We start from the raw sequence: 72,089 nt of genomic DNA, 5'->3' as shown, positions 1-72,089 counted from the left end.
ATTCATTTAAAGGTTAAATTTGATTAAAGAAATAGGATAAAATAAGAGTTGAATTTTATAATCATAAGAATTTAAAAAAGTTTGGATTCGAGAAAACTTTAAATTTGGTAGAATTGTTAATAATGTTTGTATAAATTAAAATGATTATATAATATTGAATGTTTAATTTAGTAATTTGAATTAATGTGAAATGGAGGAAACAATTAATTTAAAAGAATTTTATAGAATTATCCATGGAAATTGGAATGTTAGGTTGGAATAATCAAAAGAAAAAATGTAAAAGGATTTTTTGTAGAATATAGGTTGTAAATTTAAATATAGTAAAAATTAAGTTTAAAAATTGAAAATTAGAATTTTTCTATTGATTTGTAAAAGCCATAAATTTAAAAGTCGGTATTAATTGTTTTTAAAATTTAAAATGATTAATAAAGCAATTGTAGATTTATTGTTTTTTAGATCAAATTGGATTTTGTAAGGTTTGTTCGATTTGTAAATGGTAAATTGTGAAAATTATATAAAGATATTTAATTTTATGAATTAAATTAATGTTATTGATTTTAATGAGTAAATTGTTGAAATAAGGGTAGATTCAGAACCAAAGTTTCAATAAGTGGACAATTTAGAATTGTTTGTTTGAAATTTAATGTAAAAGTTTTAATGGTTAAGGTTTTATTAAAATATTTGTTATCAGGTTTTCTTATGAAGTTAGTGGATTTAATTGAATCTAAAATTATAGGAATTGAAACAATTTGAAAGTTAACAGAACTATAAATTTCATGGTGTTAATAAATAATCATATAATTTTGTTTATATTAAATTCCAAGGGAAATATTGATGATTCCGAAATTAAAATTATTTTAAGAATTCGGGGAATTTTCTTCGGCCTCGATTTAGAAATTTTTAACATTTATGTCCAATTCCAACAAATTTGGTGGATTTGTCCTAAATTTGGAAAAATTTATTTTAGATATCGATACGAAAATTATCAGTTCCTTCGAAGGTGTAATTTAAAGTTCTGGTTTCCATATGTTGCCCTGGTTGATTCCTTTGGGTTAGAGGGTTGTTATTGGTTATTTTGTTCTCAAGTTTGGTAATTCTTAAAAATTTTGGTTTAAGTTGGTTTTTGCTAATAATTTTGTATCCTTGGAGGGATTAATGGGTGGGGTTTCTGCTTTAACTTTGGTAAGTTCCAATATTAAGTAAAGTTGTAAATTGAAAGATTTCCTTACCCTCTTGCATTAACACGCAGCCCAAACCCACGTGTGATGCGTCCTTTGTACACACTAAAATCCTTCCTGGACTCATCTTGAATCAACTCAGTGCTTGATCGAACTTTCTTTAACTTCTCAAAAGCTTCCTGCACGCTTAGTCCATACAAAGCGGTACTCATTTCCTTATGAGTTTTGTCAAAAGTCTTGTCATCACGAAAAACCTTCCATAAACCTTCAGAGTATCATGCCACCCTAGAAAACTCCGTATTTACGACCTCGACCTAGGCGGCTTCCACTCCAAAATCGCTTAAATTTTCGAGGTCCACCTTAATCCCTCGCAGAGACCACATGTCCTAAGAAGGTTACCTCCTCAACCAAAATTCACACTTCTTGAACTTCGCAAAGAATTCCTTCTCCTTAATACTTATAGCACTATACGGAGATGCTCATCATGTTTCGTTTCAATTTTAGAATATACCAGGATATCGTCAATAAAGGCGACACTAACCGATCTAAAATGGTTGGAACACACGATTCATCAGATCCATAAACGCTGCAGAGCGTTCATTAGTCCAAATGGCATAACCAGAAACTCGTAATGACCATATCGAGTCCTGAATGTCATCTTTTGGATATCTGCCTCCTTGACCCTTAACTGATGATATCCAGATCGAAGGTCGATCTTGGAAAATACAGAAGCTCATCTAAGTTGGTCGAATAGATCGTCAATCCTTGGCAGTGGATACTTATTCTTAATCATCAGTTTGTTCAACTAGAGATAATCAATGCACATCAGCATCGTACCATCCTTCTTTTTCACGAATAGCACCGGTGCTCCCCATGGAGACACGCTTGGCCTAATAAAGTCCCTATCCAACAACTCTTGAATTTGAGCCTTTAACTCCACTAACTTCTTCGATGCCATCCTATACGATGCGATGGACACGGGCGCCGTTCCAGGCAACAAATCTATTCCAAACTCAACTTCTCGGTTCGGAGGCAATCCTGGAAGCTCCTCCGGAAAAACATCTTGGAACTCCTTTACGGTCCTAACCTTATCCACTGTCAGCCCCTCCTCTTCTAACTGACTTACAAATGCCAAATAGACCTCACAACCTTTCCGAATCCATTTTTCGGCTCTTAATGCCGACACCACATTGGACAAATAATCCCTTCGCTCACCTATCACCATAACCTCCTCATCCTTTATGGTCCTTAACACCATTCGTTTAGCAGTACAATCCAGAGTCGCTTTATGCTTAACAAGCCAGTCCATTCCCAAAATAAGATCAAACTCTCTGAACGGTAACTCCATCAGATCTCCAGGGAAAATCTTACCTTGAGTTTCTAAGGGTACATCCCTATACAGTTTGTCCACCCTAACCGAGTGACCTAAAGGACTTAGTACAGATACCCCACTCAAAATCTCCTCAGAGTAGTCCAAGTTGTCCATAATCCGTTCTGTGGCCTCCAACCAATATTCCGCCACATTCGGGGCTATACTAGACACGCCCCTAATGATCTCCGCTCCGTTAGCCCGGAGTCATTCAGAAATCGATCCTCGAATTTCGTTGCCCGAACTTGTCCCGGTAACCCTTTTCAGAACACGAAGTATTACCTGCGATAGAGCATCATCCCCGGCACCGCGATCATGAGACTCTACCTCTATTATCGGTGGTACCGGTGCATCCACCGCAGGTATATGTCTCGAAGACGAAGATCTCGCTCGAGCACTTACTCGGCTACGTCCACAGCCTCTTGTACTCATATCGTATTATCTTGATTATGAATTTTTATGCATCAATTAATATTTCAATGTTTATTACGATGTTTTATGAATCGAGCGATAGTTGAGAGTTTGTTTTCGCAGAATCAAAGTCTAGCTACTGATTTGATCTCTTATAAGATTTTCCTATGCTTTCGGTATCATCCTATCTAGAGTGTCCTAGTAGGGTTTGATCAAGATGCAGATAATTGAAAAATATTCAAAAAGTTCGAGTAATACTTACAGACTTGGTAGGAGATTGAATGCCACCTTCTAAAGATCTAAATTTTGAAAATCGAGTTTTTCAGCATTCTTTATAAAATTTTCGCTTCGAAAATCTTTGTTTTTGTAAACCCATTCCACACCGAGTTGTTGTAACCTAGGCTCGATACCACTAAATGTAGCACCCCAAACCCGGCCCGAAGTTATGGCGGATCCGCATGCCACATCAAAAGCGTTAAAAAATCCATTCTAAGTCCGAAAATCGTACTTAATGTTCAAAAGATTAATTCATTAAAGGTTAAAGTGAATGGAAGTCGTGCACCGGTAGGAAACCGGAAAAGAGGTGGTGAGTCCATCGATCGCTTAAGTACCAAGCTCCTTCGGATCCAATCCTGACATGCATCTGCCATTGCCACACCTTAACGTCATGGATATTTCTAGGAAACCGATTTGATTAAGTCATTTTAGGAAAAGTGATTAATTTTGGAAAATACTTTCATTGCGGAAGCTTTGCTTGTTGTCGTGTTATTTTGAAATCAAGCTGTTGTTTTTGAAAACGCGCCTAAAGCTATCCGGTTTCAACAGTTAAAATAAGTAATACCTATCTTAGTAATACATATTAAAACCATCAAAAATAAATAAGCGGCCTTATTACATTTAAAAGCCCAAAACCTCAAACGTAATTAAAAGGATGTCCAGTTCACGGAAGAAAATCAATCTTTCGAGCGGGTGGCCACTCGAATTCCCTCACGACTCCAAGCCCACTATGGTTGGGGATTTCTGCGTGGATGAAAATAAAAGGGTGAGTTTGGGGAAACTCGGTGTGTAAGGAAAACCCATTCAAAGCCCAAGTCACTCAAGCCTATTGGGTCTAAGCCCATTCAGAATGCTGATGGTCTGGGCGAGCCCTTTCAGATTACAATAAAGCGGGCCTTAGCCCTTATTCAGATAATGAGATGGCCCATAGGCCCATTTCAAAATACATGCAACATCAATAACATATGCAAGCCCATTTGGGTATAAGGTGATCTTGGGCCAAAGCCCTTTTCAGATTACAATAAAGCGGGCCTTAGCCCTTATTTAGATAATGATATGGCCCATAGGCCCATTTCAAAATACATGCAACATCGGTAAACATATGCAAGCCCATTTGGGGAGACTACTCAACCCACCAACCACTACACTCCACCTGCACCACCATACACTCCATGTGGGGAATAGCTCAACCCACCCATTAACACTCCACATTCTTGACCTTTGCTGCTCATTATCGATAGAATTGAGGCAAAGCCTCCAAGACGTGGACAAGCCACTTTCGATACTTCCTCGTCAATATCCCGGTCCATGCATCGAGATAATAACAACATGGCATGCGATAAATAACAACAATCAAACATGCATTTAGGTCAATTTAACCCTGGGGTATTTGGTAATTTATCTACTAGGGTAAAGCGTAAATTTTCCACTTTTAAAGGTATTTTAGTAATTTATCTATTTTAGGTTTTTCATGCATATTCCTACTTTTCACGTACTAATGTAATCACGTATCGAGGGTTCTTACCAGTATTGGGCTGATTGGCCCATCATTCTAATTTTGGCCCATTAAGCCCAAAAATATCGAGGCATAGAAATCATGCACTTTGCGGTCCAAACATTGCAGCTTACCAAAAACATTAATCGATTTACCTCACAAGCATTCGACTTTTCGCAAATCTACAAAATACCGGTTTTGGCATTTGGCTTTTCGACTTTTGCCGATCTAGACTAAGAAAGAGGGTGTTAGTTACACACTGTTTTGCGACGATATCTTGACGAGATCCACACACGAACCGCCTACAATTGGATTACTAACACGTTAATCTAACTATTCAAATACGAACTACGTATTAATCCCTTACAATATTCGGCCAACCACACCTACAGATCATAGTAAGCTTATAGGAAATCAATAAGCAACTCATTAACAAATTTTTGTCAATGTTTACCACATAATCATATTTTCACTGCAAGCTGTCTTCTTGAGCAACAGTCACTAAATCATTTATAACTGGAGCTACGAAACTCCAAATCAAGTTCCGTTAATTTTCCCTGAAAATAGACTCATATATCTTCTATCCATAAAATTTTCAGAATTTTTGGTTTATCCAATCAATACCAGATTTTTCTCAAAGTTTCCCATGTTTTACTGTTTGACTAATCTGACCACTCTTCATTACGACTCAAATTTCTCATTGTACAGAATTCAAAATATGTTCTTGTTTATTTCATTAGAAACTAGACTCAATAAGCTTTAATTTCATAATTTATTAAGCTTCTAATTCATCTCCCACAATTTATGGTGATTTTCCAAAGTCACGTTACTGCTGCTGTCCCAAGCAGATTTATTACCAAATCACTCTTTCATACACCTATCTTGCACGCATGTTATTTAAACATGTATATCACCAATCAATCATCACATATCTATGATTTTACTTAAGCATAATCTCCATTTCATCATTTTAAAGCACAACATGTTAGCCGATTTTTCCCTTTAGCATCTAAGGCACATGCATGTTCATTTGTTTGGCTCAACTTCACCTATCTTCCATTTTTCATCAAAAGAACATGAAACAACAACCATTTCCTTCATTTTAATTCATGACTAAATGCTCACAACACAACTAAAAATCAAAATATACTTCAAGAGTTAAGGTAGAATCAAGAAGAACTCATGAACATCAAGATAGAAGCAAACTACCATGAACTTACCTTCAATTTTCTTCCTCAAGTGACCGAACATTTAAGAGTTTTCTCCTCTCCTTTCTCTTCTCTAAATTTAGGCTAGGATGAACAAAGATGGACAAAACTTTGTTCTTTTCACCCCTTTTTCTTTTAATAAAACTTCATATTTCATCCATTTAATTCTTTAATACAAAAGACATGAATTTCTTATCATGAAACATTTACCTAAACCATTATCATGAAACATTTACCTAACCCATTATCATGGAATATTTACCTAATCCATTATCATGGAACATTTACCTAACCCATTATCAATTTGTATCAATTTGTACCATAAATTATGGATATCAAGTACTCATATTGTCTACAACAACATGATGGCTAGCCACTTCATGTAAAATGGGAGGTTTGTCATGCAAATCCTCCTATTTTGCACTCCTATTTATTTGGCCACCTCAATTTAGCCTATAGCATTTTCAAACATTTTCACATAAGTCCTATTTCATAATTTCACTCCCTTTTTCTTATGGAACAAAAATTAACTAAAATTACCGGGTTCTATCTTAAACTTGGGCCTTCTAGAGGCCCACTAACATAATTAAACCTATGCCAATATTCACAGGATTCCCGAAAATTAGGGCGTTACAGGTGAAATTAAAACGAATTAAAATTTATAGTTTTTTTTAAAAGAATAGAATTCGAGGGCCATTTGGAAAGCACGTTTGAATTAATGGACTCACTGGGAAATTTTCCCTAATCCCCAAAACGGCACCGTTTCCCTAGCTAAGCCTTAAAAGGCCATTTAGGACTAAATTGAAACAAATACAAACTGTTAGGGCCAAATCATAAATAAAATAAAACGTGATTATAAACACAAAAAATGGTGAAAGGACTGATTGGGTAATTAATCCAATTCTCAAAAACACGTGGATCCTCCCCGGGTAATCGGGTCAACGCGCGGATCCTAGCGTTAATGCGACGTCGTTTTAAGCTTATTGGATTAAGCTAAAATGGCGTCGTTCTGTTGTGGCTATATAAGCCAAACTATTAGTTTTAAATCATTTTGAATCGGTTCTGAGAAAAAAAAGGAAAAAAAACTCTTTGAAAGAGAGTTGGGAGGGTATTCGGAGGTTACTGGACCTCCATCTAGGGGTTTGTCGCAGCCACGCGCCTCATCTTCTCCACCGCATGCGGTGGTCGGGGGTTTAAAAACCTCTCCTTTCAACGCTGATTAAAGGTATTGCTTTCTCTTTTCATTATTTGCAGTATATATATGTACATATATTTAAAAAATTTCACTTTTGTGTATTCAATCGATTAAGATCCTTGCTCTGTATATGTGTGCCAGAACAAATTCTTTTGCTGAATCTCTAAATTTTTATTGATTCTCTCTGTGTGTATTTTTTTTTCGAACATAAGTCTTTCCATAATTTTATTTGGGCTTTTATAGCCACTGCTTTGTTACATAAACTGAGAAAGAAATCTTCCATTTCTTTTCATTTCTTGTCCACTGTATCCACCGTATCTTTGATTGTGATCTGCTGAAATCCTTTTATTTTAGTTTCCTTTTTCGTTTTTCTGTATCTACTGTGTTTCCTTTTCTTTTGCAGGTACTTGCGAGAAATCTGGTGGTGACGAGGGCTAGTGTAGATTCGCGCGCTGATTTTGGAGGCGAGTCACAATGATGATGGGGGTCCTTTGGAGCAGCGTGAGAGATGAGCGACGCGTCCGTTAAGATGGCTTTTGGAATTTTCTATTTGCGCGAGGAGAAAGAGCTAGGGTTAAAAACCCTAGCTGGTAATTTTTAAAATTCGGGCCTCTGCTATTTAGGTCTGGTTTAGGTTTGGGCTACGGGTAGGGTGTAACCGATCTGTTTGGGTGTGTGTATAACGGGTCTGAGCTATTTTCGGTTTGCTGTAACGGGTCTGAGATATTTTGGGTTTGTTGTAACGGGTCTGAGGTATTTGGGCTTGTGTTTGGGCTCTTGTAAGGACTTTATATGGATTGTTAAACATTTATTCATTTATTTATTTCATTTGGTTTTATTTAAGCCCGATCAAATTTGGGTTATTACACTGCCAAATATTAACTTACCTTTGGGTCAATTAATAAACGCATGAATCACAAAATATATAATCATCTTAAAATTTCAAATAAACTAATCTACACAAAAGAGGCCACTTTGGCGGCATTTTGTTTCAACTAATTTATTTAAAATATTAGATATCCTTAATTAAAAGCCAAAATTTGAATTTATTTGTTCCAAAATATTTACCTTAACTTCATCTTTCAATCAAATTAAAAGATAATAATATATATTTATATATATTTATATATATTTAATAGTGAATTTTAAAATAGATAATATATAATAGTATATAAAAATAATAATAAATGAAATAATTTATAATATATAATATAAAATGTAAGTTTTAAAATAATGTATAATATAAATAAATAAATATATAAGATATATAAGTTAAAATATAATATATAATAATAATCTACAAATTTTGAAAATATAAATAATATAATAAATAATATCTATATAATAAATTAAAAATAAGTTTAAAAGTATATAAAAGGGTGAAATTAAATCAATTAAAATTTATAGTTTTTTTAAAAGAATAGAATTAGAGGGCCATTTGGAAAGCACGTTTGAATTAATGGACTCCTTTGGGCAATTTTCCTAATCCCCAAAACGGCACTGTTTCCTAGCTAAGCCTTAAAAGGCCATTTAGGACTAAATTGAAACAAATACAAAGCTGTTAGGGCCAAATCATAAATAAAATAAAACGTGATTATAAACACAAAAAATGGTGAAAGGACTGATTGGGTAATTAATCCAATTCTCAAAAACACGTGGATCCTCCCCGGGTAATCGGGTCAACGCGCGGATCCTAGCCTTAATGCGACGTTGTTTTAAGCTTATTGGATTAAGCTAAAACGGCGTCGTTCTGTTGTGGCTATATAAGCCAAACTATTAGTTTTAAATCATTTTGAATCGGTTCTGAGAAAAAAAAGAAAAAAAAACTCTTTGAAAGAGAGCTGGGGAGGGGTATTCGGAGGGTCACCGGACCTCCATCTAGGGGTTTGTACGCGCTCACGCGCCCTCATCTTCTCCACCGCATGCGGTGGTCGGAGGTTTAAAAACCTCTCATTTCAATGCCGATTAAAGGTATTGCTTTCTCTTTTCATTATTTGCAGTATATATATGTACATATATTTAAAAAATTTCACTTTTGTGTATTCAATCGATTGAGATCCTTGCTCTGTATATGTGTGCGAGAACAAATTCTTTTGCTAAATCTCTAAATTTTTATTGATTCTCTCTGTGTATATTCTTTTTTTCGAACATAAGTCTTTACATCATTTTATTTGGCCTTTTATAGCAACTGTTTTGTTACATAAACTGGGAAAGAAATCTTCGATCTCTTTTCATTTCTTGTCTACTGTATCCACCGTATCTTTCATTGTGATCTGCTGAAATCATTTTATTTTAGTTTCCTTTTTCGTTTTTCCGTATCTGCTGTGTTTCATTTTCTTTTGCGGTACTTAGAGAATCTGGTGGTGACGAGGGTGGTGTAGATTCGCTACCGCTGATTTGGAGGCAAAGTCACAATGATGGGGGTCCTTTGGAACGACGTGAGAGATGGGCAGACGCGTCTGTTGAGATGGCTTCTGGAATCTTCTATTTGTGGCGCGAGGAGAAAGAGCTAGGGTTAAAAACCCTAGCTGGTAATTTTTAAAATTCGAGCCTCTGCTATTTGGGTCTGGTTTAGGTTTGGGCTACAGGTAGGGTGTAACCGGTCTATTTAGGTGTGTGTATAACGGGTCTGGGCTATTTTGGGTTTGCTGTAACGAGTCTGAGCTATTTTGGGTTTGTTGTAACGGGTCTGAGGTATTTGGGCTTGTGTTTGGGCTATTGTAAGGACTTTATATGGACTGTTAAACATTTATTCATTTATTTATTTCATTTGGTTTTATTTAAGCTCGGTCAAATTTGGGCTATTACAGCTGCCCCTCTTTGCTCATTACTGTGTAACGGGAATTGAGCAAGGATTTAGAAAGAACAAATTTGACCGGTCTTATCAAATCATGATCTTCAATCTACTTCTTGTAAACTTATGACCGTCATGTTGATATCTTCGATCCACTCTCCACCGAACACAGAGACGCCAAATCTGCTTCTTTGATTTGTTCTTTGTAAGCATAAGAGTATCAAATCATCTTGGATCTTGCTTCAGTAAAATTATCTGAAGGTGAGGTCTGCTATGTATCTGCTCCCCATTGAAGTGGAGATGCTAGACTTCGATTTTCTCTCTGACAATACAGAGATGCCAAATCATCCTAGATTTGCTTCATCGTAAACACATGAAAGCCAAATCAGCTATGTCTTCGATTCGTTCCTTGTAAGCACAAGGATGCTAAATCATCTTGGATCTGCTTCAGTATAAACATCTGAAGGTGAGATCTACTATGTATCTGCTCTCTGTTGAGGTGGAGATGCCAGACTTTGATTTGCTCTCTGACAATACAGAGATGCCAAATCATCTTAGATTTGCTTCATCGTAAACACGTGAAAGCCAAATCAGCTATGTCTTCGATTCGCTCCCTGTAAGCACAAGGATGCCAAATCATCTTGGATCTTTCTTCAGTCTAATCATCTGAAGGCCAGATCTGCTATGTGTCTGCCCTCCGTCGAAGTGGAGATGCCAGATTTCGATTTGTTTTCTGCCAATACAGAGATGCCAAATCATCTTAGATTTGCTTAATCGTAAACACGTGAAAGCCAAATCAGCTATGTCTTTGATTTGTTCCTTGCAAGCACAAGGATACCAAACCATCTTGGATCTGCTTCAGCATAAACATCTGAAGGTGAGATCTGCTATGCTACGGCATATTACCCTACTGTTTAGAGGATTAAAGCGCGCCATCCTGTAGAATGATTATGCCTGATAATTAGGATGCTATGCTCGAAGTGAGTCGAATGTTCCTAATTAAACATGTTATGATGCAAAATGTTGTGTACATGACCCTTATCCTAGACGTCATCACTCATTCCTTCTTTTGTAAAGTATCATTCTTGCTCAGCTTGTAGGCCTGTTCCCTTCCTCTAACGCTACTATCCACTGAGGATGTCTGTAAAATAATTTTTCCTTAAAATTGAATCATTGGTTTTGTCCATTTTCCTTTTAGATTGGAAGAAATTCCTCGAGTTCCTTCATCCTTTACTTACATGAATTTCTCGAACAATTGTTCTGTTTTAGTTTCTTGTATCATCTAGAAATTCCAGAGTAATGCGCAAAACCTCGTTAGTAAACATATTTAGTTCATTTATCATTATTTCAATGCAACATACTTAAAGAATAATGGAAGATGAATAAACTTTATTGGATTAGAATGAATTATCGAAAAGATACAAAGGAAATTAATTTGAAAGCCTATCTTTAAAGAAGAAATAGAATCTAAAGATAGCAAATAGGATCAAAGTTATGTGCCCAAGATATCGTCGCTTGAGTGTCTATACACCAGCTCCATGAAGTCTTTCTTAAGTTCAACATGCGTTTAAAAGATTCAAAGTACTTTGTTGATGCCCCAGTATACAACGTGCTTCACTCTTTATAGCAAGATCACTGTGTACTCTTCAAAATTTGAGCTGCCCTTTTGGGTTTTCAACTCAAAACCCATTTGGTCTCAAGGTGCCCTTTGCAGGTTTTCACCTTGGCCTCTCCATTTTTTTTTTTGGAATCTCAAGGCGCCCTTTGCGGGTTTTCACCTTAGATTCTCTTCTCCTTTAGACAAAGTATTTTTTAACTGAGTCTGAGTTCACTGGATTGGGTAAACTTTTCCCATCCATTTCTGTTAAGATCAATGCACCACCGGAGAAAGCTTTTTTCACGACATATGGTCCCTCCCAATTCGGCATCCATTTTCCCCTAAAGTCCTTTTGAATAGGAAAGATCTTTTTTAGTACAAGGTCTCCCTCCTGGAATTCTCTTGGTCGAACTTTCTTATCATAAGCTCGCATCATTCGTTTCTGATACATCTGGCCATGTCGAATGGCTCTTAGCCTCTTTTACTCAATCAAGTTCAACTGGTCATATCGGGATTGAACCCATTCAGCTTCATCTAACCTTATCTCTGTCAAAATTCGAAGAGAAGGTATTTCTACTTCAATAGGTAACACTGCTTCCATCCCGTAAACTAACGAGAATGGGGTTGCCCCAGTAGAGTTTCTGACAGATGTTCGATAGGCCAAGAGTGCAAATGGTAATTTCTTATGCCAATCTTTATAAGTCTCAGTCATCTTCCCCACTATTTTCTTAATGTTCTTGTTGGCGGCCTCCACTGCCCCATTCATTTTTGGACGATAGGGAGAAGAATTGTGATGCTTGATTTTGAACTGGTCACAAATCTCTGCTATTATTTTGTTGTTCAAGTTCAATGCATTGTCAGATATGATCTTTTCAGGCATTCCATACCTACAAATGATCTCCTTCTTCAAGAATCGACTCACAGATGACTTAGTAACATTCGCATAAGAAGCGGCCTCTACCCATTTTGTAAAATAGTCAATTACCAAGAAGATAAACCGATGTCTATTCGAAGCTTTTGGTGATTTTGGTCAAATAACATCCATGCCCCACATGGAGAAGGGCCATGGAGAAGTTATAACATGCAAAGGTGAAGGTGAAATATGAATTTTGTCCCTATAAATCTGACACTTATGGCATTTCTTGGTATAGTTGATACAGTCCCCTTCCATAGTGGCCCAATAATAGCCAAACCTCATGATTTGCCTTGCCATCGTGAACCCATTTGCATGCGTCCCATATACACCTTCATGAACTTCTTCTAAAATTAGCTTAGCCTCCACAGCATCAACACATCTCAAAAGTACTTGGTCTTTCCGTCTCTTGTACAGGATATCTCCATCTAAGACATAGTCGCAAGCTAACCTTCTCAAAGTTTGTTTGTCATTTTCATTGGTCTGCTTAGGGTATTTACGATCTCTCACATATCACAATATATCTTGATACCAGGGGTTATTGTCATTTCCTTCCTTCTCAATGTTACAATAATGACCTGGAGCCTCGTAGACGCTCATTTGAATTGGCTTCATCTCTTCTTCTTTATTCGCCTTGATCATTGAGGCCAAGGTTGCTAGAGCATCTGCCATTTTATTTTCATCTCGTGGGAGATAATTAAAGGTGATGTCATCGAACTCCTTAAGTAACCCCAAAACTACCTTTCGATAATTGATCAATTTAGAGTCCCTTATCTCCCATTCACCTCTAAGCTGATAAATTACCAACACAGAATCTTCATATACTTCAAGGATTTTTATACCCCCGCTCTATAGCTGCTTGCAGTTCCATGATGCACGCTTCATACTCAGCCATATTGTTCGTGCAATCAAAGTCCAACTTGCATGTGAATGGGTAATGATCACCACTCGGGGATACCAAGACTACCCCAATTCCATTTCCAACTACATTAGAAGCCCCATCAAAATTTAGCTTCCAAGGAGAATCTTCAGTCGTTGCTATACACATTAACTCCTCATTTGGAAAATCAAAGTTCAATGGCTCATAATCCTCTAGAGCCCTACTGGCCAAGAAGTCTGCTACCGCACTTCCTTTTATAGCCTTCTGACTTATGTAGACTATATCGAACCCTGAAAGCAAAATTTTCCATCTCGTCATTCTTCCATTTAGAGCTGTTGACTTCATCATGTATTTCAATGGATCAAGCTTTGAGATGAGCCAAGTAGTATGGTATAGCATGTATTGTTTTAATCTTCGAGTTTTCTAAATCAGCGCACAGCACAACTTTTCAATTGGTGGATATCTCATTTCATAGTCAGTAAATTTCTTACTGAGATAATAAATTGCCTTCTCCTTTTTCCCTGACTCGTCATGCTGGCCCAGCACACATCCCATAGAATTACTAAACACTGACAAGTACAGTATCAATGGTTTATCTAGGCTTGGTAGAGATAATACCGGAGCATTCAACAGATACTGCTTGACCTTTTCAAATGCATTCTGGCACTCCTCATCCCAAGTACCTTGATTGTGCTTTCTGAGAAGACGAAAGATAGGATCGCATTTCTCGGTCAGTTGTGAAATGAACCGAGCGTTGTAATTCAACCTTCCTAGGAATCCTGAAACTTCTTACTGAGTGTGTGGTAGAGGTAACTCTCGTATGGCTCTGACCTTGTCTGAGTCGACTTCAATTCCCTTTTCACTGACCACGAAACCTAATAATTTTCTCGATTTGGCTCCAAAGGTACACTTTGCTGGATTGATCTTTAACTGAAATTTTCTCAACCTTAAGAACAATCTTCTCAAAACCTCAATATGCTCTTTTTCTATACGCGACTTGGCAATCATATCATTAACGTATACCTCAATATCCTTATGCATCATGTCATAGAATAAGTTTACCATGGCCCGTTAGTATGTTGCCCCTGCGTTCTTTAATCCAAACGGCATTACTTTGTAGCAAAAGGTGCCTCATAAGGTTATGAAGGTAGTTTTATCCATGTCCTCTGGATGCATTTTTATCTGATTGTATACTGAGAAACCATCCATGAAGGAAAACAACAAATATCCTGCTGTGTTGTCCACCAAAGTGTCTATGTGTGGCAGAAGGAAATTATATTTGAGGCTAGATTTATTTAAATCTCTGTAATCAACACACATTCGTACCTTCCCATCTTTCTTAGGAACTGGTACAATGTTAGCTACCCATTCGGAGTATTTTACTCCTTGCAAGAATCCTGCATCGAACTGCTTCTTGACTTCATCCTTTATTTTCAGAACAATATATGGTCTCATTCTTCACAACTTCTATTGGACTGGCTTACAATCCTGTCTTATCGGAAGACGATGTACTACAATATCGGTACTTAATCCAGGCATATCCTGATATGACCAGGCGAAGATATCCTTGAACTTTTGAAGCAACTCAACCAGACCACGCCTTGTATCCTCGATAATCAGTGTTCCAATTTTCAACTCATTCCCTTCCTCTAGGGCTACATTCTCTATTGCCTCTCTTTCGTGTGGCCTGATTTGTTTTTCCTCCTGTTTTACCATTCTTAACAGATCAAGAGATACATCATAATCTTGAACATCTTCAAAATCCTGAGGTTCCTCTAAACACATGTCTTGCTCGCAAGAGAAATCAGGGGTTGCAATATCGGTGCTCATATCATTGATATCTAGGGACCTGTGGGGGTATTAAAGAATAAACAAAGAATGAATGAATCTAGGAATGATTGTTTATGTGCTATGAAGAATAAGAATTGCCAAAATTTAAAGGAATATTGGTTGATAAAAATAAAGCAATACTCGTTTAAATTGATAAAAATTATGTTTTATTTAAATAATAATAGATGAACATAAGCCTATTTCACAAATGTAATTCTACTACTCTTAGGCCCTAGAGTAACAGACATGTTTCAAGAATTACTCTAAAAAATTCCTAAAGACTACAAGAAGGTTTTTCGCAGTCCAATTGTTCAGAGAACTCCCTAGTTCGTAAGGGCGAATGCTCTCGAGGTTTCCTTGCTCAAATCCCTTATCGTGTACAGCATTAATTTGATGACTTTCTTCTGCCAGTAATCCCCCTGACTTAAAGGATTTGAATATAGGTGGGAATGTCATCGGTTCCCACTCTACTTCTCCTCCGTTCAGATGCGCCTTTCTTCTCACTTAACGCTTCTCAATCTCTTGCCTCTTGTGCTTATGGTCTGGCCTGAAGCCCAAACCAAAGCGATCTTTCTTCTCAAACAGTTTTGGGATTTAAATCCCTCCTTACAACTATCTTCCTAGTCCCTTTCCTGGCAATGCCCCTTTTCCCATCATCATTTGCAGGGCCATCCTTGTGGCTCTAGACATTTTGGGTATCGGCATCTCACTTCCTTCCAAAATGAAGGTTGTATTGATGATTTCTAAGGAGTGAAAAGAACACTCAATAGCCTCCTCATTTGCTTCGACATAAGGGACCTTGCTAGTGACTGCTGCTATAATGTCCTCCTCCGCATTGATGGTTATTAATCGTCCATCTGTCACTAACTTCAATTTTTGGTGCAATGAGGAAGGCATTGCTCCTGCCGAGTGTATCCATGCCCTCCCCAATAAGCAATTATAGGAGGGCTTGATATCCATCACCAAGAAATCAACTTCATATGTATTTGGCCCAATTTCCAAAGGGATGTCGATTCGTCTCATCACTTTCTTTTCAGTTCCATCAAAAGCTCTTACCACGTTATGACATGTTTTCATATGTGAACTGTCAATGGGTAATCTGTTCAAAGTGGATAGCGGCAGGATGTTCAAAGCAGACCCGTTATCAACGAGTACACTTGGCAGCGTGTACCCTTTGCACCGAGTAGTGATATGCAAGGCTTTGGTTGACCCTATGCCCTCAGGTGGAATTTCATCATCATTGAAATAGATGAAATTGCCAGCGCTGATGTTATTTACCAACCGGCTCATGTTGAGGCCTTACAGTGACAGATGGCCTTCTAGGAGGTGCTTCGATTTGCAGTGGCACATGAGGCGGAGTAAAGCCCGGAGGAGAACCTTCATTCTCCTCTTCAATGATCGCCATGGGAGCTTTTCCTTTATCAGTGGCTCTCAGCAGCTGAGCCATTTCAGCCATCATGTTCTTCTGAGGCTCCAGCATTTGCTCCCTCATTTCATTCTACATTTTGGCCAACTGCACTTGCATATCTTTTTGTAATTGCTCGAATCTTTGATTCATACTCTTAGTTTTAGTGTGAGTGCCGTAAGGATGTGTGATTTCCAGATTTTCTTTTCTACCTTTGAAAGTAAACTTTAACTAATTATGGTCTTTCTATAACTTTGAATGTAAACGATATGATGAAATGCTATGAGATGCAAATGCATGAATACAAAAAGGATATCGATTCTGGTTCAACTTTATGTAGAAAATTTTATTTAAAAAAAGAATATCTTTACATATAAGAGGATTACAAATACGTTTTCGCCCTAAAACCCAAAGTTTTAACTCTATCTAATAAAAGGGTTAACTCTCGTCCTATATCTGACGACGATGAATACATCAGACTCAATACATCAGCTCGAATTGCCAAGTATTGTACATATTCAGCAACCTCTCGAATATGGGCTACGGCTTCACCAATGACATGATCCCTTTCTCTGACCTGTCCTCTAGCCTGATGAAGCTCTCCCTTCAGATAATCTTCTTATGCCTCGAGCTGCTCAACCCGGAGCTCACCTTCATGCAATGCCACTTCCAAATCCTCAACCTTGCTTTTTAGCTCCTTTAACTCGACCGTAGAATTATGGTTTCAGTGCCAACATAAGGATCTTCCAAGCTCAGTTACCTTAGTTTTCAACCATTTATTCTCCTCCTCTAATGCTAAATTTTGCACCTGCATCTCTTGGAACTTCCTCTCCTAATACTCGGATCTAGTATTTTCCTCTTGGACCTCTTTTTGCAACTGATCTGAAGATCCTCCTACTCTCGCTCTCTTCAAGGATACTTGTGCCCTTTTGTAATGCTCCTTTAGATCATCTCGATCTTCCTCAATCTTCCTCTTTTCTTTCCTCTCTTTCTCGACCTCCATCTTTTGAACGTCGACGTCCAAGCTCAAGTACATCTTTTCTTCTTCAAGCTTTGCTACCCTCTTTTCGAACTCCAAGTTCTTTCTCTCGAACTCCTGCTTCATAATTTCTAACTCTGAGGGCATTTCTTGCAAATATTCCTCTATCGGTCGAGCTCCTTCCATGCTTGGCTTAGGGATGTTATCATTAACCCTTCTGCCTCTCCATTCAACGTATTCCGGTGTGGTTGCAGGGCTAATAGCTACTCCTTTTAACCGACAAGTCTTTTTCCAGGCACTAGAAACTTCATTAACTTTCCTCTTGTAATCGGCTCCTCTGTATACGAACTCACTTTGAGCCAACCCCTGAGTCGCTTGTACGAACTGTCTCAATCCATACTGCCTCAGTACGAGCAAAGGGGCATAGCCAATTGCACCCTAAATTCCCAACAGGGGAACCCAATCAAAATTGCCGCATCAGTAAAGAACCTCACCAGGAATCATCCACGGAGCCCTCCACTCGACATTTTTCGACTGAAGGTTCTGGAGTAGCGCTATCCAATTCTCTTCTGGAACATTAACTCTCCTAGTTGAAGCTACTATGTCCTTCAACGGTGAATAATCCTCGAAGAAGACCAGACAAACCACCCTATCTATCAACCGGAAATGACTATAAAACCAAGCCAAAAGAAACTGAGCACACCCTATAAACCTGCCGGCAACAGCCCTCCTACATGCACCTAAAGACCTGAATGTCTCCGCCAAAATTGCAGGGACGGAAGTGACTTTTTATTGAGTCGATGAAAAAGATCCGTGGTTACCTCGTCCACATATCCCAAAGCCCTAGGAAAAACTATCAGTCCATACATACTTAAAGCAAAGACATCTACCTTCTTCGTATCATCAGGGTGTGTCAGAATTAGACCTTTCAAAGCGTCCCATGAAATGCATTTGCACTCACCCTTCTCTTTAATTCTGGCCATGATCCACTGCTCGCTCATCCCCGTAATAATCATCAATTTCTTCCAAAAGGTAGGAACACAAGCAGCTCGAGAATAGATCCTATCATTCTGAAACCTAGGACAACGAAGTAAGGCAGTGTACTCCTCCACAGTAGGTACAAAGTCTACTTCCCCAAAAGTGAAACAACTGTACGTCAGGTTCCAAAACTGAGCAAGGGCCCGGAATAAGTGCTCGTCTACCTGAACATCGAGTAAGTAAGGTAAGTCTCCGTAATTATCGTAAAATAACTGTTTGGTCTTTTTGCCCCACTGATCCCAAATTTCCTTAAGCTCTTGGAGATTATTCTGCGTGACACTAATACGAGTGTAATCTGGCAGCTCCGACATGTATCCCACAGCTATACTATTTCCCTTTTCTAGTTGAGTTTGCTCGGACCATCTATGGACGTTAACGTTACCCTCCACTCTATCAAGAAGTCCATTCTCCATAATAAAACTTCCTAACTTAGAAAGTGACCGTGAATCGATACCCTTGTAAATGCAAAATCACATGCGAACAAAAGAAAAGAAATAGTTAGTATCACATGATATCAATAAATCTCAACGATAATTTATAAGGGTAATATCTAAAGTTTAACTCTAACCAAGTTGGGCTCTTATAGTTTTTCTATATGTGGTTTGTTTCTAAAGTTTGAGGTACCCGAACCAGCAGATTCCTCGATCCTCACCCATTATAGGCTCATTTGAGTCGAGTTCAGTTCAGGGGAATACATTTCCCTATGGCTACACGGAGATGAAAATCTCACGAAACCATAGGTACGGATGTATCCCGAAAGTGATCCACTATCCTACACAGAGGCGAAAACCTCACGAAGGCGTAGCTTCTCACTCCCACTTAAGGGTGTGACCACATCGGTTATGCAAATGCAATGCGTATCAAAATATAGCAACACATGTAATAATACAAACACAGGTAATGCAAAGAGGATTAAATTTTAAAATTTTTAATTTCCGATATTAAGACAAGAGATAATCAATTACACGACTTGACTCTCTTATTGGTCCCCAGTAGAGTCTCCAAGCTATCGAAACCATTTTTAAATCGAGTTTTGAAAAATGGGAATCGACTTTAAAAACGAAAACACGAGTCGCCACCAATCTTTTTAGGTGCGATTGGATCACCTTTAAAACATTTTGTTTTAAAATCATTAGTTTTGGTCTACAAAATCAGAAAACGGGTTCGGGAGCCGGTTACGTACGAGGAAGGGTTAGCACCCTCGTAACGTCCAAAAATTGGTACCTAATTGATTATCAAGTGTCTTTAATGTCAGAAATTCAAAAATTTTAAGATGCAATCCTTTTTAGAATATTTTGATTTTGAAAATTGAGATTCACTTGTATCAACATATTGGCACTAAGTTAGCCCCCTTTTTTTGAAATCCCTATCTCGAAACGACAAAATGCCACATCCAATAAGTTAGGACACAACGCTTTGAAATTCCAAGACAGTTGCTCGTATTTTGAAAACCTTAAAAGATTTAGAAGGGTACTTGACTATTCGAACTCAACGAGAAAAGTTGTGACCCAATAAGTTAGGGCACTACTTTTTCGAAGCTTCCAAACACCAAGCATTGCCTTTTTATTTTTGAAAACTTTGAAGTCTCGTTTTTAAAACTGATACATGAATGAGCACATTGACATAATAAAACATAACATACGAGATAGCATATTATAGTAATAGGTAAATAGAAGTATAATAACAATAACATAAATGTCATACATTAATTGATATATATATATATATATAAGAAATATAAAATATAGCAAATTTTAAATAAATAAAATATACATACAAAAAAAACAACATATATTAAAGAAGAATAGATAAAACATATAAACATGTAATTCAACATAAATTTAAACATATTAATAAACGAGACAATGATGCATGATGTATAATTGTATAAAAACAAAACAAGACAAACAAATACAATAATATATAAAAATAATAATAATAATAATATAGTAACATATGTTATCAAGCAATCAATACTTTTATAAAATCATGAAAATAGCATTTAATACATGGACAATTTATAATATAAAAAAATATAAAAAGGTTTAATAAAATAAAGTGAGTAATTTGGATATATGTGTATATAATTAAAATACAATTTAGAAATGGGTGATAATAATATGTTATAGATAAACTTTAATTTTAAGATAAAATATAAAAAAATGATATTATATCAAATAATATAAGCATTTAATAATACATAAAAATATAATATTTAATAGTGAATTTTAAAATAGATAATATATAATAGTATATAAAAATAATAATAAATGAAATAATTTATAATATATAATATAATATAAAATGTAAGTTTTAAAATAATGTATAATATAAATAAATAAATATATAAGATATATAAGTTAAAATATAATATATAATAATAATCTACAAATTTTGAAAATATAAATAATATAATAAATAATATCTATATAATAAATTAAAGATAAGTTTAAAAGTATATAAAAGGGTGAAATTAAAACTAATTAAAATTTATAGTTTTTTTTAAAAGAATAGAATTCGATGGCCATTTGGAAAGCACGTTTGAATTAATGGACTCACTGGGAAATTTTCCCTAATCCCCAAAACGGCACCGTTTCCCTAGCTAAGCCTTAAAAGGCCATTTAGGACTAAATTGAAACAAATACAAACTGTTAGGGCCAAATCATAAATAAAATAAAACGTGATTATAAACACAAAAAATAGTGAAAGGACTGATTGGGTAATTAATCCAATTCTCAAAAACACGTGGATCCTCCCCGGGTAATCGGGTCAACACGCGGATCCTAGCGTTAATGCGACGTCGTTTTAAGCTTATTGGATTAAGCTAAAATGGCGTCGTTCTGTTGTGGCTATATAAGCCAAACTATTAGTTTTAAATCATTTTGAATCGGTTCTGAGAAAAAAAAGGAAAAAAAACTCTTTGAAAGAGAGTTGGGGAGGGGTATTCGGAGGGTTACCGGACCTCCATCTAGGGGTTTGTACGCGCTCACGCGCCCTCATCTTCTCCACCGCATGCGGTGGTCGGGGGTTTAAAAACCTCTCCTTTCAACGCTGATTAAAGGTATTGCTTTCCTTTTCATTATTTGCAGTATATATATGTACATATATTTAAAAAATTTCACTTTTGTGTATTCAATCGATTGAGATCCTTGCTCTGTATATGTGTGCCAGAACAAATTCTTTTGCTGAATCTTTAAATTTTTATTGATTCTCTCTGTGTGTATTCTTTTTTCGAACATAAGTCTTTCCATAATTTTATTTGGGCTTTTATAGCCACTGCTTTGTTACATAAATTGGGAAAGAAATCTTCCATTTCTTTTCATTTCTTGTCCACTGTATCCACCGTATCTTTGATTGTGATCTGCTGAAATCCTTTTATTTTAGTTTCCTTTTTCGTTTTTCCGTATCTACTGTGTTTCCTTTTCTTTTGCAGGTACTTGCGAGAAATCTGGTGGTGACGAGGGCTAGTGTAGATTCGCGCGCTGATTTTGGAGGCAGAGTCACAGCGCTGATGGGGGGTCACTGGAACGACGTGAGAGATGAGCAGACGCGTCCGTTAAGATGGCTTTTGGAATTTTCTATTTGCGACGCGAGGAGAAAGAGCTAGGGTTAAAAACCCTAGCTGGTAATTTTTAAAATTCGGGCCTCTGCTATTTGGGTCTGGTTTGGGTTTGGGCTACGGGTAGGGTGTAACCGATCTGTTTGGGTGTGTGTATAACGGGTCTGAGCTATTTTGGGTTTGCTGTAACGGGTCTGAGCTATTTTGGGTTTGTTGTAACGGGTCTGAGGTATTTGGGCTTGTGTTTGGGCTCTTGTAAGGACTTTATATGGATTGTTAAACATTTATTCATTTATTTATTTCATTTGGTTTTATTTAAGCCCGGTCAAATTTGGGTTATTACACTGCCAAATATTAACTTACCTTTGGGTCAATTAATAAACGCATGAATCACAAAAATATATAATCATCTTAAAATTTCAAATAAACTAATCTACACAAAAGAGGTCACTTTGGCGGCATTTTGTTTCAACTAATTTATTTAAAATATTAGATATCCTTAATTAAAAGCCAAAATTTGAATTTATTTGTTCCAAAATATTTACCTTAACTTCATCTTTCAATCAAATTAAAAGATAATAATATATATTTATATATATTTATCCTAAAACAACATACTGATAATGTTGGTAAATATAATAATAGCTGAATAAATTAAAATAACTTCACATAAGACTTTAAATTTAAACAAAAATAATTTGAATAAAGGAAAACCTTATATCAAGATATCGGTCACTCCATTAATATTTCATCTTTGGACAAAATATTAACTTGTAAGTGATATATTGGTGGAGTAATCAAACATTGACAATAAGAACATGTCGAATAATAAATCTTCATTTGGGCCAATTTATTACTCATATGTAAAATCGAATAATCGTCACATGTTTATCACCATAGTTGCACATGTAATATTATTAACCTTCATTTGGGCCAATCAACATTAACATAACTTAATTTATATGCACACAAACTTTTATATTTTAAAACAAAATAATTTATACAAAAAAAATCACTTTTGTGACTTTTTGCTTCAATTAAGTTATTTTAAAATATATATAAACATACCAATATTCAAATTTAAATTTCTCTAATAGTCAAATGTCAAAATTATTTTTTATTGCTTTATAGACTCGATATAATCCAAAATAAGGTTGCCTTAATAATGCAATAAAAAACCAAAAACCTTAATTTTTTTGACTATTTATTTTTCTTTTTTTTTTTTGTTCCAGAATCATATATATCAAAACCAAACAGAAATAGTGTAGTGGTTCAAAGCCAAATAATTAACAAGCAAATGTATTCATAATTTTGGCATGGATAAAAACACCAAATCAATTCACGCATATACATGTATTCATAATCAAATAGAAAAACTTATCCTGAATTTACCATGAAAATCCAAATTTATATTTATGATTAAACAGATATTCACATAAATACTTGAAAAATATTTTCAAGCCAATAAATCTAAAAAACAAAATCATAATAGTTGGCATATCCCACAGTTCATACAATAAACCATATCATCATAATTTAACCAAATATTTGGAACCATAAGATGCCAAAACCTAAGATTATATAACCCAATTTAAAACCAAAATATTTAAATATGTATATAGTTGACATGAATTTGCACCAAAGCACCCATAAAATTGAATATATAACCATAACAAAAAAAAAAACTTCAATGATATCCATCAAAACTTAATTTCACCAATTAAACTATAAAATATATCTTATTGAATAATGGTTATAAACATCTGTTCACACAAACTATAATCATGCATTAATCCTCAAAATCATTGATATGCATATAATATATATACACACACAAATATAAAAATAATCTGGCTTGCTTTACATATTTCATGTAAACTCAAATTTATATTCATGACTAAAGACATTATACGAACAAATACTAAAAAAAATCCATAACCACAAAATATAAAAAGAATCCCAAATTATATAAAAGTCTTTATATGCTAACTACCTATGAAAATTCATAACCATCATATTTAAAAAATAATCTCAAATATTTTAATTTTAGTCGATTCCATAAAGACTAAAACTTACATAAAATAATTATAAAAGAAACCAAAAGTAATCATTCGGATATATAAATTGAATTCAATGGTGAATATAATTCATCATAAATAAAGATAAATGATGATGATTCCATATATATTCAACTACAAACAGAAAATTTAAAACAAATAGTGCGGAAAAATATATCTTACCAACATTCATTTATTCGATTATCAAGTGAATTAACTTTCAAAACCAATGATACAACCCAATTGGAATTCTTCAATTGCAAAAAGTTGTAAGTCTGTAATTTTAATTTAATAATGATTTTAACCAAAATTTATAAAATAATTGTGTGAAAAGAAGAGAAAGAAATCCCACAAATCAATTTTCATCAATTGATTATAAATAAACCTTCATCTTTCGAATAGGATATGCAAATATTAAACTAAATTATATTTATAAAACCTTAAAACTTTATTTAAAGAATCGAAACCCAAAATTTATCAAGAATCTCAAAGATTCAACATAATATATAATTAAAATATCAAATCCATAAAATTAAAAAAGAAAAACGAATCAATCTAAAATTAATAAAGAATCAATTCATTCTCAATGATTTAATATGACAAAACTCTGATACCACTTGTTAGAATTTTAAATAATATCTAATATAAAATTAGAACTGTAAACCAAGATCTATCATGTTTAATCATCAAGAATAAATCAAAAACAAAACTAGATGCGGAAGCGTACTTGAATTCATGAATTTTTTGAAGTTTTACCCGATCTTGGGATTTGATCTTCCAAATTAGCACACAAGAACTTCAGAGAATATTTGCTCTCTCTTTCTTAATGACGAGATATTATAAAAGATATCTTGTGTGTAATTTGGGGACCATAACCCTAATATTTATAACATTGGCATATTAATTCTAATCAAATTCTAGTTAGCCCATTATTAATTAGAATTTGATTAGAACTCAATTATTAGAGTATCTACACATATTTGACCCATACTTTATTTAATAATTAAAGCCGAATAAAATTTTAACCAAATTAGATCACTTTTAATTTGGGCTAACCTATCATGATAGTAAATAATAACATGAATTACCCTTATTATATATGTGATGTTCATATTTTCCAATATGAAGTTGTTCAGGAAGCTCATCTTTTCGTATATTGGACTCTCCTTTAAGTGTAAGAATAAGTTTTACTGGAGGGAGACAAATGAGGAGGCTGATAAGCAGCAACTGTTCAAACCCATTGTTGATTGTTTCTTATTAATGGTTGTGTTCACTGTTTTCATTTTAAAATTAGATGTAAAAGGTTGTGGTTTGCATGGTGATTGAGTTTAAATGTTGAAGAAGATGATGAACAATGTAATTTAATTGGTTAAGAGAATTTGTAATGAAAATAACAATTTATGTAATAAGATTATAGATTAAGTAACAAGGAATATTTTATTATTATTTAGGGTTTAAATTTAGGATTAAATAGTATATGTATAAAACTTGCATCGTTTTCTAAATTTGATTATAAGTTGGGTCACTCGTCTAAGTCTGAAGGCCCGCACAAAAAGTGAAAGAGTTTTGAAAAAAATATAAGTCAAAAAAATAGATTTCGATAAAAAATAAAACTTGTTTTTTGAACATTCTGAGCCTTGAGTAAGAATTCTTGATCTGACCCGACCTGAATCACAAACATATCCTTCCTTTTCTTTTTTTCTTAATTGCCTAGCTTTTGAAACTCAAATATAGATGTTTCTATCTGATGGTTTTAAGAGAAGTAATTTCAAAGAATAAAATAGAAAAAAAAAGATTTTGAAATAAACAGAGTGAGCAAACTAAATAGGAATGATATTCATGAAAAATGATTAAACAAGAAGAGTATGAAAACTAACTTTAAATGTCAATAAATTCAGCTTCAATAAAATTAAATCAATGCATCTTTCCAACACAGAATCCTAAAAAAAATTCCAATCTATAATGGAAGATGTAAAACGAGATTTGATTACTTCTTTTACTAAATTTTGATGTATTATAATTTTAAAAAATATAATAAATGAATTAAGTTTATATTTAATATTTTTAATTTAAATTGAACTTAAGAAGAATTTTAAAGTTTATTTTTAAGACTGAACCAAACTCAAACCAATAATTCTACGTTGACTCAGCCTCACACAAGCCAGAGTTTTAATCCGTACCCTTAAACAATGTGATGTGAAGTTGTGCCCAACATTTTTGTATTGATTCAACACATAAGTCATCATGACCGAGCAATGGACGTTTGGATGTCTGAAAATACCAAATTGAAGTGCTAAAATGGGACCCATCAGTTGGTGATAATCGATGTTGATCTTGATCTCATCTAGAATCGTCTCTTTTTGTCACACTGAGTTATGTGTGTTGTTGGTTAATGATAGGCAACTCAAACATTCATCAATCCTTAAACCTCCTTTAACTTCTTCTTCTTCTTTTTTTTTTTTTTATTTAATTATAAAATTAAAAATCAGGATTTTCATTTTGTGGAGTGAGTGAAATTTTTATATTTAAATTTTGGAATGATTTTTTTAAAGTTTTAGTCAATTAATTTATTTATTTTTAAATATAATAAAATTTAAGAATTTTGAATTGGATGCTTTTATAAAATGACAAAAAAAAAGAAGAAATAATCCAGCCAACAATCTCTTTACTATTGTTTAGTAATTACAAAATATTAACATTAAATGAAACAATAAAGCCGAGTAATAAATAAATTATGCAGGAAACTAAATAAATATATTGAATCCACCCATAACCTAACTTTGCATCATCTATCCGCAACTTTCCACTAACATTAATGCCTTTTAAATCTTTCAAGTAATAAATAAAACTTAAGAGTCCTAATATTGTTTAGGTTATAATTGGTCATAGGCACTTATATTTTCATAAATTTAGAAGTTAATCTATATACTTTTATTTTAAGAAATTTAATCTTTCTATTTTTATATTTCAAAATTTATGTCCAAATGTTAATATTATTATTATTTTTAGTTAAATTTATTGGTGTGACATTTTGAAATAAAAAAATACTCACTTTATTCTTAAATTTAACAAAATAATTTCAAGAGCGTTAATAGTTGGATCTGAATTTGAAATTTTAAAAAGTAAAGAGACTAAATTCTTAAAAATAAAATTATATAGACTAAATTCTGAATTTATAAAAAGCACAGGGACTTATGGAAAATTTTAACCTATTATTTAACTTGAAAGTTGTGCACATTCTGGGACATCTGAATGAAATGAATTCAATCTTGAAAGAAGCTTATTTTTCTAACATTGACAAACAAATTTATATATTGATTGGTTGAGGAGGTAAAATGAAAAGTGGGTAAATTTGTTATTACAGAACAATATCAAATGATAGAGCAGGTAAAGAAACTAATAGTTCCTTAAACTTTCTATTCCGACAAATTATTTTCTCTTACCATATCAAATTCTTGAACAAGATCCTAGGAACCCTCCCAATTCTAAATCTATATTAATATAATCCCCATTCAAAAAGCCAGAAGGAGCATGAATCCAGAAAGCAAAGCCAAATACCCCACCTGGAAATTCCGGCTCGCACCACCAAAGTTCTGGTCAATAGGGTAAAGGCTCCCTGGTGGACCAGTTGTGTATATAATAGATGGTGGAGTAGGGGGAAGTGGACAGCAATGGGTTGGCGGCTTTTTCGGTGTAGGTGGCGGAGACAGCGCCGGTGGTGATGGTGGGGGAGGGCATGGCGGAGGTGGTGGAGGAGGGGTTTGTGTACATGACGGGGTACACTTGACGCCTTGATCACCACTCTCATCAAGCTCCCTTGATTTCAAGCCGTTGATGGGGTATGCAAAGGTGGCGATTACCAAGAATATGGTTACTGCTATTGCCGGCAGATTGAAACGGGTCGTTTTCGTTGACATGGTGGCGAACTGAAGATGAGGAAATTAATTTGCGAAAGAAGAAGAGATAATGGGAGTTTGTAATTGTAAGAGGAAAATGGAGTGAATGAGAGGGGTTGTTAGGGGTTCTTTATTTTGTTTTTCAATTTCTACTACAAGGAGGAATAGGTATAGGATGGTCCAAAAGTAAAGGCCCCCACCATCTAAACTAATGCATATGGGGGAGTTTGAAATGAGAAGGATTAAGTGACGATAGAGTATTTTATTCATAATCACCGACAATCTTAATTTGCATATCAATAATGAAGTTTATAAACCCAAATACAACATTTATTATCTATGAACTGTATGAATCCACCTTGGAATGCTTCATGTTGTGCACACATGGCATGATTAGTTCATTGAAACAGAGGTCTAATCATTCAAGTTTTGATAACTACATACCAGGGATGCCATTCAAATCAATCAACGTGTTAAAGAAATATATGGCCTATCCTTTTTAATTTATTCTTGTTAAATAAATTGATTTTAACTCAATTTGCATACAAAATTATGGGCATATGATTAGTGATTTAACGAAAAATAAACGAAATTCATAATGGACTTGAAGCTGGCGTTGAAACTTGAAAGAGGTCAACAATCGCTTGGATTGCATTGGGATTTCTATCATTTTATTTATTAAACTACATTTATGTACCCTACTAATAATTTAAAGTTTGGTAGATTTTATTATCATTTATTTAGTTTTTTAATATTTAATATAATTTCAAATTATTTCAAGTGAATTATTTTAATTAATTTTATTTTTAATTAAATAGATTTTAATTTCCAATTTTTATTGAAAATGCAAAAATCATTTAACTTTTAAAACTTTTTTTTGTAATTGTTCATAAATTTTTGAGCTTGACAAAAAAATATAAATCATTAGAGCTAAAAGAGTTGTTTTATTTTTTTATAACAATCATATCATCAATTTTAGTGGGAAAATTGACGGAGAAATCAAGATTTTAAATGAAAAAGTATAGAAACTTATTGTCCCAAAACTAGACTAAATTTTAAATTTCAACAAGATATAAGTAATTTTAGTATATTTAAACCTAAATAAAAATAACTTATTTGAATAAACTTTCAAAAGAAGTTATTTGATTCTTTGCTAAAGAGAGTATGTACAGACTAATGTCACTATCGGTAGGTATGGTGGGTGAGAAATGGCTTTCGTCAGTGTTATATAATCTTATTCCAATATAGTTATTGGAGAAATATAAGTATATATGTTATAGTACCCAAGCAATTAGCTCGATAGTTACGTTGGTAAAAAGTTTCCTACCCAAATATTAAGATTGGAAAAAGTTCACAACATGGTATAATTCTAAAAAAAAAAATTTAATAGGAAGTGAAAATACAACATGTTAACAAGGAAGATAATAGGATTGCGGATGCTTTGGCTAAACAGGCCCTTAGATGGGAGTTAAATTTTTACAAATTTTTGTAGGTATGATCATATTTTAAAGCTCATTCATAATGATTTAAAGGGATTGATTATGACTGAATGAGTTATTTGTAATAGTTTCTACAACCTTTATTTACCAAAATAAAAACTAATAAACCAAAATAATTACTAATTTGATAATAAATGATTATATCAATTGCTAATGCAAATAAGTTTATTGTTCACTAAAAGGGATTTTAACATTTTAAAAGAAAAAGTAGGAAGAAAAGTTAAACATGGTGATGATTAAACTAATTTCATGATAATGATTCTTGTTTGATGTTTGTTGTAAAGGCTTAATTTGGCTCTGGATGTTCAAGTTTTAAATGTTGTTATAGATGATTCTACACTAGTTTTGGTTCCAAGATGAATTAACCTCATTTTCTCCCATGTCAATAACTGAGAGCATGGATTGGTTTTCTCCTTTGTCAATCCAAAAAAAACTGAGCATGGAGTGGAAATGGTTCTTATTTTATTTATGTTTTCAAAATAATTTTGACAATAAATAAAAAAGGTAAATTTTTATCGAGTCCCTTTTTCTTCTCTGTTTTGCCTTTTCAGTGTGTCCCACAAACCACGTGTCATTTTTTTAGTGAGCCAGACGTTCTTGTATGTCAAAAATTAATACCGTCGGCTAAAGTATCAAAAAATTGCAGATACCACGTTAACAATTTTGTCAAAGTAGGGGGAGATTTTTTTGTCATTATCCCATTAAAAAAAAGGCTTTATTCATAATTTTACCTTTGAACTAAACTCAAATTTTCACATTGGTACCTAAATTTCTTTTTGTCTAATTTTGGTACCTAAATTTTCTATTTTACTTTTTGGCCCCTAAAACTAACGGTATTAAAAAAATCCTCAACCAATGAAGATGTACCTCGTGTCAATCATTGATCATTAATGTTGCTGATGGTTGGTCAAAAATTTAAAATGTAAAAAATTAAAAATTGTAAAAATTATTAAAAAATAAACATTATTTTAAAATTATTAAAAATTGTAGAATTTATTAAACTTATCAAAAAGCTAGTTAAAACTGAATTTATTGCTCAGAGGTTATTTCTACAAGGGATAAAGACAAAAATCCTGTTTTAATGTAATTGTCAATATGGTACCTCTACTTTTAATTTGTCTGATTTAGTACCTCAATTTTTCTTATGCTTAACTTTTTGATACCTCGGGCTGACGGTGTTAAATTCTATCAGATTTTTGCATGTGACCCAATTTTAAGATGCCAAGTGTCACTTTTGTCAGAATTTTTATTTTAAAATATGCTAGGACCTCAAAATTAAATATTCCAAATTTATTTTTAACCAAAATAAAACAAAATAAAACTTCAAATAAAATTTCTCAAATTTCTCCTAGTTCTTCGACTCAAAAACAAGTTCAACTTTTTTTAATATCTTAATTTTCAGTTTTTTTTTTTAATTTCAACATAATCTATTTGTATTTAGAAAGTTTATTTTAGAAGACTTTCTGATCTAATAAATTATCAATTGGTAAGAAAAAACCCAGCATCTACAACACAAAGCTTTCATCTCCGTAGCCTTCAATGCCAAAAATATTTGTCTTCAACCAAGCCTTTATCTCCAGCGATCTTGTTAAAAAAAAATGTTTCTAACCAGTATTTCTGTAATAAAAAAAAAAAAACCAACTCCTTTTTTAAAATTATAGAAGACTGCATAACTTTAGAGCACAACCAATTTGGAAAAATATAGCAAATTAATGCAATAAAAAACAAACTTATGAATGAATAAGTGCTACCAATACTCAATAAAAATTATCTGTCAAATATATAAAAGTTTCGAAACTTAGTAACATACTAGAGATTAATTACAACTTAAATCCTTATTAAACAACAGCCAAAATAGCAAGATGCATGCGATATAATGAGAAACATCAATATAAAGTGAGCTGTTTGGAGATATGTCTTTAATGTTATCTCAATCCAATTTTCACAACCTAATGGATTCAATTGTTTGATCCGATCTAATCCAATCCAATTTTCAAGATAAGTCGTTTCAAGTAGATTGATCTTTATATATAGAGGGGCTTGCATACTTCACATTATCAACAACATTTAAAGTCCAAATATTTTATTTCATAAATTGTTAACTTTGTATATGGTAAGTAATATCCTATCGCAATGTTAGTCGAAAAGGCCACTACCATTGACACTAGCCACATCAAATAAACTTGTCATTCAAAATCAAGTTTAATCGATGTAGCTTCATTGAAGAGAAAAATAAAAGGATTTATTACAATTGCAACTCAAATTTTACAAATAAAATTCTTTAATTTATTTCAAATTTTAAATCTTATTCCATGTATAATAAAATACATAGAATGATTCACAAGATTTCCATAATCATTCCGAGCAAAGGTTACATCTCTTGCTCTAAGCTCTTTCATAAATTCCCAAAAAAAAAAGCTTGATCATAGCTTATGAATTTAAAGTATGTACATATATATATATATATATATATATATATGAGAATGAAAATGTAGGGTGAGGTTGGGGAGGATACGGAAAATTGAATATGTGAATGAACCCCTATCTTCCATTGCTCTGATTTGTTTATTTATTTAGAATATACGTAATTTCTCACATCTGGGGTTGCTATGACGTTACCGGGATTTGGCAGCTCCCTCCTTCATTGATTGGCACGAAACTCACCCTTCTCTGCATGAATAAAAATGAATCAAATATTTCAGTTTGAAAATACTAATGTTGTCGAACCATTTTTTTTGTAAGGTTTTGATGCTTTTAACTATTTATTTTGCATTAGATTTATATTTAAACGGGAATAAACTATATATGGGTGTTTCCCTTTCACCTTCATCTTTAATTTCTGTTGTAATAAAATAATATGCATGCATCCCGTTAGAAGGCGTGCATGCACGTCTTGAAAGTTGAAATAGAAGAAATTAACTACAATATTTATCATGGGAAATGACGTAAAATATAAAGAGATATGTGATGATTTTAAATGTGATTAATATGGCATACTAAAAATTTACATGACACAAAGAAATCTCAAAGAAGAGATGCATGTAATTAATTGTAGAGCTAATATCCAGATGTGATCAAATGCATTGAAAAGCCCAATTAGTTAATGATATGAAGTCGTCCTAAACTTATTATAATTTTTGTACTTAGGACTAGTGTGCTTTGTTTTGGTACACCCACTTCCAAATATCCCTTAATTTCTTCCCATTCCTTACGTCATACCATTCACACTTTGCAACTAAACGGATAAACATTACTAAATAAATGTCAACTGTTATGAGTTAGGCTCATTTAGCATTATTTTTTTTATAGAGTTTAGTTTACAACAAAATTAGGCTTACAAGAAAAAAAAATTAATAAATTTTATTATTATTTATATTCAAAATTTATAGTTATTATTTTCAATAATATTATCTTTAAAATTTAAATTTATATTATTTTTTAAAAATATAATATATTTTATTAGTCCACCCAATATTTATTATTGAGTGTGTGAAACCATGATTTTAATAATACAACCTTAAGAGATTTTTCAAAGAAAACGCTAAACATAGCCTTAAATCTAGCTTAAGAAAACAAACAAACAAACAAAGCTAATGAAAAGAGGAAGAATTGGTGGTGAGAACAAACCTGTCTGCCCTTGAAACCTTGTGCGACGGCGCTTCCTTGGTCACCTTTCCAATGCAGTAGCTGTGGTTTCACCGTGCAAAGCTGCATGATTTTGTGAGCAGCGTCGGCCTCGTTTTCGCCTTCTTTCATCAACCTCTCCACTTCCGCCTTGGGAATCCTCATCTTAACCCTCACTGCTCCACATTTAGACCCTTCACTTTTGTGTTTGAGGAGTGAGAGGTCCGACACAGATCTCCTCGACAACCTCAGGCTCTCCAGCCTGTCTTTAGCACTCATGTTTAAACCCGATCGAACCCTCCTTGGAACCCTTTCCTCAGGCAACTCTACCAAGAAATAAAGCCTGTTGGGTTCCAGTTTCTGAAATGGAAACAATGCTTTTGCTCCAATACCATAACGTTTAACCGCCTCTGATTCTAACAAAACATGTCCTGGATAATCCTTAACAACCTCTTCAGCTGTCACTGGTGTCTTCAACTTGAATGTTTCCCCATTTATCTTCATCACTTTGCTACTCCTTTTCCCACCCAAACTATTCCCCATTTTCAACCACTCAGGATTATTTAACAACAAAACTGGCTTGGTTTCTCTTTGGCTTACTTTAAAGCAACAAGATTAATTTATGGTGGGTGTAACATTAGGGTATTTATATATACATGTGTGTTTTTTTTTTGGCAATGCCAGAGAACACAAGTACGTAAGATATCGCTTTCACATTAAATTTAAAAAAAATACATCACACATATATAACTAACAAAATTTTAGGCTTTGAATAATTTAACTAGATAATTTTAATATATACTAGTTATTAACGTTAGTTTAGCAATATTTTTTAAAAATAATTTTGAGTTAAAAATATTTTTGAGTAATAAAATTTTTTATTTATGAAAAAATTGAAAACATCTTATTTAATAATATTTTTATTTCAAAAGTGTTTTTTTTAATTGCTTCGAAAATAAAGTTAAACGGACTCTAACTCAAATTAAATTAAACACAATATTAAGATAACACCAAATAAAATAAAAATACATAAACTATTTATGTATCAAAATTATAGAAATATCTAATATTTTAAAATAATTATAATACCTTAATCATATAAGGTATATAAGCATTTTAGAAAATAACCCTCTGTTTCATTGTAAATTCTGACCAGCAATTATTTTCATTACTTAAAGCTTCATCTATTATAATATTAATATAATTGTTGGATAACACATCTTAATCAATATAGTAATTCATTTAATTTAAAACGGATATAAAATTTTCTTTTATATTTAGAATCAATTCTCTTAACTCGATTTCTATTTAAAATTCATCTAATTATTATTTTTAACTTTTTTTTATTTGTAAACCCATTTAGTTCAATACGTTTTAATTATTAAATATAATAAATCTATAGGGAAGTGAGTGAAGAAAAGGACATGGAATTTATGGGGGTGGATAACGAAATGGTTGATGTTGTCTTGTTTGTGGTGTCAAAAGTAGTTTAGGATCATGGCACTCCCACATGGGATTAAGACAGCACATGTGGGAATATTAATTTAACAAAATCCACATGTGCTAATTTGACAACTAGGGGAAAGAATCCATTTTTTCCCATTGTTCCTACCAGGCATTAGAACGACTGCTAAGCTTGATTTAGAATGAAACAAGGTCTAAATTGACATTCCGCTCATCTATTTGGATTTTCACAATTACTTGCTACCTTATCTAAGTTTAATTAAATCTCATCTACTTCACCCAATTCTATCAAAACAATTGCTAATGCAAAGGCCTAATAATATATTAAGCTTTGCAGCGTAATAATGTGTAATTCTTGTTGGAAACATTGTAATTTATGGGAACTTTGAGGCATATTCTCAATAGGTAAAAGTAGAAAGTTGAATCATAAAATTATGGTTTCATATTTATGATAACCCACTAAAAATATAATTGAATGATTAAGTTTAGAATTTTATCTCGTGTATAGGAAAGGTGTAGGTCTAAACTCATTGAGGTTGGGGCGTACTCATGCAATGTGGGCAATGCAAAATGTGAAGCCCAACATAAAATTTATTATATACAAAATTTGATATAAAAGGACATATATCCTTATTTGATTTCATTCTAATTAAATTGATATAATTGCCCTTTTAATGCAGATTTTGTCTCATTATACATGGATATTTTCAAAAATTCCTCCACTTTAAATGCTTATAAAAGGCTAAGACTTCTTCAAAAATTTTTTACTTAATCTCACTCTCTCACACCGAGATTATTTTCTCTCCAAAATTCTTCTCTTTTCCTCTTTATATTTTTCAATGTTTCGGTGATAGAAAAAGGCATCGCTTGTTTATGCAGAGGTGCTACTGTTTCGATCATTGTGTTGTTGTATCCTGGGATATATTCGACCAACGTTTCTCCAAGTACTAAAGGAGCGGTCGAATCTGTCTTAAAGAAACTATGTAAAACAGACTTCAACATCCAATAAAACTCATTTCTTCTTTTTGATTTCTGCTTTTTGTTTTATTATTTATTGGTTTTTCATATCCGATAATTTAAATATAAATTATTCAATTATTATTATTATATATATATAAATCTTTGTTTATTTATATTTATATATTTTTTGTTTACTAACGTGTTTTGTCCAACAATTCCAATGTAATTGCGGTATGTTTGGATTGAGAAAGGATATAAAACGGTGACGTCATGTCATCTGTATCCTTATAATTAAAAAGAATTAGATTTCCTTATATAATTACTTACTTCCCTCATAAATATTTTTTCATTCAATTATTCTATAACTAGTGTCCAAACACACTCGATGTGTTTTTAAGAACGTATAATCATTTTTTTTTATTAAAGATGTATTTGGAAAGTCAAATAGGAATTAAATCTGATGTAATTTCTTATAATTAACATGTTTGACATGATTGGGTAACCATTAAAATTAATAAATTCCATTAAATTGAGTGTAATAACCCTTAAAAAAGCTAGAGCAAGACCTAATTGAAAATGAACTGAATTATTAATTGTGTCATAAAGACCCTTATGGCCCCACCCCAATCGTCTTCCTGGAGGAATATATGCTTCTAAAATATCTTTTATACTATGATCAATTCTAAAATTAGTTCTATACACGTGACTTGCTATTAGGAAAAGAATTGGAATAACTAAATGATGGTGCAATATCAGTCAGCCATAAACTTTGCGTTTGTGGATGGAATCCCCCGAGAAGGGTTAGAATGGTAGTTCCGATCCTTGGAAGGTACCAAATAAATGACTACTTGAATCGAGGTTTTGAGCATAAAGATTTTGTTGACCTGAAAAAAATGGGCATAACCCTTGGGGATGTGATAATACATCTAAGAAATTATTCCATCGAACATATTCCTCCCAAGATTTAAAAAATAGCGAAGTGGACTAAGTGTCTCGTCCAAGCCAAGGAACTTACTCCGAATAATCTTGACAAATGATGATTGAGACGAGATTTAACATTTTTGAACCACGAAGCGCTAAATTTGAGATACTATGTACAGTACATATATTTAATTGGATTCATCTATATTAAGCTTGTATCTTTATACATTACAATTGTGAAAATAAAATAAAATAAAATAAAAAAACGCACAAATTTTAATTGGAAACCCTTTTGGGAAAAAAAACCACGGGTAGAGGAGAAGAAAATTCACTATGTCGAATTCGAATGATTACAAGAGGAATAGACTATGTCTATTTATAGACTTGTAAAGCCATATTCTAGTAAGATTGAAACACCTTATTCTAATCAATATAAAATAGATGGAGTTTAATAAGGTTTAAAAAACCTTATTCTAAAATAAAATAAAAGAAGTGTAGTTCTATATAGATTTTACTTTTATTTTATTTTACCACCGTATTTTATTTAAATAATGATTCGAGTCATTTAATTCTAACAACAATAATAGAAATAAATAGTATGGTAGAAAGATTTACTTTTTGTTTACCATACTATCAAGTTTTATAAGATATTGTTGATTCTAGTCCATTCATTTTATTTAAGACGTGAGATTTGAATTTTTTTTTTCTTAACTCCTTGATAAAAAGCCAAGTTTCATTCAAATTAATCACTTTGACTGACAATTTTTACATATATTATAAGAAAAAAAGTAGTAGGAATTAGAATGAAAAGCGTTGCAGCAATAAATGTGAGAATATTTACTTCCATAATTTCATTGTTTTTTTTTTACTTCGCAATAATTCGAGATTTAATCTCATAAAAATGATAAATTTGTTGCTTGTAAATTCAATACAATAACTTATATTTCAATGACATCAAATCAAATCAATATTATGAATAACAATATTTAGGCTATCAAATCGATTCACCGTCAAGTATTGAATAGTATAACATAGGAAGATATTTTATCCAGACCTAATACAAAAAGTAATGCATGGTCCAATCAAAAGAATTCATTTCCTTTATTTATATATATTCTTTTCTGATTGGAGCTTATAGGTAGAAAAGAATAAATTTAGATAGTCTTTTATGGCTTTAATGGCAACTAGAGCAGTACGTTTTTGCTTCAGGGGAAGCTACCATTGAAGTTCACTTTGAATCATGAGATTTATGGACATTATTCGTATATATATTTGCACCACCGTTAAAATTAATCGATTTTTTGTCAATTTTAAAAATTATTTCTGGAAAATAGATTAATTTTTTAAAAAATTATTATATTTTTGATATTTAGATGATTCTACATAAAATATTTTTGATTGTTTCTTAATTTTTTAAAATTATTCTTAGCGAAACAAACACACCATCAATTATATTTGTTACAAAATACTATAGAAGCATTTCCTTGTAGCAACCAAAATTTATTTTATAATAAGATCATATTTATAATAATTAACATCTTGTATAAATTTAATAATAAAAATAATTAATTAAAACTTAGTTCGAAGTTACATATATTACATATATGAGAGTAAATAGTGGTACATTATAGCTAAAAGGGATAAATTAAGTTGAACATAATTTAAACAAGTACTCATATTTATTTATATTATTAGAATATTAATGATTTATATGGGAAAGTATTTATTATTAAATATTAATAAATTGTAGTATATATTCATAATTAAAATATTAATGTAAATATTTTTCAATAAAATAAAAGATTATTTAAATTTAAAATTTAAAATTATTAAAATATTAATATTTATTATGAGAATAAAACTGTAATACTAAATCATTTATCAAATAATATTTTGTATCAATAAACTGTTATTTTATTAAATATAAATAATTAAACATTTTATCATTTATTAACATTTTATGTCAATATTTAATATATTAAAAATAAAATAAAAATTTGTAATAGGCCAATTTTGGCCTAGACTAAAAAAATCAATGAGAAATAGAGGCTAAATCAAAATAAAATAAGTCTTGTCCATTTACAATAGTCCATACAAACCTAAGCACAGAATGTTCCAAAATAGCCCAATACCCAAAAATAATAATAAAACTAGCCCAAACTTAGGGCCTAAATAGCCCAAGACGAGAAAACATTCTTAGGAAACCCTAGCCACACCAGCCTTACGTCGCTTCAGCAACCTCCAGCAGACAGCCTTTGTACCACCACGTACCTCCGTACTCTTGTACCTACAAGCCAATGCAAAAATGACAACAACAAAGAGACGAAAAGAGAAAAACAGCACAGTAAAGAAATTCTTTGTATTATTTCTTTTTCTCTCAGCTATAAAGCCCAAGAGAAATCGTTTTGTAGCTTCTTTTACATATAGATAGAAAATCAATACAAAAAGACACAATAGCAATCAAAAGAATCAGATCCAAAGTTTAAAAGGTGTCATTTTTTAATCTTTTTCTGGGATTTCTCTTCGTTTTCTCGTTTCCCATTTATTCTTTTGTTTATTTTTGTTTTTACAAATCTATTTTAAATAAAAAGGGGCGGAAAATAGAAGGAAAGGGAAGCTTACTTGGATTCACTCCGGGGGTCGTCGACAGAGGCGGAGGTGCATGAAGCACCGATGAACCCCATGAGCCGGTCAAGGCGGGGATAGAGAGAAAGGGAGGCTTTTCTTTTTTCTTTTTTTCTTTTTATAGAGTAGTGGAAATGGTTGATTTAAATTTTTATTTAGTTTAAATAAGAGAATAAAACGACGCCGTTTAAGGGTTAGTTTCAGAGATCCAAAACGACAGCATTTTGGCCATGACCCGAGACCCGACCCGAGTGTGGCCAAGATCAACGTGTTTTGGCTTCGATGGGCTATTTGCGCCCCTGACCCTTCCTCATTCTTGTTCTTTTAATTTAGTTCTTTTGCTTATTTTTTATTTTTTAATTTGACCCCGTTGATTTTGTCTTGCATTCAATTTAATCCCTCAATTTACCAGGGGGGATGGCATGCTTGGTGGGTTTGGGATATTTTCCCTATTAACCCCTCGCCTTTTAAGCACATCCTATTTTGGTCTTATCATCTACGATTTACACCCTATATTTTTACTCCGGTTTCAATTCAATCCTTGACCTTTTACTTTAAACTGCTTTTATTATATATCATATTAAATTATTTTATATATTATCTATTTTTAAGTTTTCTATATATATTATTTATTTAAAGATGCTTCACATATTATTTATTTTAAATATTTTTCATATATTTTAAACTCTTTTATATGTTATTTTAAAGTATCACATATATTATTGCTTTGTATATTATTTATTTTAATTTATTTTACGTATTTCAAATTATTTTATCTTATTTACTTCAAATTGCTTTATATATTATTTTGCCTCGTTTTCTTCGTTTGTTAATATTGATATCAAAATGGTGTATTATACTGAATATTGCCATCATATGCTTTAGAAATTATTTATTAACATCTTCATATTGTTGATATTCATTAACATGGCATCTAATTCATGTATTATTATTCTATGCTCCATATTGCCTTTTTTATTTTATTTCGTTTAAATCACATCGTGTATTAAGACCTAATGTGTGTATCCGATATCGATCGCTTTATTTTACTCCAAAAAAAAAATACACATCGTTTTAAATTTCATATTTGCTGTCATAAAAAGAAAATTCTCTAATAAAGGCAATATTCCGTGTTTGGAAATTTGAGAGGTCGTGCCCTAACATATTGGGTTTCGATTTTTCTCGTTTGACTCAAATGACCGGATATCCTTTTAAAGTTAAAATGCATGAGTTTTGAAAATCAAAAGACAAGCTTATTCTCGAGGGTTTAAAATGTCGTGCCCTAACGTACTGGATGTGACATTTTATTACTTCGGGACAAGAAGGTCTTTAGCATCCGCTTCGATTTACCTAAACATTTTTTGTAAAATTAACATTAATAAAAAATGAGGATCGTATTTTTAAATTCTTTACGGATTTTTAACTTTCGACATTAAGACATTAATTAATCAATTAGGTACCAATTTTGGGCATTACGAGGGTGTTAATCCTTCCTTGTAAGTAACCGACTCCCGAACCCGTTTTCTCGAATTTCGTAGACCAAAATCACTGTTTTAGTAAGACAAAATATTTTATTAAAACAATCAAATTACGAGGTGATCCGATCACACCTAAACAAAAAAAGATTGGTGGAGACTCTTATGTTCGTTTTCGTTTTCGAAATCAAAGTCGACCCTGTTTTTAAAAAAATGGTTTCGACAGCTTGGCGACTCCGCTGGAGAGTTGAGAGTCAAGCCGTAAATTGATTAATTTATGTCTTTTCGTTGAAAATTAAAAATTTGATTTAAAATACGATCCTTTCATCGCATTTCATCTATCATCTTTGTGATCTTAGTTGAAATATCTACTTTATTGGTTCGAGTTATTAGATGTTTTTGCACATTGCATTGCATGACCGCTCGGTCTTACCCTTTTAAGTGGGAGTGAGAAACTAGTCCCTTGTGAGGTTTTCACCTCCATATAGGATAGTGGATCGCTTCCAGGATACATCCGTACCTATGTTTTTATGAGATTTTCATCTCCATATAGCCATAGGAAAATATATTCCCCTGAACTAAACTCAGTCTATATGAGCCTATCATGGGTGAGGATCGAGAAATCTGCTGGTTCAGATATCTTTTCTTTAGAACCGAACCACATATAGTGAACCGTAAGAGCCCACTCTAGGTAGAGTCGCACTAAACCCTAGTAGTCACCTGAATAGGTGCTCTATTTGTTGTTTATTTCTTCTGTACTGATGTGTTTTGTTTTGTTTTGTTTATGATTGCATTGTATTGTATCATTATAGAAAAGAAGTGTTAATTCATGTTTAGTTCCTAAATATAAAGCTTATCATAGAAAATAGATTTCTTGATAAAGTAGAATATAATACGGCTGTCCGAATATGGTCCGAGTAAACACAACGAGAGAAGGCTAATAGTCCGTGGAGGCATATACTACTATGCTTTACTGCCCGAGGATTCAAGCCGACAAAGATTATTCGTGAGCCATTAACTTCCATAAAGAAGCTAACAAGCCTCACGGGGATGAGTAAGCAATGGGTCACAGCCCGGATCAAGCAAAAAGAAGTTAGTAGAGGCATCAATTGGGAGGTTCGCAAGATTTGATTTTAACATCTGGATAAAAAGAAAAAGATCGATGTCTTCACTTGGAGTACAAGGGTAAGGCCACATATGTAATCCACTTTATGTAAAGAAATTTGTTTTCTAGAAAAGTTGTTCTGATAGAATTGAATTCAGAATCAATGCATCTCTTTCTTTTTGCATTCATCCCATGAATCTGCATTACATTGCATCACATGTATTAGATTTTCACAAAAGGACCCTAATTAAAAAAAAAATCATTTCAGTAATCTAGAAACTAACAACAGTTTACCAACTAGATATCACTACAGTATCCACCGCAAAACCAAAGCAATGGATCAGAGATTGGAAAGATTAGAACAAATGCAAAGAGATATGCAAGATCAATTACAAGCACAGATGCAAGAACAATTATCCAGAATCCAACAAGATATGAGGGAACAAATGCAAGAATCCCAAAATAGTATGATAAGCCAGTTGGCGTAATTGCTGGCTAGAGAACGTGAAAAAGAGAAGAGCACTGTAGTTAACTCGAGGAACGATAATGAAGATCCTGTCTATCCTCCAAGCTTTATCTCGACAAGCATCTAAGCCCAACCAGACGCGTATCCACAAAGGGCACCCGTTACTATCAGGTCCCAACAATATCAGACTGGTACCTCGACATAAATGAACTACCCAATAGGCTTAGGTTCCAATCCAGGGGACAATCCAACCAATCCTGTAGTTCCTAATCTAGACGAAATGGCAGAAATAAAAAAAGTAAGGGTGGAACTGCCAAAACAACTCGAAGATCGGTGCAGGTGGTTGGAAGAAAAACTCAAAGCAATGGAGAATGTTGATTACCATTGTGGGGTTGACGCTAAGGATCTGAGTTTGGTCCCAAATCTATTACTCCCGTCGAAATTCAAGACTCCAAAATTTGAAAAGTATAATAGGACTAGTTGTCTAGAAGCCCACATCACTATATTCTGTTGAAGGATGACAGGATACGTCAATAATGATCAACTGTTAATCCACTGCTTCCAAGACAGTCTGATCGGGTCAGCTACCAAACAGTACAACTAACTGAGTCATGCCAAAATCAATTCATAGAAAGACTTAGCACAAGCTTTTATGAAGTAATATAGTCATGTGGCGGACATGACACCTGAGAGAATCACATTGCAAAAAATGGAGAAGAAGTAAAATGAGAGCTTCAGGCAATATGCCCAAAGATAGAAAGAAGTGGCAACGTAAGTCTAGCCACCTCTTCTAGAGAAAGAAAAACGATGCTTTTTATCAACACTCTGAAAGCCTCATTCATTAACCATATGTTAGGAAGCGCTATGAAGAGCTTCTTAGATATAGTAATGTCTGGCGAGATGATTGAAACGCAATAAGAAGTGGGAAGATAGATGTGAGAGAAAAAGTCAAAAGATCAACCCCAAAGAACAAGGAAAATGAAGTGAATAACCTGAGCATGTATAATAAAGAGTATTCCAAATCGGTTACTGTTGACCAACCAAGGGCCGTAACCATTAGCTACCAAGGCCCTCCAAGGAAAGAATCCAATTCGAGGCCAAATACAAAACACTTATCTCGATAACATATAGAAAGCTGTATTAGAATCTGTTTGACACACATGTGGTATCCCCATTTTACTCGAAACCCTTGTAACCTCCATTCTCGAAATGGTATGATATGAATGCTCAATACGAATACCATGCAGAAATAACATGACACTCAATTGAGAACTGCACCACATTTAAAAAGTTAATCAAAAGGTTCATTAAGATGGGCATCGTGAAATTTGATGATCCATCGGGACCTCATGTAGCAGGAAATTCGTTACCCAGTCATTCAGATCAAAGGGTAAATGCGATAATTGGGAAGCAAGGAAATAGAACCAAAACCAATGTTGCAGAAGTAAAAACCTCACTAAAATGGGTTTTGAAACAAATGATAGACATGGGATTAATAATTCAGGATTCGAAGAAGATACCCAAAGGGATGAGGAGCTATTATGAGTTCCACACGGAAGAAGGTCATGAAATCCAAGAGTGCGCTGAATTCAAAGCTTTAATGCAAAGTTTAATGGATAACAAAGAGTTGGAATTCTTTGAAAAGGTTAGAAACCCAGAAGGAATGTTAGGAAATCTGAACATTAATGCCATATACAAAGAGGGAGATGGGGAAGAGAATTTATTAGGCATCTGCCCTTATATACTTGGGAGTGTTTTGAACAATGTGACTGTGGAAGAGATCCTTGTATTTCTTAGAACCAATTTAAAGTAATATTCAAAACACGTTTGTTGCTTTAAGCCTAGAAGCAATAAGAATCCTTCTGTGAAATAGGCTTATGTCCAATATCTTTATTTCAATAAAATGCATCTTTGTTATCGTTTTAAGCAAATATTCTTTACAAATAATTATTTTTAGATTCTTTTATTCTTTGGACTTTCTTTCAAATATGCTTTTGTCCTTCATTCATGATCATACCATACAAATAATTATTCTTAGATTCATTTATTCTTTGGAATATTCTTTTATACCTACAACAGGTCTCCAGATATCAACGACATGAACAACGCTGTTACTAACCTAGAATCTTCTTCTGAGCAAGATATGTGTCTAGAGGGATCTCAGGAATTTGAAAATGATAGAGATTGTAGCATATCTCTTGATTTTTTAATGATGGTAGAACAAGATGAGAAATAGACCCTACCTTACAAAGGGTCAATGGACTTCACGAGCCTAGGAGAAGAAAAAGAGGTGAAGATTGGAGCCTATATTACCACAGAAACAAAACGAGACGTTATTAAGTTATTCCAAGAATTCAAAGATGTTTTCGCACGATCGTATCAAGATATGCCTGGGTTACTAAGACGTGTGGATGCTGTTAAGACTAGAAAAATCTTAGAAGAGGTCTATAAGGGTGTTTGAAGAACACATGCTAATGGTTCTATAATAGCCAAGTAAATCATGAAGTTTGGATATTGTTGGTCCACCATGGAAGGGGATCGCATCAGTTATAGCATAAATGTCAAATTTATGGAGACAAGATTCATGTGCCTCCTTTCATTTCTTCATAAACTTTTTCTATGTGGGGCATGAATGTTATCGAGTCGATCTCGTTTAAAGCTTCTAGCAGACACCATCATCTTTATAGTTATCGGTTATTTCACTAAATGGGTAAAAGTCGCTTCATATGCCATTATTACAAAGCTGACAGTCATAAAAAAAAGTGATTATGTACCGACAAGGAATGCCAAAAAGGATCATGTACCGAGATTTGTAAATATTGGCATAAGAAGTTACCATTTACCCTCTATGCTTATCGATCGTCGGCCAAGACCGTCGCCGAGGCAACACCTTTCTCATTAGTTTATGGAATGAAAGCTGTTTGCCCATTAAAATCAAGATTCCTTCTCTCCAAGCTTTGGCTGAATTAAAATCGGATAAAACAGAATTGATCCAGTGAACTTAATTGAAGAAAAGAGTTTGAAAGTTACCCTTCATGGTCAAACGTACCAAAAACGAATGATGTGAGCTTACAACAGAAAGGTTCGTCCTAGAGAATTCCATGAGGGAGGACCTGGCGTTGAAAAAGATCCTTCCTATACAAAAAGACTTCAGAGGAAAGTGAATGTCGAATTAGGAAGGACTTTATGTGGTAAAAAAGGCCTTATTTGGAAAAGTGTTGATTTTAGCTGAGATGGATGGCAAGAACCTGCCTAATCCCAATTTTCTAAAAAAAAAAAGGGAAGGGGGGGAAGAGGCCAAGGTTAAAACCCGTAAAAGGCGCCTTGAGACTAAAGGAGTTTTGAATTGAAAACCCGTAAAGGGCAATTCAAATTTTGATAAAAAGTGGGGCATGCAATAGTCTTACTATACCTGAATTAACAAAGAGGAGGTACGCTACATCTTGGGGCATCAACAAAGTACTCTAGATCTCCTAAACACATGTCGAGCTCAAAATGGTCCTCAAGAAATTCGTACAGAGAAGCTCAGGCTACGATATCTGGGGCATCTAGTTTTCATCTTACCTATATTGAATTTGCTATCTTTGATTACTTTATTCGAGCTACACTCCCAATCAATTTCCTTCTTATTGCATTTACTATCTTTGATTAATTTATTCATTTCGAGCTATGCTCTCAATCAATTTCCTTCTTGTCCATTGTTATGATCTTTTTCAAGCATTTTGCATTGAAATAACGACTAATGGACAAATAAAACTTTCACAAAAGAAGTTATGCATATTACTTTGGAGGCTTCTAAATAGTACAAGAACCTGAAACAGGACTGTTGTTTAGAACTCACCAAACCTAAGGGTCTGAAATGTTTGAGAAAGAGGAGTTTAAATTGTGACTATCTCTTCAAATTTTTTGTTAAAGATATTAGTTGAACGAGGAAACAAGCTATTACGTCGGTGATACAACCTCAACGAATAACGAGCAACCCAAGTATTAAAATGGGATTATTCTAAAAAAAATGACATTCTACATTCCTACATACACATCTAGTCATGTTACCCAGATCAATTGATTGAAGAAGCCACAAATCCTATACTCCTGAGTTGCAGTGGGATGGATTAAAGAAGATACAAATCACATACCTTCGAATTGCAATAAGATGGATTGAAGAAGATACAAATATTATACCTCTGAGCTGCAGTGGGATGGATTGAAGATGGTACAAATCCTATACCCTTGAGTTGCAGTGGAATGGATGGAAGAAACCAAATTTTTATCTCCCTGAAGTTGCAGTGGAGCAAACCAACTGAGTAAATGTGGTTGTTTCTTCGGGTTTTCTGTCAAAGATATCAGCTGAGCATGAAGGCAGTGTAATACGTCAGTGATAAAACCTTGATGAACAATGAGCAATGACAACGTAAGCATTAGAAAGGGATCATTCTTACAAAAAGACATTTTACATTCATGCAAATATCATTCATAAGACATCTAGTTAGGAGCATTTGATTCATTCTGATCATGACATCCTAATCATTTGGCATAAGTATAGGCCCATGAAATCGATTCTACAGGTCATGTCCCCCAGAGGACGGTGTAGCAAAATAGATGAATCCATAAATCTCATCTCCCTGAAGTTGTAGTGGAGCAGATTGAAGCCACCAATCTTATTTCCCTGAAGTTGCAGTAGGTCGGATTAAGTCATCATGGAAAATCTTATCTCCCTGAAGTTGCTGTGGAGCAGATTGAAGTTACAAGTCTAATTTCCCTAAAGTTGCAGTAGAATAGATTAAAAGCTACAAGTCTAGTCTCTCTAAAGTTACAGTGGAGTAGATTGAAGCGACAATTCCCATACCCTTGAAGTTGCAGTGGTTTGGAACTAGATTACTTGAAGAAGAAGAAGAAAAGAAGCGCCGAGACTCAGCAAGTCCAGGCAAAATTGGCCCTTTTATAGTCTTTGCTCCATTCTCGTTACACGACAACAAGCAAAGAGGGGCAGCTGTAGTAGGCCAATTTTGGCCTAGACCAAAAAACCAAAAAGAAAGAGAGACTAAACCAAAATAAAATAAGTCCAATCCATTTACAACAGTCCATACAAACCCAAGCTAAACTTACCAGCCCAAAATGTTACAAAACAGCCCAATACCCAAAAACAATAATAAAACTAGCCCAAACCCAGGGCCTAAATAGCCAAAGATGGAAAACATTCTCAGGAAACCCTAGCCCCACTAGCCTTGCGCCACTTCAGCAGCCTCCAGCGCACAGCCTCCGTACCACTACTTACCTCTGTACTCCTGTACCTACAAGCCAATGCAAAAACGACAGCAACAAAGAGACGAAAAGAGAAAAACAGCACAGTAAAGAAATTCTTTGTATTATTTCTTTTTTTCTCGGCTATAAAGCCCAAAAGAAATCATTTTGTAACTTCTTCTACATATAGAGAGAAAATCAATACAAAAAGGCACAATAGCAATCAAAAGAATCAGATCCAAAGTTTAAAATGTGTCATTTTTTAATCTTTTTCTGGGATTTCTCTTCGTTTTCTCATTTCCCTTTTATTCTTTCGTTTGTTTTTGTTTTTACAAATTTATTTTAAATAAAAAGGGGCGGAAAATAGAAAGAAAAGGAAGCCTACCTGGATTCACTCTGTGGGTTGTCGGCAGAGGCGAAGGTGCACGAAGCACTGATGAACCCCATGAGCTGGTCAAGGCGGAGATAGAGAGAAAAGGGAGGCTTTTCTCTTTTTTTTTTTCTTTTTTTTTACAGAGTGGTGGAAATGGCTAATTTAAAAATTTTTTTGGTTTAAATAAGAGAATAAAACGACGCCATTTCGGGGTTAGGTCTCAAAGACCCAAAACGACAGCGTTTTGGCCATGATCCGAAACCCGACCCGAGTGTGGCCAAGATCCGCGTGTTTTGGCTTCGATAGGCTATTTGCGCCCCTGGCCCTTCCTCATTCTTGTTCTTTTAATTTATTTCTTTTGCTTTTTTTATTTTTTAATTTGACCCCGTTGATTTTGTCTTGTATTCGATTTAATCCCTCGATTTACCAGGGGGGATGGCATGCTTGGTGGGTTCGGGATATTTTCCCTATTAACCCCTCGCCTTTTAAGCACATCCTATTTTGGTCTTATCATCTACGATTTACACCCCATATTTTTACTCTAGTTTCAATTCAATCCTTGACCTTTTACTTTAAACTGCTTTTATTATATATCATATTAAATTATTTTATATATTCTCTATTTTTAAGTTTTCTATATATATGATTTATTTAAAGTCGCTTCACATATTATTTATTTTAAATATTTTTCATATATTTTAAACTCTATTATATGTTATTTTAAAGTATCATATATTATTGCTTTGTATATTATTTATTTTAATTTGTTTTACGTATTTCAAATTATTTTATCTTATTTACTTCAAATTGCTTTATATATTATTTTGCTTCGTTTTCTTTGTTTGTTAATATTGGTATTAAAATGGTGTATTATACTGAATATTGCCATCATATGTTTTAGAAATTATTTATTAACATCTTCATATTGTTGATATTCATTAACATGGCATCTAATTCATGTATTATTATTCTATGCTCCAAATTGTCTTTTTATTTTATTTCGTTTAAATTACATCGTGTATTAAGACCCAATGTGTTTATCCGATATAGATCGCTTTATTTTACTCCAAAAAAATAAATACACATCGTTTTAAATTTCATATTTGTTGTTATTTCATAAAAAGAAGATTCTCTAATAAAGGCAATATTCCGTATTTGGAAATTTGAGAGATCGTGCCCTAACGTACTGGGTTTCGATTTTTCTCGTTTGACCCAAATGATCGAATATCCTTTTAAAATTAAAATGCATGAGTTTTGAAAATCAAAAGACAATCTTATTCTCGAGGGTTTAAAATGTCGTGCCCTAACGTACTGGATGTGACATTTTATTAATTCGAGACAAGAATGTCTTTAGCACCCGTTTCGATTTACCCAAATATTTTTTGTAAAATTAACATTAATAAAAAATGAGGATCGTATTTTTAAATTCTTTACGGATTTTCAACTTTCGACATTAAGACATTAATTAATCAATTAGGTACCAACTTTGGGCGTTACGAAGGTGCTAATCCTTCCTCGTACGTAACATACTCCCGAACCCGTTTTCTCGAATTTCGTAGACCAAAATTGATGTTTTAGTAAAACAAAACATTTTATTAAAACAATCAAATTACGAGATGATCCGATCACACCTAAACAAAAAAGATTGGTGGCGACTCCCATGTTCGTTTTCGTTTTTGAAATTAAAGTCGACCCCATTTTTAAAAAAATGATTTCGACAAAATTTATAAATACAATCACTTTGGTTGAAGTTAATTTTATATTAAAATTAAATTACTCATAAATAAAATCTATTTTGAAAAATAATTTCTATTTTTTCAAAAGAATAAATTAATATTCTGTAAATCATTTTTATTGACCAAACAATTTCTCATGAAACAAACGCATGAAAATGTAAAAAACATTTTCATAAGTTAATTAACGTAAAACTACACCTTACAATTTAAAATATAATTAAAATAATTATTGATTTAAAAAATTAATAAAAAAGAGTGAAGCGGGGGAGTCATTCTAGAATGTTATAATTACTGCATTTTACAATAAGTTATGTATAAGGGGGGGAAAATGAGATAATTGCTATGATAGCGTTACATCCGTATTCAAGATATACAAAACGAGGGGATTTGGGTAGGGTTGAGACATGCCTAAACCGAACCTAGGCAAGCAAAATTTTCAACACTCGAGTCAGCAGTGTTTTGTTCCTAACTCCTAAGAAAAACAGAACAACATCGTAATCCAAATACCACAGCTTCTTTCAAAAATTGGTAACTCAGAGTGGACTTTTGCACTTGATCTTTTTCAACTTTGGACCTGCAAAACCCAATTACCCACCTCACATCACCTCATATCATGGATATGGGAATCACCTTCAGACAATCCTCAAGCATTACGGAATATATATACACAATATTCAACGTAAGCCGGTTATTTATTCCGTTGAGGTCTAACCAAAAAGATACTCCGAAGAGGCAAAAACTCTTTCTCCACGGTTGTATAAATCAAATAATGATTTCATTTAATATGTTGTTTCTTCAGTTTTCTTTGGAGATTTTCCCTACCTTTACCATTATGTGACGGATGAGGCTGTTGAAACTGCAAAGCCATTAGCTTGAACATCAGACAAGCACTGAATGTTGCGTATTTTGTTTCTACGAAGAGAACTTGGGTCAATTCCTGCCTTATGAGCTGCAACAACACCTATAGCTTCCCAATAGTTTGAGACCCTGACCTGCACAAAAGATGACGTTGCATTAGTTATCAAGCGTTTACGCTTCTGATTTTACTGCTAAATATGATTCCACTGCACTTGGTTTTTATGTAAATGATGAAATCTAACCTGTCTTTCATTTCAAATCCAGAATCGGGATAAATTTTGATAAGCCCTTAAATTAATTAGTCTAGTTTAACAGGGAAAAGAATTTCATATAAAACAGTCACTTTTGATTTCCAAACTAGTGTACGTAGAAAGAGACTCTTACTATGAGCATTCACTACATATTTTAGGTCTTTTACTCCAAAAACCTAACCAAAGAAACAAACAGAATGAAATAGAACAAAACTAATAATAAAAAATTAAGCCAATTAGATGCATACCACTTTGATCCCAAGTTTATCAGCAGTATCATTTAGAACTGTTTCATTTTCCTCCACACAGATTATCAGAGGCTGTAAACGAGGGAAGCAGACGAGAGAAGAAAACAGTCATTATATTGCTGTTACAACAAATTAAGATTATTCATGGTTAAAATTATAAGATGTTTTTGGTGGGCCAAGAAAGTATGAAGCCAAAGTGCTTGTGAGCACATGTGCCTTCACTTGGTAGGAAGGAAAGGAAAAGGTTTAATCTAATGGTTGAGCGGCAACTAACAAACACATTGTTATGAATCTCGATCATTAGACTAAAACATTTTCCATCCTTCCCCCTTTCCATTTTCCCCCACCAAACATGAATTTCCCAGACAATTTTTACCATAGAAGGAAAAGCACAGATAGTTGCTTTCAAATTTGTACCTTATTTCTCTTGCTTCTAGCAAAAGCAAGAGCACCATCTCCTCCACAAGCATCTACTGGCAGAATAACACTGTCAACATCACTTGCCAAGATACAACCCTTTGCCAAGGACTCAGGGTTTTTAACCAAGTACTGTGGTGCATTACTAAGTCCCGCAAGGACACATGGCAAAAATGTGTATCCTATCTAGTCAAAAGAAATGAAAAGAGACATAAGTACATGGTATGCAGGGGAGTTCTTCCTTGCATGCATGTATAATGCATGTCTTTGTGACAATAAAACTCTGTAGCCAAGCTTTTCAGTCAAAGGTATTGTGAATAACCAATCATACTATTTCCTTTTGATTGTCTAATCTATCTATTGCACTCTTTTATACTAGTGGTTCTTTCTCCATCCCCTAGTTCATTTCCCATATTTTAACACTACTGTTAGTTCAAACCGGGTCTAATTAATTGTCAAGGAAAAAAGAGCTACTGATGCTATGAGAACACTGATTTTAATATGCTTTGTTACTCAAATCTGTGAACATGGCATATTACCTTTTCGTCTGTTCTAGTTTTTGCTGACTTAATCTAGGAATACTTCATCTCTCATCATTCAAAAAGTTTCCAACCACAAAGTCTTTCTGCATTTAGCCTTCAATTCTTGTTCATTGATTAATTTTTGAGGTTCCATTTCGTTGTTACTTTTGCTACTTGCTTTTGGCTTCTATAAGTTAAAACAACCACCAAATAAAGGGCTAATTGCTTAAATTAGATACAAGGAAGAAACAATCTTGAAGAGGACAGTTCTGAAGATTACATGCTTTTCTACAGATGACATTTTACTCAAAAATATTAGGCATTCTTATGTTGTATCCAAGTTCACACACCAAGCCCATGAAAAAGAAAAAGAAAAAAACCAATCACACATAAACATGCTAAGTGTGTGTCGCAAGAGGGAGAGCACAAATAAAACTTCACAAACCTCCTCAGCAGCTGATTTTGGGCTAAGGGATGAGGTCAAGGGAAGGGGAGATAGTGCAGGCGCATGTGCACATGGTATCTGAAATTCCTTCACCACAAGATGACTTATTATTGCCTCTACTCCGGCCAATGTATCTATTCCCTGGAAGCACGTACATGACATGATATAAGATAAAAAAACTATTTGAAAGCAAATCAGAATTCAAGGTGGCTTCAGCATCATCCGGCATACCTTCTGAATTAAAGATGAAAAAGGAATTTGGTAATTAATAGAAACTTAGAATAGAAAATCATATGCAAAATTGATCCATGGAAAAATGAAGACAAGCTATTGAAGAATATTTTATGGCATTAATTGTAATTTTATGTAAATTTACAATATTTAGATAACTTAGGTTATTTTATTAGTTAATGTTTTGCTTATTTCTCAAGTATTAGGGTTACTAGCTATATTGTGTTTTTATTAGTGTTAAGGTTTAACTTATGAAACCCATGTTATTTTAGTTTCTAGTAGAATATTGTTTAGGAGATGTTGATATTTCCGATATTTTGATACATAGAATTTGAGGATTATTGAGATTTTCAGATTATAGATGGAGCACTATGCATCAATAACGTTCAACTTAATATAGTCTATAAGAGCAACAGATCAACAATTCTCATAGATGAAGGGCCATTTCTCAAGTACTTGTGGTTTTAGGGTTATATATGCTATTTTTCATTTTAATAGGGTTTGGGACTTAATAAAACTTATGTTATTTCAATGTCTGGTCGGTTTTTGTTTATAAGACTCAGATTTCTGAGATTTGATATATAAACTTGAGTGTTATTATTTGAAAGTACTTGTTCTAAGTCAATGATGCTGTCTCTTAATATAGTTTGTAAATGTCAGGAAAAAAAATATAGCCATGGCTCAAGCAGTGCTCATTGGTACAGAGCTCATTTAGAATCAATTTCATTGGAAACTTCAAACGAATATGACTTACCAACAAGAGAACAGAAAGCTGTGCAGAGGGAAAATAGAGTAGCATCTATTTTTTTCTTAATTATGATATTCAAAAGCCAATGGTTTCAAAACTAATTTGAATACTTCTTCTAACCAGGTCAACCTTCAGGTAATTTGAATAAAACAACCAATTACATAAACTTCATGCAAAATTCAAGTTCAGTAAAGAAAATTATCATAAGAAACTTTCACCTTCTCCATGCAAGTATAAAAGACTTTCCAAATGGTAACATAATAGATTCTTGGCATTTTACTTAAGAAGTCAAGGAAAAGAAATAAGTGCCTTACAATTCCAAGTCGATAGTCATCCAGATCATCCACTTCATCATCTGGAAAGCGCCCAACAACAGCAACAGCATCCACTTGCGATCGTTTGACTAAATTCTCAACAGCCCGCAGTAATGAATCAGGGTGTTTAATCCTGCCTGTTGATTGCCCAGTTGTTGGATTGACCCACTTTTCCACCTGCAAAACTTGTTTAGTTTATAGAAAATCAGCTTATTCTCTTCTTTGGTTTTTATAAAGACAAATTTCTCATCAACTAAGATCAAGAACAACAATATTAAGCAGTCACATGCCAGCTCCAACCTTCAAAGTTTGTCCCTACAACATGCAAGCAACAGTGCAAGTTTGCTACAAGGAGATATAATTTATACTTCTAACTTTTATATATATCAAAATTTGATGTTCATCTCTTTTAGCTAGTAGAGTACCAGCATAGAGCAGAAACTATAATATTATATCACTTGAAAGATTTTATATCTTGTGCTCACAATTCGCAAATAGAGTTCAGAACTCTACGTATCTCTTCCCAGCTAAATCAAATTAGTACCTCTAAAGGGGTGTCAGTGACAGCATACTCAACAACCGGCAATCCAAGGGAAGCCCTTGTGGCATCAGCCACTTGCAAATGGCGGACCCGAAGATGCTCTTCTATTCCAGCATCAAGAACCAATCCCACCTGCATCAGATCAAAATCTTGATGTTGTTAAATGATAGCAACTTAAAACAAGCATCTCTAACACTAAGAGTCCATTTTTATTTTTCGAATGTCCATCTTTATTTTTCGAATGCCACAAATTTATGTCTTATTTCCTTTTTGTTTCCTTCCCTTTAACCCTCTAAAAATCTTCACTTTTTCTACATTCTATATGAACTTCTCATTTCTTTTGGGTACACTTTTAGCATTACAAATAAAAAAAAGGGAATAAATCCCAAAATTATACATGAACTTAGATTCAATTTGCAATTTGATATGTGAACTTTAATTTGAATCAATTATACACATGAAACTTTGAATCATGCACATTTAAAGAAATAAATACATCAATTTATTTTTATATTGGATAAATATAATTATATGTGTATGTAATATATAAACATAAAATTGGTATATCAATAATTGTGTTAATAATTTATGACAATTTGATCAAATCAAAGTACATGTATAGAATTGCACATTAGACTAAAGTTCATGTATAGTTTTGAGATTTAAAAAAAAAAAGTTTTTAACTTAAATATTCATTTGAAATGAACAAGGAATTGAGAAATTAAATAAAATAAAACCTTGTTTTGATGTACAGGTTGCAGAGCCCATAAGCCTTGCGCAAATCTGTCCAGAGCATAACCTTCAACGTACATTACATTAGGCATGGGCCAGTATAACATTGCTGCATTCAGAACCTGAAGAAAAAAAAATTGTTAATTTTATTACATTAAATTCAGTTTATTTAAAAGCCTAAGTAGAAAAGGAATTTTATAAATAAATAAAAGTCTTGCACTCTTACATTAGGATGTGAAATAAGACAATCGACGACGGAGGATAAGACCCGAGCAACAGGCAGAGCATCACCGGCAAATCCTCCGATGCTGGCCCCCACTCCCGTTGGCACTATCATTACGCTTGTGTACTCCCTCTTCGACTGAATCGCCCCTCCCCCAAAGAAAGATTATATGTATGCTCTACAATTAAAAAAGAAAAATGTCAAGCGAACCAAGTAACTGACCTTGTTAGCGGTGTAGCAGGTGATAGGAGGCCGAATGGACGGTCGTGGTTTGGTGATGAATTGATTATGAGTCGGCGGCGATTGCCACGGACGGCATAGATTGAGAGCTGTCGCTGCCGCCATTGTTTGGCGGAAAAACAAAAATGTTTACTTGACTGCCTCGAGAGTTTGAACTTTAGAAGACCAAAGAGACCAAAGAGAACGGATAATGCAAACAAAGTGGCCAAGCCCCTTTCATTTCCAGTTTTGTTCCGGATTGACGGTCTTGCCCCTTATTCCTCACAATTCTTTTGGTTTCTCTTTTACTTACATGTTCATTTGTTTGTTTCCGTAAAACATTTCAAAAAATTATTTAATAAATATATTTATTTAAAAATTATGAAAAAATAAATGAGATTATGTTGAAATTCATGAAACTCATTAGGTGTGTTTTTAGATTGTATATAAAATTATATAAAATATAATTTTTGAACATTTTCGAAAAAATTAATTAAGTTTTTATGATTTTTTACACTCAATTGAGCTCATGAGCTAATAAAAGCAGTTAAATAAGCCATTTGACAACGTTGATCGCTACAACACTAATGTGGCCGTTAACGATACTGATATGGTCTTCCATATCAAAGCATAGTCGCTAACGTCAACCACGTCAACAACAAAAAATCAATTTTAAAAATTTAAAAGGAATATTGAATTTTTATTGGAATGAATCTAGACAAATGATTGTCCAGATTCATCTATTTTAAAGCTTAATTTTTTAAAATTTAGGAATTTAAAATAATTTAAAATTTTATAAGTTTTAAAACATTATTAAAATTTATAAAATATTAAATAAATTTAAAAAGTAAAAATTAATAAACATCTAAACAACCATATGTGATAAGTCCACTAGACAACCATATATCCGATTCATTCAAGACGATTTTTTACATTATATAAAGTTTAAAAATATTGAAAATTAATTTTATTTCAAAAATTTATATGTGTATCGATGTTTTAATTCAATTGGTACATTTTAGGATGTATAAAATTTTTTTATAAAATAAACAAATATAAATAATATTAATTTTATTAATTGTATGTGTAAAGTTTTTTTTTTTAAATGTATGAATATATCCTACTATTTAAAACTTTTACACCATATTTGGTTCATTGGAATGGAATAGAGCTGTAATCAGCAATTCAATTATTTAGTTGAATAGAATGCAATAAAACTATAATAGTACTCTTGAGTTTGATTGAATGGAATAGAGATTGTAATAGCATAAGAAAAAAGCTGAAATGACAAGAACACCCTTAGCGATTTTTTTAAATAGATGATTATTGTTATTGTTATTAAATTTTAATAAAAATAAAAATAAATATTTAATCATATTTTAATATAATTATAATTTAATAATAATATTTACGAAGTTAGTGGTGTAGTTAATTAGGTTTTGATTAAGTGAATTTGCATGAATTAAAAGTTATTATAGTATAAGGACTAAATCGTATATAGAATAAAAGTTGGATTATAGATTAAAATCAATTAAAGAACCAATGTAGTAAATATACCTTTATATTAGACAGTGGACGGCACTAGTATGTATAAATGTTATAATAATAAAATAAGTAATAATAAAAGAAAGAATAAAGAAATAGAAATAGAAAAACATGCAAATTAAGAAAGAAAGAAAGAAAGAAAGAAAAAAAGAAAAAAGAAGAGAAGGATGAACGCATTGCCTACGTACTTCTAAGATTCAAACTTCATTTGGTTAGTCAATTTAGTTTCTTGTAATTTTTATATTTTGGAATTCTAATACCTAGGGCTACTTGACCCATGTTAAAATTTTAGTAATCATTAAAATTTTAAATGTTACTAATGTTGAATAGTTTTAGTATTAGGGATTAAATTGATAGATTTTAAGCTAGAAAAGGAAAATGATTAAATTGTAGAACAAATTATAAATTTTGAGAATAGGGACTAAATTGTAAAAATTCAAAATTTAGGGTTTAATTGAAAATAGGAGCTAAATTTATCTTAAAGTGAAATTAGTATACAAATATAAGATTAAATGTGAAGAATAAAAATTAGTCTCGGTTTAAGAACTAAATTGGAATTTAAGCAAAGTGAGTAAAAATTGAAATATTCAATGTGAAATTGAATTGTGTTGTATTGATGTATTTTAATTGTTTTAATTCCGTAGCTAACGTCGTACCGGAATCCTTGACTAAAAAAGGGAAGGATAAAATCAACGTCGAATAACTCGGAATCCACGGTTTGTATTTCTATAAATTCAAACCTAGTTGTTAATTGTTGTAATTCGATTTAATGCATATGGTAAGTGATTGAGGTGAGTATTTGGCATTTTGATAGTTGATTGAAATTGATTGAATTGGTATACACATTATGAATGTGTTGATTATTTGAATTGAAATGAATATATATGCAAATATGAGAATTTGATATTGGTTGTATTTGAAAAGTGAATTAAACCCTCTTAACTTTATTGGGCTGAGTCGAATATAGATGGCATGCCATACGATAGGAAGAGTTCAAGGATTTCTTCGACTTCGAGTCGATGAGGCACTGGGTGCCAAACTAGTGTGTCGGTTGGATCTGTGTATCTGCCCGAGTCTGAGTCGTGTTAATTGGGGTAATAAAATAACAAGTTTTATGATGATATTGAAATGACAAAATATGTGAATGGGAAATGGAAAAAAATGAATTGATATAAGAAAGGTGAAAAAGTTGTGATTATAAATGAGATATATGACTAATGTATTCATTGATTGAATATAGTTGAATTATGTCATTGTTAAAATGAAATGTTGATTGATTTATGAGAAGCTATTTTACAGCAAGTGATGTTAATTGAGTTATATAATGGAAGAATATTAGTGAAGTTGAGCAAATCATGATATAATGTGGTATTATGCATGAAATTGAGATGGTAATAAATTTACAATTGTTTGTTAGATAGTAATGTGATTATGCATTTCAAATTGAGCATTCATGTATCTTTATATATTTAAATGTTTGGATTATAGAAATATTACTGAGTTTTACTCAACGTACGGTTTTGTTTTTCCCATGCACAAGTTAGGTACTTCTCTTCTGATCATCGATTCAGCATCTAGCAACAATCCCGATCTTAAATGTGGTGATGTTTATCTTTTTTTGTTTGAAGCCATAATTTGGCATATTGTTTGAAACAATGCTTGATAGATGTGTGTGAACTTAAACTTGATGTTTAGGTGGTTATGAACTAGGCTAAATGGAGTGATTTTGGTATGTTTTAAACTTTGATTTGAATGATGTATTAATGATGTGTTTTGATGATATAAATGTCGTACTAATGAGGTTACATTTTTTAGGCACCTAGGATGATTGTTTTGGCATGTTTTGAGTGTGTTTAATCTTGTTTTGAACATGTTAAATGAATAGTTTTTGAGTTGCTTAATGGTCATCAATTAGGAAATGGTAAACTTTTTGTTTAAGGCACATTTTAGGTCTACACGGCCAGACACACGGGCGTATGGCTTGGCCGTGTGACCCAAGTCAATGAGTTACACAGGCATGGACACGGGCTGGGACACAGCCGTGTGTCCATACTTTGAATGCCCACACGGCCAGACACACGGACGTGTGACTTAGCTATGTGAGCCACACAGCTGTGTGACCCTTGCAATTAAAATTTTTCTAAATTTTTCCTAAAATTTTCAAATATTTTTTATTTAGTCCCAAATCATTTTTAAAGTGATTTTTAGGTCTCGAAGGCTTGAATAAGGGACGTTACCATGTTAATCATGAATTATATTATGATTTTTGAAATGTTTTGAAATGAATGATTTAAATTACAGTTACTCGGTAATACTTCAAAACCCTATTTTGGCGACAGATACGGGTTAGGAGTGTTATATAATATATAATTTGATAACATTTTTAATATAATTGTGTTTTTATTTTTGTAAAAATATTAAAAAACCAAAATATATCCTTTAATTAAATTTAGTGATCATTTTGTAATTTTTTAAAATTGAATGACCAAAATATAAACTTACTAATAATTTAATGACTTGAGTGTAATTTACCCATAAAATCCCACCAAATACCTAAGCTCACACCTACCAAAATCCCAAAATGCACCGGCCATCACTTTCTTAGCCATTTTCGACTATTTTTTCCCTTTCACCCAAATTTTCCATCAAAAATTGTTCTTAAAATTGCTTCATTCCAACGTTTTTATTTTATCTAAAATAATAAAATATTTAACCTTCCATTCTTATCTACCTTTTATGCTTAAAAATTTTGGATCCCAAAATTCCCAAGACCAAAAAATAACAAAGATAAAGAAACATGCAAGGTACTTACTTAAAAATTTAAGCAAATTCGGTTCCTTTAGGTGTTCCTGTAGATGGGTTGTTGTTCTTTTTTTTTTTTTGTATTTTGTTTGATTGTTTGAGATTGAGATGATTTGAGTCTCTTTTTTTTAAGATAAATGCTATAAAATTTTGTTATTTTTTCCTGCCATGGTTTACTTGCTACAATGTTCAGATTAAAGTGTTGTTGTGTTGGATGATCACTTGGGATATGTAAATCAATTTTTTTTGTTTAATTTTAGAGTTTTAGATGATTTTTTACATCAGCAAATTGGGTAAAAAAAATAAATCTATTCCGAGAATCGCCGAATAACCCATTCAGAAGTGGGTGTGTTGAATGGTGATTACGAGACTTTGCTTCTTAGTCTCAGACCGTTTGGTTAAATAGTCATTCAGTGATGGTCGTCAAAACCACCAAATAAAAATTCCAACGACAAATTAACTCTAGAAATTAGTAAAGAGTAGTAGGGTTGAATCCACGGAGATTGGTTATTGTTGTCCAATTTCATCTTTTCTTGTGAGCAGGATTTATGTCGTGTCAATAGTCGTGTCCGCAACCCGAAACTAACTTGCTAAAAAATAACAAACAAAATAAATTAAGGGAGTTGAAAATGTTTAGAAATTAAATAAGTGAGATAGCAGAAATAAAAAATTATGTTAATAAAAAATAGAATAAAATTAGAAAATGAATTTGAATTCTATAAACAAAATCATAAAGCTTTAGCATTAGACTCGGTGAATTTCAGTTTCTGAATCAATCCTCGAAAATGAGTTTTCTCCTCCAAACAATAAGCTAATTATAGCTGCTAAAAACGTCCTAACCACCAATTCTTCCTTTCGTAGTTGATTCCAATACGATCTACAAACCAACCATTACCGATTGTCTAATCGCGATACACGCGTTCACAAGTCAAGACCCCAGCAGTCTTGCTTTCTAAAGAACCCAACTCGGATCAATGGCCTCAACCGCACGGGACATTTAAATTCAATCACTATCTCTCTTGATGAAAATCCCACTAGTATGACCCTGCCAGGATATACCAATTTGTTCACGGAAATTCAAATACAGCATGACCGAATCGTCTTCTCAGTTGTACACCAAAATGACTCTAACTCAAAGCGCGCTTTGTGCTGAAATCGAGTTAAGTTTAAAGGGTGAATTTGTACTATCTCAATATTCTGGAGAGATGGTGAATACCGTTATGAAAGATTTTTAGTGCGAATTCATTTCTCAAAATTCTTGATCGGAAAGAATACCGGCCTAAAGCTAAGTTAGAATTTTAGGGAAGCATGAAATTAATCATGCTTGGTTGGTGTATCGAAATAGTTTTTAAGGAAATTGTGGAAGTTGTAAAGGGAAGGGACTTGGAAAGGAATTAAACAATTTTTTTAAGAAATAATGAAATGAAAATGGAATGGCAGCATGCTTACTAACGCATGAAAATGAAAGGAAAAATAATAATTTCATTCAATTCCAAGTGAATTCAAGTGTCAAGTGTGTCCTTTCAAGTCCATCATAGCCTCTATTTATACACAAACCATATACTAAAATTAGCTAACCCACCAAACCACTAATTACATGAAATCAAAATCAAAATTTTCTTTTCTAAATATGGCTTTTACAAAGTTAAAAATCTAATCAACCTTAAATGTCTCAAAATTTCCAGTTTGACCCCTCTTTTATTATTTGCGGTCCAATTTAGTCCTTTTCTACTTGTTTTTTTATTTAATGCATCTGAATTTTGTTCATGATAGAATTTAAACATAAAAATCACCAATTAGTATAAATTAATTCAAGAATTAATTAATTGAACACGTAAAATATGCAAAATAAACATGCTATCAAATCCCCCTACTTAGCATGCGCTTGTCCTCAACCATTTGTATGTTCCTACATTAGAAATTATCTAATAATTTATCAGAAATGAAGCCTCTATTTTGCAACCATGATCAATGCAAACAATTTAAGTGAGAAATGAATAAGCGTTCAAATACTTAGTTTAATCAACAAGTGCCCATAAAATTCAAACATGTAATTCAATCATTTCACTAAATTGAAATTGAACCAAAATTTGCAAGGTATTTATTCTCAATAAATTATATAGTTAATTTGAGACATAGTCAAACCTTTTTATGCGAAGTGAGATGACAACCTAAGCACTTTACCTTGGTTACTCAATTTGACACTTTTTCAAACGCACTATTTTTCTCTACTCATGGTAGCTCGGTTAGTGGAGTGTTTGCAAGTTTTCAATTCGTCACTTGAACCTTTTTATGCGAGATGAAATGACAACCTAAACACCTCATCCTAGTTACTAAAGTTGGTCACCTTTCCGAAATCTTAACTCTAATTACCAAGTTATTTTATAAACAATTAATTTTCATGAAACAATCTAATTACAATATTTCAACTTTATAACACACGTCGATTAAACTAGATAATGAACACTTTAATTCAAGAACCATCCAACTATCTAAATTCACTAAGCATTGGAATTAGAGGCTCAATGTCAAACAAATTAACAAATAATTCCAGCATAAAAATTAACACATGCAAAAGAGAAACAAACATGTAGCTAAAGCAAAACAATCATGCATACTTACTAATCCAACACTCTCTACTTAAACCATGCTTGTCCTCAAGCATATTGTATGTAACACCCCTCACCCGTATTCAACGCCGAAATAGGGTTACGGAGCATTACCAGACTTACAACACAATTTCACAAACTTTTCACATACATAATATCATTTACACAATCATCATTCAAACTCAATCAATTTATCCCTTAAATGAGCCAACAAGGCCTTAATCATGTATTGAAAGTGGTTCAGGATTAAACCAGATACTCGGGAAATTTTTCAACACTTAGTAATTTTTTTCTCAAAACAGGGGACACACGCCTGTGTGGCCAAGCCGTGTGTCTCACACGGCCATCAGACACGCCCGTGTCACAAGCCATGTAAAAATAGGATGTACATACTGACTTGAGTCACACTGCTAACCACACGCCTGTGTGTCCAGCTCGTGTGCCCTTCGAAGTGGCCATCCACGCCCGTGTGCCAGGTCATGTGCTAGGCTGTGCCAAATTTGTAGGGTATACTGACTTATGCAACACGGCCAAGTCACATGCCCATGTGCTAGGCCGTGTGCAAATTAGGGGGTATACTGACTTGTACCATACGCCCGGTCACACGTTTGTGTGTGATAACGTGTGGAGCATACTGACTTCATTTTAATTTCAACACCAGAGGACACACAGCCGTGCAACATGTAACAGCCCGGTTTAGACCTTAGTTGAAATATTAGTTTCGGGACCACAAATTCGAGTCAAAAAAATATTTTAATATTATTTTATGTGCTTATAATATGTGAATTAATATGTGTGAAAGTTTTGTATAAAAATTTGATTGTTTGTGTGCCTAATTTAGAAAAAGGACCTAATCGCGTAAAGCGCAAAAGTGACTTGCTATTTGTTAAAGTACTAAATTGCTATGAATTTTATAATGTGAGGTCCTTATGTTGATATTAGACCATTGAAAGTGTAAGTGGACATTTATGGACAACCATGATGTGTTTTATATGTTAATTTATTAAGGTTAATTATGTAATTTAGTAATTAAATATAATATAAATAAAACAAAAGCCAACCCATCTTTATTTTCCTTCATCTTGGCCGAATATTAAGAAAAAAATAAAGCTTCCAGGGTGTTTTAGGGTTCGGCTAAGGAAATTGGTGATTAAGGTATGGTTTTTGATCCGTTTTTGATAATTTCTATGTTTTTGTGATTGTTGCTTTGTGTTCTATTAAGCCCATGCCTCGATTTCATAATTTGATGATGATTTTGAGTTATGCCATTGTTGATTTTGTGAGCTTTGTAATGTTAATTGATGAAATATGAAAGCTTGATGATAGATAAATATGTTTTGTATTAGGATTTTTGATGAATTTAATTATTATGGGCTAAATTGTGAAAATGAGATTTTGAGGGACTAAAATGTGAAATAAATGAAATATATGGGCTTATATGGGCTAGAGGATTCGACCTAGCATGTGTAATATGAAATTATGTGTATTTTGTCATTTTATGAATTAGGGACTAAAGTGTTAAAAAGTGAAAATGTGAGGGCTAATTTGTAAAATGCCCTAATTATATGGTTTTGGATTGAATTGAATGATTTGGTGAATAAAGGAGTTAAATTGAATGTGTATAGATCAAGAACCAAAGAAAATGGAATTAGATCGGGGAAAGTCGAAAGTAGTTGAATAGCTGTTTGTTTCCGTTCAGTCTCGTACGAGGTAAGTCTATATACAAATAAATGTGTTTGAATTTATTTATTCATGCTTATATGATATTGAATTGTGATGAATGGTTATAGAAGCTGAATATGTGAAATTGAGAAAGTTTCAATAATGTGACGACGTCCGAAAGCCTCGTACGAACCATAGGAATAGGTAGGATACATATGTCATGACATAGGATTCCGATATGATTCTATGTAAGACCACGTCTGGGACATCGGCTGTAACACCCCTAGCCCGTGTCCGATCGCCGGTATAGGCTATGAGGTATTACCAAGCTAAACATTTAATTTCAATCACATAATCTACCAACACAAGTATAAATCGAACTGAATACATACAGATTTATAATTCATAAGTGCCATTTTCATACGGTCAAGATATTTACAATTTCAAAACATATTTTTGTCAACAGTCCAACCTATACATGCCATATCGAGTCCAAAATATAACTGCACCAAAAAGATCGATAGTATGAAGAACTGCTGACGATCCTCGAGTTGATAGCCAAAATCAACAATCTATAAAACAAAGAAATAAGAAACAGAGTAAGCTTTCGAGGCTTAGTAAGTTTTAAGCAATTCATACTATTAAGGCTTATCATTAAAATTGAACATTGAGTATCACAAAACTTGTATTCTAATTGTAATTCACTTGACCAAATATACCAGTACATTAGTTACAAAACCCCTTGGCCGAATATGTATGTATGTATACACAAGACTTCTTGCACATATTTCATTATTTACATAGATTATACTAATACCTTTAATCACATTCTTTCATATGGTGACTTACATTAACCAATTATATTGTTGTCTTATCCTCAAATACCGAATTCATTCACACACACACACACACACACACACATATATATATATATATATATATATATATATATATTTCGTGCCTTGATGCTTTAAATCACTTAAAAAATTCAATTCAAATATAAGCACATAACACGAACCTTAACATGTAAAACATATAATACTTACGCAACGATGTTTACCACTGATATTCGAAGTCGAATTCTTATTTAACTTATCTTGGCATCGGTTCATCAAATCTTAGAGCTCGAATACATTACTAGCGTAAGCCTGCGGGTCTTTAACCCTGATATTTTTCCAGCACGTAGCCTGCGGACCTTAAGTCCGGATATATTTCTAGCATATAGCCTGCGGATCTCATGTCCGGATATTTTTCCAGCATATAGCCTGCGGACCTCATGTCCGAATATTTTCAATCTCATACACATTTGATCATAACACATGACAGTCACCTTATCACTTAATAGTCGTATATTACATTCGAATATAAACTCGATACGCACATCATCATTCACATTTCAGCTCAATGGTTATATCTCATATCACTCATTCTATTCATCATTTAATCTTAAATTCAAAGTGGCCATCAAACTATAAGTCATATACATGCATTATCTATTATACATCTTAATTCAAGTGCAAGCCAAAGGTCACAATTTACCTACTGTACTCTTATAGTGGCATCGTGAATTATATACTAAAGGAAACTACTTAAAACTTACCTCGGATATATTTGAGCAGTTGAAATGGCTACTCGGTTACTTTCTCTTTTCCTTATTCAAATTGCCCCTATGCTCTTGAGCTTTAATTCAACAAATTTTAAACTAATCATTAATCGACTATTCAGATATTATTTTCAGAATATAATACATATATATTCGACTTTCACACATACAGATTATAGTAAGCTTATAAGAAATCAATAAGCAATTCATTAGCAAATTTTTATCAATGTTTACAATATAATCACAATTTCACTATAAGCTGACTTCCTAAGCAACAGTCACTAAATTATTTATAACTAGAGCTACGAAACTCCAAATCAATTGCCGTAAATTTTCCTTGAAAATAGACTCATTTATCTTGTATCCATAAAATTTTCATAATTTTTAGTTTAGCCAATCAATACCAGATTTTTCCTAAAGTTTCCCTTATTTCACTGTTTGACTAATCTGACCACTCTTCACTACGAAATAAATTTCTCATTATACAGAATTCAAAACATGTCCTTGTTTATTTCATTTCAAACTAGACTCATTAAGGAGTCTAAGCATATAAATTTCATCATTTGACTATTTTTATACGTTTTATAGTGATTTTATAAAAACAGAACAGGGGATTTAGAAGTCATTTTGACTCTGTCCCACATTACTTCAATTATCTCATTATCGGCAATTCTTTTGCTTTTATAGTTTCTTTTATAAGAAACTAGACTCATCAAGCTTTAATTACATAATTTATTCAGCTTCTAACTTAACTCTCACAATTTATAGTGATTTTCCAAAATCACTTTACTGCTGCTGTCCCAAAGAGATTATTACCAATTCACTCTTTCACACATTCTTTGTATACATATTATTTAAACATGTATATCACCAAATCAATTTCATCATATATATTTCTATAATTTCACTTAAGCATAATATCAATACAACACATCGTGCTCATTTAAACACAACATTAACCGAATATCCATCTACTAAGCATTTTAACAAATTTTTCTTCAACTATCCACACATTCGCAATAACATAGGTAATCTAGAAAACCTTAATTTACTAGTAATTATTCACAACACATATAGGCATCCACTCCAATCCATCACTTTAAACACAAGCATAACTCAACTATTATAAATGCTCACATTCGCATTTTCACCAATGCACAAGCTGATTTTTTCTATCATTCAAAATTATCTATATGAACATTAAATTAGTTCCAACATCACCTATTCCTAATTATTCCTTAATTCATAAAGGCAACAAACATCCCTTAAACCTCTTCCATAACCGAATACTCATTTTACTACCAAACTCAAAATTTTGACATGGGCAAGTAAGGAACTTAGTAACTAGCTTAATATATGCAAAAGAATTCAAAACTAACATGGATTTCATACCTTAATCAAGACCGAAAGGAGTAGCCGAATGCTTGTTTCCCCTCCTTCTCTTCTTAGAATTTTCGCCAAAGATATCAAAAGATGAACATTTTATTTCTTTTCTTTGTTTTATTCATTTAATTAATTTAACACACATTTTTTTATTACATAAATTAAGCCATTACCATATTATAATATTATTACATAACACATATTGCTTATCATCATTACCATGGCTACCACTACTATCAAAGTGGGAAAATTGACATGCAAGTCCACCTTTTGATTACATGCATTAATAGACCATTTTAAAATTAACCTATCACATTTCAAAAATGTCACACATAAGTCCTATTTAATAAATTTCACATACAAATGACAAAATTAAAGCATGAAACTTTCACACATGCATGTACACATACAATAAGCATAGAATATAACAATCAATTATTTTTATGACTCGGTTTTGTGGTCCCGAAACCACTTTCTGACTAGGGTCAAATTAGGGCTGTCACATCGGCATCATATTTGACTTCGTGTAAGACCCTATCTGGGACAGTGGCATCGATATTTGATTACATGTAAGACCACGTCTGGGACGTTGGCATTGTACGAGTTTTCTGAGCTATCCGCGTATCCTATTTGATTTTGTACGGTTCAATGGGAATTCCGAGAAATGAATGACTATGTGAATGTGTATCCAATTCAGGTACATTTGAAATGTATATCTTTTTTGAGAATGAAAGGTAAGTATATGTACATTTGTGGACATATGATATATGTATGAATTATTATTATAAGAAAGATATGTGTTATATGTAAGTGAATTATGATCAAATGAGCTATATGAGACATATGGATATGTGATTGTATTTTGCCATAAGTTACACGAATGAATTGGCTTAGAATTGTGTTATGTGATAAGTTTATTTGTATATGGCTTACTAAGCTTTTGAAAGCTTATTTTGCGTGTTTTTCAATTGTTTTATAGATTATCGAAGCTACCGGAAGCTCGGGGATCGTCGAGGATCATAACCAGGCTATCGAACTCTATTTTGGTACCTTTTGAAAATGTGAATATTGAAGTATGTCATGTGTAGGCTAGAAGTCTTTGACTATGATTTGTGAAGTGTATATCATGCCATGTGATATGGCTAGACTAAAGTTGCTATTTGGTTTGGTTTTTGGTATATAAGTTGGGTTAAGAAATGGTATGTTTTGAAGTGCATAATTGGCCTAGTGAGAAATGGTCAATTTGGTAAGTTAGTTATTTGAATTAGTTATGGAAATGGTATGATTTTGATATGAAAAATAGATGTGAAAAATTGGGATAATGACATGTATGAATGAATGAGTTTGGTATGTGAATTTAGTATGTTTTGGTTTGGATGATAAGGACGATATTGGTTAGGGATTATATGACATGAAGGATGTATGTTTTGTGATTGAAATTGGTTGAAATTATGGTGCAATTGTGCTTTGATTTTGGACTTGTAGGGATGACCATTAATGGCGGCAAATTGGCTTTTCAAATGGCCTATTTTTGTCCACACGGGCAAAGACATTAGCGTGTGTCTCAGCCATGTGCGACACACTGTCATGTTACACGGTTGTATGTCCCCTGGGGTAGTCTTACATTTTAAAGTCAGTCTAGAGCACGGCCTAGATGCACGGGCTTGTGGTTAGCCGTATGACCCAAGTCAGTTTCGATCACGGCTAAGCCACACGAGCATGTCTCCGGCCGTGTGGTACAAGTCAATATGTATGCCCTGTTTTGGCATGGCCTAGACACACGGGCTTGTCTAATGCCGTATGAGGCACACAACCGATTCACACGGGCATGTGACCTTTGTAACTTAAAAAAAATTTGTTTAGTTTCAAAAAAATTTATATGAGATCAGTTTAGTCCCGGCCCTTCCTAAAGCATGTTTAATGTCTCGTTAACCTAAGAAAGGGACTCTGTGATGCTGTTTGACTATGATGCTATGTTGTGTGGATGATATTTGTGAATTAATCATAAAATGTTTCGATATGTCTGGTAATGCCTCATAACTCTAGTCTGGCGACGGATACGGGTTAAAGGTGTTACACAACATGACCATGTGTCGAACACGGCTGAGATACACACCCGTGTCTCTGGCCGTGTGGACAAAAATAGGCCATTTACCAAGCCATTTTGCCACCCATTTTGCACATACCTATACAAGACCAATTGGTACCATTTTGAAACACAAATATGCAGCCAAAAGTCATCAACCAATACACAATCATACTATATCCATTTCAACCATTTCAATACTTAATTCAATGTCGCTTACCTATTCAAATACCTATCAACTCAACTTGTTTTACTAGACATAATTCACATATATAATTCATATGGTTAAACCATTCCAACATGCATTATCAATTCAACTTCATTCGCTCAATATAGGTCAATTACCTAACTCAAAACAAATCCATTTACACAATTTAATACATTAACAAATTCATTATCACAAGCCAACTCGAATGACCTATAAATACATGTTCATTAAACATACTCAAAATGACTCAAGCCTATATATGCCATATACCATATATACATAACTTCAAAAGTACCAAAATAGATGTTTGATAGTGCGATGACGTCTCTGACGATCCCTGAATCCAAGCTAGCTTCAAAAGACTATAAAATATAGAAAAATAAACAAAGTAAGCTATAAAGCTTAGTAAGTTCGTATGAAATATACTCAACAAATCATAATACACAAATCATCAATTTGAACTATATAACATATAATTCATGAAAACAACAAACCTTCCATATGCTTAATCATATGCTTATATGCAAATTCATAACTTCTTCTACTTGAATCTCATACTTTACATATATATACCTGTACAATTTCGTAACTAACTCGCACCTTTTTAGAACACTATCGAATACTCGATATCTCGTACATTAAGTGCCAATACATAGCCGAAGCTATTATAATTTCACACACTAAGTGCCTTACATAGCCGAAGCTATCTCGGTCTCACACTCTAAGTGCCAAATATGGCCGAAGTTATTCCGAATCGCACACTAAGTGCCACATATATATATCTGAATTGTCGTCAAACATGACTATAAGTTCATAAACATAATTTATGCATTATCAAAACATTTAAAGCATAATTGTAATAATGCTTATCACATACGAACTTACCTCAGATGTGAAAACAGCGAATCTAGTCGATTAGTCGATAACTTTATCTTTTCCCCGATTATCTTTTCCCCGATCTAAGTCCGTATTTCACTTTTCTTGATCTAAATATATTCAAAATTAACTTATTTGATCATCTATTCATTCAATTTAGTCCAAAACACTCTTTAAGGCATATTTATACTTTTGCCCCTAAACTTTCACATTTTTCACAATTTAGTCCATATCACATAAAATTGAAAATTCATGCAATTTAGTACAAACCCATGTTTAGCTGAATTTCATAAATGTTACTAGCAGCCCATATTTTCAATTTATTCACACTTTTAACCTCCACATTTCACATTTTCTCAATTTGTTCCATTTTTGACATTTTTCTCAAAAATCACTTTACAAAAACTATTAATCTAACATTAAACCTTCCAAATATATCATAAATCATCAAATTACTCAAGCATTCAACAATGGAAACATGAAAAATCTTTAACAGTTTCAAAATTTAAGGTACGGGCTAGCTAGAATACGAAGCAACGATCTTAAAAATATAGAAATCATTAAAAACAAGACAAAAACCGTAGCTTAATTGAACAAAATAGCTTGGCCGAATGATCAAGCTTCCATGGTTGTTCTTATTTTGATTATTCAGTGGTGGCATCTAAATAATAAAGATGATATATTTATTTCTTTTGTTTATTAACCTTTATTACTAAATTACAATAATAACCTTATTATTAAATCATATCAAACATCCATTTTAAGCCCATAAATGTCCACCCACATTTGAAATGGTCTATTTACAACATAAGGACCTACTCTATTTAATTTCATAGCCATTATCTAATAGAACTCCAATTTTTCACTTTACGTGATTTAGTCCTTTTTATCAAATTGAGCAACCAAACGCTAAAATTTCTTAACGAATATTTCTCACAATCATATTTTCATGCTGTAGATGTTATGGAAATATATTACATGTATTAAAGATAGTGAACTTAAGTGAACTTATGGGAAAATGTGAAATTTTATGGAAATAAGGACTAAATTGAAAGACTTGAGAAATACATGTGGTGGAAATAATACAAGTGAAATACATAAAAATTTGATGTGGAAAATGAGATAGTGGAATTAATTATGTGAATTAAGTGAGATGTCAAAGAAAAATGGTGTAATAATGAATAAAGAACTTTTATCAAAAATGGTGATTAAATTGGAAAGTTATAAAAGTTTACAAGGAAATATTGATAATAAAGCACATAGTGAGAAATAAAAGAATATATGAATTTTGTAATCCAAACTACAATTATTTCCTAAGTTGTGGAAATTAAGGGTTAAATCATAAGTTTGGGAAAATTTATATTAGAAGTAGAAGAGTGAAGTGCATAACACTTAGAATGAGAAAATTTGATGTTGTTGTGAATTTTGGAACATTAATAAGTATTAAATTATGTTATATGTGTTATTAAAAGTAAAATATATTGCTACACGATGCTAATGACTAAATTACAAAATATATAAAAAGTGATATGTGAAATACATGATAAGGATTATTAGTGAATTATGGATGAATAATGAATTTAGAAATATATTACATGTATTAAAGATAGTGAAGATATAAGTGTATGGATTATTGGTACAAGGATTGTATGTAAAAGCATTATGCAAAAAGTGTAAAAGTGACGTGTGTATATTATGACTTGCCCAAGTAGACGAGATAAGAACTATTGGGATATTAGTGGCATGCTATTAAAGAACCTTAGCGCGCTCTCTAATTATTAATACGGTAGTGCTCTCTGATTATTAGCACGTTAGTGCTCTCCGATTATTAGCACATTAGTTCTCTTCGTTTAGCACATTTGTGCTCTCTGTATAGCACATTAGTGCTCTATGTTTAATTGTGCATAATAATGCACCTCTGTATTAATTCTGTATATCCTAAGTGTTCCGTTTAGTTTACTAGGCTTTTTCTAAAAAGGTAAACACTTTTTTATTACA

At 32.9% G+C, this 72,089-nt stretch overlaps 3 protein-coding genes and 1 long non-coding RNA gene across 4 annotated transcripts; all 4 read right to left on the bottom strand.

Moving 5' to 3' along the window:
- Positions 1 to 27,464: 27,464 nt before the first annotated feature.
- Positions 27,465 to 28,375, bottom strand: LOC108478507 (uncharacterized). Its single transcript, XM_017780966.2, has one exon. It carries the CDS (start codon positions 28,099 to 28,101, stop codon positions 27,697 to 27,699), a length of 405 nt encoding a protein of 134 aa, XP_017636455.1. The 5' UTR covers positions 28,102 to 28,375; the 3' UTR covers positions 27,465 to 27,696.
- Positions 28,376 to 32,100: 3,725 nt separating this feature from the next.
- LOC108477586 (uncharacterized protein At1g66480-like) lies at positions 32,101 to 33,861 on the bottom strand. Its single transcript, XM_017780116.2, has 2 exons — positions 33,207 to 33,861; positions 32,101 to 32,249 (listed from the first exon to the last, which is right to left on the bottom strand). Exons 1-2 carry the CDS (start codon positions 33,744 to 33,746, stop codon positions 32,187 to 32,189), a joined length of 603 nt encoding a protein of 200 aa, XP_017635605.1. The 5' UTR covers positions 33,747 to 33,861; the 3' UTR covers positions 32,101 to 32,186.
- A 4,719-nt stretch (positions 33,862 to 38,580) lies between these two features.
- LOC108479107 (uncharacterized) lies at positions 38,581 to 39,295 on the bottom strand. The gene is made up of 2 exons (XR_001870417.2): positions 39,171 to 39,295; positions 38,581 to 38,835 (listed from the first exon to the last, which is right to left on the bottom strand). It is a non-coding gene; the product is annotated as an uncharacterized LOC108479107 (long non-coding RNA).
- Positions 39,296 to 49,774: 10,479 nt separating this feature from the next.
- Positions 49,775 to 55,646, bottom strand: LOC108476985 (uncharacterized). The gene is made up of 10 exons (XM_017779381.2): positions 55,321 to 55,646; positions 55,102 to 55,236; positions 54,881 to 54,997; positions 54,147 to 54,275; positions 53,603 to 53,779; positions 52,310 to 52,450; positions 51,344 to 51,529; positions 50,927 to 50,998; positions 50,392 to 50,561; positions 49,775 to 50,143 (listed from the first exon to the last, which is right to left on the bottom strand). Exons 1-9 carry the CDS (start codon positions 55,441 to 55,443, stop codon positions 50,400 to 50,402), a joined length of 1,242 nt encoding a protein of 413 aa, XP_017634870.1. The 5' UTR covers positions 55,444 to 55,646; the 3' UTR covers positions 49,775 to 50,143; positions 50,392 to 50,399.
- Between the last annotated feature and the right edge of the window lie 16,443 nt (positions 55,647 to 72,089).

Source organism: Gossypium arboreum, chromosome 12, assembly GCF_025698485.1.
Source record: "Gossypium arboreum isolate Shixiya-1 chromosome 12, ASM2569848v2, whole genome shotgun sequence".
NCBI classification, from domain to species: domain Eukaryota; kingdom Viridiplantae; phylum Streptophyta; class Magnoliopsida; order Malvales; family Malvaceae; genus Gossypium; species Gossypium arboreum.
This window is presented reverse-complemented; position numbering and strand designations above follow the sequence as displayed.

What these genes read in the sequence shown, in the direction of transcription:
- LOC108478507 (XM_017780966.2), bottom strand. Translation starts at nt 28,101, where the DNA reads ATGTCAACGAAAACGACCCGTTTCAATCTGCCGGCAATAGCAGTAACC.
- LOC108477586 (XM_017780116.2), bottom strand. Translation starts at nt 33,746, where the DNA reads ATGGGGAATAGTTTGGGTGGGAAAAGGAGTAGCAAAGTGATGAAGATA. An exon ending in AAGGTTTCAAGGGCAGACAG is followed by an intron (nt 32,250 to 33,206) that starts GTTTGTTCTCAC and finishes TTATTCATGCAG; the next exon opens with AGAAGGGTGAGTTTCGTGCC.
- LOC108476985 (XM_017779381.2), bottom strand. Translation starts at nt 55,443, where the DNA reads ATGGCGGCAGCGACAGCTCTCAATCTATGCCGTCCGTGGCAATCGCCG. An exon ending in TCACTGACACCCCTTTAGAG is followed by an intron (nt 53,780 to 54,146) that starts GTACTAATTTGA and finishes CAAGTTTTGCAG; the next exon opens with GTGGAAAAGTGGGTCAATCC. An exon ending in ATGACTATCGACTTGGAATT is followed by an intron (nt 52,451 to 53,602) that starts GTAAGGCACTTA and finishes ACGTGCTTCCAG; the next exon opens with GGAATAGATACATTGGCCGG.